The sequence below is a fragment of the Aegilops tauschii genome, chromosome 7 (assembly GCF_002575655.3).
Source record: "Aegilops tauschii subsp. strangulata cultivar AL8/78 chromosome 7, Aet v6.0, whole genome shotgun sequence".
Lineage (NCBI taxonomy): Eukaryota > Viridiplantae > Streptophyta > Magnoliopsida > Poales > Poaceae > Aegilops > Aegilops tauschii.
Genome location: NC_053041.3, coordinates 47,350,290 through 47,421,711, shown reverse-complemented (window position 1 = coordinate 47,421,711; position 71,422 = coordinate 47,350,290). Strand labels below are relative to the sequence as shown.

At 45.9% G+C, this 71,422-nt stretch overlaps 7 protein-coding genes and 1 pseudogene across 7 annotated transcripts; 5 read left to right on the top strand and 3 right to left on the bottom strand.

The window, feature by feature from the left end:
- Positions 1-3,643: 3,643 nt before the first annotated feature.
- On the top strand, positions 3,644-4,113 carry LOC141026768 (protein STRICTOSIDINE SYNTHASE-LIKE 10-like). Its single transcript, XM_073503617.1, has 2 exons — positions 3,644-3,720; positions 3,771-4,113. The coding sequence occupies exons 1-2, from the start codon at positions 3,644-3,646 to the stop codon at positions 4,111-4,113; spliced, it is 420 nt and encodes a 139-aa protein (XP_073359718.1).
- Positions 4,114-4,417: 304 nt separating this feature from the next.
- Positions 4,418-5,822, bottom strand: LOC141027834 (protein STRICTOSIDINE SYNTHASE-LIKE 10-like). The gene has a single exon (XM_073505351.1). The coding sequence runs from the start codon at positions 5,519-5,521 to the stop codon at positions 4,487-4,489; it is 1,035 nt and encodes a 344-aa protein (XP_073361452.1). The 5' UTR covers positions 5,522-5,822; the 3' UTR covers positions 4,418-4,486.
- A 21,554-nt stretch (positions 5,823-27,376) lies between these two features.
- LOC141026469 (protein STRICTOSIDINE SYNTHASE-LIKE 10-like) lies at positions 27,377-28,414 on the top strand. The gene has a single exon (XM_073503096.1). It carries the CDS (start codon positions 27,377-27,379, stop codon positions 28,412-28,414), a length of 1,038 nt encoding a protein of 345 aa, XP_073359197.1.
- Positions 28,415-34,946: 6,532 nt separating this feature from the next.
- Positions 34,947-35,416, top strand: LOC141026767 (protein STRICTOSIDINE SYNTHASE-LIKE 10-like). Its single transcript, XM_073503616.1, has 2 exons — positions 34,947-35,023; positions 35,074-35,416. Exons 1-2 carry the CDS (start codon positions 34,947-34,949, stop codon positions 35,414-35,416), a joined length of 420 nt encoding a protein of 139 aa, XP_073359717.1.
- LOC141027781 (protein STRICTOSIDINE SYNTHASE-LIKE 10-like) lies at positions 35,038-36,927 on the bottom strand. The gene has a single exon (XM_073505185.1). The coding sequence runs from the start codon at positions 36,822-36,824 to the stop codon at positions 35,790-35,792; it is 1,035 nt and encodes a 344-aa protein (XP_073361286.1). The 5' UTR covers positions 36,825-36,927; the 3' UTR covers positions 35,038-35,789.
- Positions 36,928-58,927: 22,000 nt separating this feature from the next.
- LOC141026766 (protein STRICTOSIDINE SYNTHASE-LIKE 10-like) lies at positions 58,928-60,316 on the top strand. Its single transcript, XM_073503615.1, has 2 exons — positions 58,928-59,009; positions 59,061-60,316. The coding sequence occupies exons 1-2, from the start codon at positions 58,928-58,930 to the stop codon at positions 60,116-60,118; spliced, it is 1,140 nt and encodes a 379-aa protein (XP_073359716.1). The 3' UTR covers positions 60,119-60,316.
- A 6,327-nt stretch (positions 60,317-66,643) lies between these two features.
- Positions 66,644-67,113, top strand: LOC141026765 (protein STRICTOSIDINE SYNTHASE-LIKE 10-like). Its single transcript, XM_073503614.1, has 2 exons — positions 66,644-66,720; positions 66,771-67,113. The coding sequence occupies exons 1-2, from the start codon at positions 66,644-66,646 to the stop codon at positions 67,111-67,113; spliced, it is 420 nt and encodes a 139-aa protein (XP_073359715.1).
- A 325-nt stretch (positions 67,114-67,438) lies between these two features.
- LOC141028029 (protein STRICTOSIDINE SYNTHASE-LIKE 10-like) lies at positions 67,439-68,677 on the bottom strand (annotated as a pseudogene).
- Positions 68,678-71,422: the final 2,745 nt, after the last annotated feature.

Below are 71,422 nucleotides of genomic sequence, written 5' to 3'. Positions count from 1 at the left end.
CATCTAGTCACTGTTTATGGCACAACTTATGCTGAATTATAAATGGATTTTATTGTTGAATTGCATGAGGTTATGGGCCTTTTGACTTATCTTGTCCTTTTTGGAGGGGTTTTCATCTGGTTACGGAAGCTAGATATAAGTCTAGTGGCAATATCAATGCTAGCTTGGCATTTTTGTTTAAGGATTGGATTAACAAATGGGCATTAATGAAAACAAACTGGCTAATAGAAATTATACTTGGTGTAACAATCAATCAAAATCCTATTTTTGATGCAATTGATAGAGTTTTCTCTTCTGCTTGTTGGGATGCTCACTTTCCTTTGACCACATTGTATGCCATACTGTGAGTTGGTAGTGACCATGTTCCACTCCTTCTTGATTCTGGTGGTACCAAAAATAATTTGACCAGACCTTTCAGATTTGAAAAATGGTGGTTGTCTCACCCTGATTTTCATAACCTGGTGGAGGATATTTGGTCTACTTCCTCCCCTTTTACCATTGCTATTGACACTTGGCAGTTTAAAACAAAACTTTTTAGATAAACATGAAACACTAGGAGCATCAATATTGATACTGCTATTAAGAAAAAAAATGGTCTTCTATTGGAATTTGACATTTTTAGATGTCTCCTGAGAAGAATTTGGTTCCTGATGTGGATTATCGGAGAATGAAAGATATACATAATGAGTTGAAAGACTTTTGGAAGAAGGAACAAACTGCCACGTGGCAAAGATCTAGGACTAGAAAAATTTTAGGAGACAAAAACACTCCTTTCTTTCATGCTTTAGCTCACCAAAGGATGAGGAAACCCATTTTCAAAATATCTCACTAAAGCCATAAAATCCTCCCTAATAATGTCCTAGAAAATTGGTTTTCCCGACTTTAATTCCCAAGAAGCATGATGCTAAATATATGAAATAGTTTAGGACAATAAGTTTGAGTAACTACTATATGATTTTTTTTAGTAAAATGCTATGAATAATAGGGTTTCTCCTATTAGGGATGGACTTTTGCCTTCTTGTCAATTTGCTTTTGTCAAGGGGAGATATATTTTGGAGTGTGTTGTGAATGCTCATGAAACTATCCATGAACTTCACCAATCTAAACATTCTGGGGTTATCCTCAAATTAGATTATGAGAAGGCCTATAAGAGATTTAACTGAGATTTCCTTGTGGAAATGCTTTCCTCTAGGGTTTTGGTAATAAATGGATTAGTTTGGTTATGGGCACTATCCGGAATTGTTCCTTCTATGTCAAATTAAATGATATAAATGGTTCTCTTTTTGTTAGTTGTAAGGGTCTAAAACAAGGGGATCCCCCTTCTCTTATTTTATTTAACTGGGTTGCTGATGTTTTATGTAAAATGTTGATCAAAGCTTTTCAAGAAAGAATTATTGCCGCACTCTCCCTAATGTTGTTCTAGGTAGGATCATCAGCCTGCAATATGCTGATGAGACCCTCTATTCTTGCATCCTAGTTTGGATAATGCTAGAAATATTAAGTTGTTTCTTTCATATTTTGACAATTTGTCTTGTATGAAAATTAACTTCAACAAGTGTGACCTGCTAACAAGATAAGCAACACCTACACACAAACAAAATAAAAACCTTGTGACAACTTGGAAAGGGGGTTTTCAATCCCCTCGTCTTGCTAGTTGGAAGATTAAAAGCAAATAGTGGATAGATAATGGTACAGTGGAAAAACAAAATAATAAAAGTAAATAACATATCAATGTGTATACACAAGTATTAAAGGAGAATGGTCCCTGGGGCCATAGGTTCGCTAGTGGCATCTCTCTCGTAAGTAGATAATGACAGTATGATAGACACCAAAGGGAATAATAAAAGTAGATAGTGGCATCTTTCTCCTATTTCGATGATATGTATGTTGTGATTCCCTTAGTGGTGTTATGTGAATGTCGACTACATGACACTTCACCATCTTTGGGCCTAAGGGAATGCATTGTGGAGTAGTTATTAGATGATGGATTGCTAGAGTGACAGAAGCTTGAACCCTAGTTTATGTGCTATTCCGTACAGGGCTGATTTTGATCCACATGTTTAATGCTATGGTTAGATCCTATCTTAATTCTTTTTTCGTAGTTGCGGATGCTTGCGAGATGGGTTAATGATAAGTGGGTGGCTTGTTCAAGTAAGAACAACACCCAAACACCGGTCCACCCACATCTCGAATTATCAAAGTAGCGAACGCGAATCAAACCAACATGATGAACGTGACTAGATGAAATTCCCGTGTGTCCTCGAGAACATTTTACTTATTATCACAGACCGTTTCGGCCTGCCCTTTGCTACAAAAAGGATTGGGCTACCTTGCTGCACTTATTGTTACTATTGTTACTTGTTACAAATTATCTTGCTATAAAACTACCTATTACCGATAATTTCAGTGCTTGCAGAAATTACCTTGCTGAAAACCACTTGTCATTTCCTTCTGCTCCTCGTTGGATTCGACACACTTACTTATCGAAAGGACTACGATTGATCTCCTATACTTGTGGGTCATGAAGGGCCCACTGCCTGTTGATGATAGTTTTCCAGATGAGCAATTAGCTATCGTAAATGCTTCTTCTAGTGATAATCCTTGCTATGCAGATTATGCTAATTTCATTCTTGCTGAATATATACCATCTAATTACACATATCAACAAGAGAAAAAGTTATTCTTTGATTTAATACATTACTTCTGGGATGACTCACATCTATATAAAGAAGGAGTAGATGGTGCTACTAGACGTTGTGTACCTGAGCATGAGCAAGAACATCTCATAAAGAAGTGTCACTCTGATGCGTATGGAGGACATCGTGTTGGAGATAGAACCGCACATAAGGTATTGCAATCTAGTTTTTATTGGCCTGCTCTCTTCAAGGATACACATAAGTTTGTACTTTCTTGCGACGAATGTCAAAGAATTGGTAATATCTGTAGACGTCAGGAAATGCCTATGAATTATTTACTTGTTATTGAACTATTTGATATTGTGTGCTTTGATTATATGGGACATTTTCCTTCCTTGAACAGTTATACTTATATTATGGTCGTTGTTGATTACGTAGCTAAGTGGGTAGAAATTATTCCAACTAGTAGTGTTGATCACAACACTTCTATTAAAATACTTAAAGAAGTTATTTTCCCGCGTTTGGAGTCCCTAGATATTTAATAACTGATGGTGTTTCACACTTTATTCATGGTGCATTTTATAAAACCATAGCCAAATATGATGTCGGCCAAAAATCTTTCGGCAATTGTCATGTGTATAGCATCGTTGCTCATGTATAACCAATGTAATTTACAACTCGCTAGTAGAGTAGTAGTACATGCATTTTTCTTTCTCTGGTCATTCTATTATTAAGCTAATCATATGGTTGTGCATGCCTGTAACGAATTTGTGAGGAAGAAGAAGAGGTGTTGCGAGAGGCAGCACCAACACTACTCGCTTCGGAGCGGAAGGTGGGCATGGATTTTTAGAAGAGCTCTAGTGAATTCACGCGCATTGACAACTCGCTCGTACTAGGAGTAGTGCATGCAGATGCAGGCATTCACAACCAGACAAGTAGCTAATCATATGGTTGTGCATGCCTGTAGCGAGGGAGTGCTGACCGGTGACACTACCGGGCGGCTAATGATGTGCAACCCGCGGACCAGCAATGTCACCGTGCTCAGGTCCGGCCTGGCCTTCCCCAACGGCATGGCTGTGACTCTGTGAGCGCCGACAGGACGCACCTCGTTGTCGCCAAGACATTGTCATGCAGACTGCTTCGTCACTGGCTGCACGCACCTACGGCGGGGGAAACGGAGGTGCTTGCCGAGCTGCCGCGGTACCCGGACAACGTGCACCCCGACAGAGGAGACCAGGGATGGGTACTGGGTGGGCTTGAACCGAAAAAAGCAGTGGGAATAGAACGGTACCATGGCGAACTCCATGAGGGCCGTCAGGGTTGTCGTCACCGGAGATGTCAAGAACTGCAGGGTGGCCGTGGCGCTGCGGGGTTCAGCGACTCCACGGTGAGCGAGGTGGTGGAGAGGAACGGGTTGCTGTGGATCGGCTCCGTTGACACGCCCTACGTCCGTCTCTTCAAGTTTGCATCTCTCTAGCGCATAGCAGTAAGCGTCATCGGTTACTTGGCTGACATTAAACTGAAGCAAAAAACAAATGGTTTGCTAATAAAAATATGGATTAAATAGTTTGCCTGATAAAAAAGAAACTGGAGCATTACATATAGCCGCAAGAATAATAAGAAACTAAATCCATCCTATATCTTCAAGTTTGCATCTCTCTAGCGCATGGCAGTAAACGACATCAGTATCATGCCAGACATTAAAATGAAGCAAAAAACAAATGGTCTGATCATAAAAATAAGGATTACAATAGTTTGCCTGATACAAAAAGAAACTGGAGCATTATATTTAGTGGCAAGAATAATAAAAAACTAAAAGCCCTCCTATACATACTATTCTCTACTTCTCTCTACTTCCTTTTTACTACGCCGACATAAGGAAGCTCCACCGAACCCAGGTAGAGTTTGCCGTCATCTCTTTCCATGATCTCGGTTGGCCTGACTTTCTTTGACCCTCTCATCTGCTCGACTATCTTCCCATCGGCCCCGACCCTGACAGCAAGAAGATGGCTATCACGGCCAAAAGGCAACTCATTCTTCTCACGGTGCAACGCCACCCAATAACCTCCTTTCCTGTCGGGCCTGACATTATCTGGGTAGCCCGGCAGGTCGGCAAATGGCTCGGACTTGCCCGCGTCGACCCCTCTTATCCAGTGCCTCAGCAGCTTGCATGGGCCGGTAGATGCGACCACGAGGTGCGTGCGGTCGGTGCTGAGCGAGACACCGTTCGGGTATGTCATCCTAGGTTGGAGCATGATGACGTCCGATGTTCGTGGATCATACATCATGAGGCGGCCTGTGGAGTCCCCCGTCTTGGTGACCATCTCGTGTTCAGACCTGTCGTAGTTCATCGAGCTGTGGGTGAAGTAGACTTGACCGGTGACTTGATCGACGTCAACCCCGTTGGTGAAGCGCAACGGCATGCCATCAATCTGGTCGGCCAACACGGTGGCCTCCCCACCGCCGGGCGGCACACGCATAAGCCCTTTGCACGCATCGGCCACGTAGAGGTCGCCCGTTTTCTCGTTGAAGCGCAGGCCAAGCGGGCGGCCGCAGCGGCTCTCTATGTCCGCCTCCGTGCCAAACCTGGATGTCGTGCACGTTTCGCTGTCGTAGCCTGGTCCGTAGGCGTATGTTGTCCAGCCGAGCTTGGGCCCATTCGATCTCAGGATACGGCCGTCGGATACGCTGTACGGGCCTCGGCCCTGAGCGTCGAAGGCGACGCTCTCCGGCCCGTGCACTTCTCCGTGCGGCAGGGGCAGCTGCTGTGTCCGGGAGGCGTCGAAGCTTGCGGCGGCGGCTGCCATGGCCCCGGGCATGAAGAGAAGGACGAGTATGACGAGAGCGACGGTGGCCTTGAGGAGGCGGCTCATGCCGCAGCCCATGTTGGCGGCTACCCTCCTCGCTGGCTGGCTACCTTAATCTTGGGGAAACATTTATACCCGGCGCGCCGGCCGAACATTGGGCCGGTCGCGCGCGGGACGTTCGATTGGGAGTCATCATGTGGCCAGAACAGACCGTGACCCCACCTTATCCCTTCGCTATGGTTGCCTTCTTCTTCCGCTCTCTCGCTCCCCAGCTGCTCCCCCGTCGTCCGAGCGCGCCCCGCGGCTCTGGTCGACTATGCGCCGGCGAGCTGCTACCAGAGGTGGCCGGAGATACGAGGCGGATCGCGCGCCGGCGAGATCCACACCTCCTCCCTCCACGCGGCTCCCATCGCTAACCTCTCCCCATCTTCTCCGCTAACCCCACGCCATCCAAACCACGGCTGCTGCCGAGAATGCCATGGACGACCTCCGCACCTCCTCCCTCCCCCTATCCGCCCACTCCCCCCCCCTCTTCTAGATCTGCGGCGGCGGTCACACGGCCGTCGGCGTCACACATCTACCTGCAGGCGAGGCATTACAGAACCTGCCGCAGACCCCCGTGTGTTGCAACCGCTAAAAAAAAGCTTCAAACTCTATATGAAAAGCTTCAACCGTATATACAGAAAGCTGCAAACCTTCAGTGCTATCGAGGGAAGCTACAACCGTCTACGGAAAATGCTACAACCTTTGACGAAAAAAGCTTCAACTTAACGATAGAGGAAGCTTTCACCCAGGCGCTGCTCAAAACGAAAAAAGTTTCAATCGTTTACAGAAAAGCTTCTACCGTAGAGGAAAAAAGCTTCTACCGTAGAGGAAAAAAGCTTCAACCTTCGAGACAGAAAGCTACAACCAACCATTTTTTTTGCTACTAATGTCTTCGGATTTTGCTGGAAACAACCCATTTTTTTGCTACTGGCGTCTTGACTTTGCTGTAACCGGTGTCTGGTTTTGCTTCCATCGTATCATGTTTTTGCTGGAACCGGTGTTTTCATGTTTTTGGTTCCACCCTGTGCGAGTTTTTTGCTGGAACCGATGCCTCATTTTCTTTTTTTGTTTCCATGGTGTGTTTGATTTGCTGGAATCGGCACTGGTTTTTGCTACCACCAGTTTTTTGGTTCTAAGCGACGCGACTATGCCATTTTTTATGCTGCAACCGGCGACGAGGATGGCCGGCTGCATCGGAGTTGTGCCGCCGCACCGGAGCTACGGTCGTCGCCATGGGGAGCTGCAACCGCGGGAGCAGGCTGCTGCATGCACGAAGACGGCGACGGCGACCGACAGCGACGACGGCGACCGGCAACGAGGGCAGCGACGGCGACCTACAGCGACAGGCGACGAGGGCAGCGACCGGACGACCGGCGACGAGGGCAGCGACGGCCGGAGAACGTGCGGGCGGTTCTTCAAGGTCAGGCGCGTCCTGCGGTGTTGGTTTGACGAAGACGCGGGCGAGAGGTGAACGAAGACGAAGATTAGATCGTAATCGAACGGTTATTAGTAGGCCTATCGGATGGCTGCGGGCCGACAGCCCAACGGTTGGGCCGGTGCACCGGCGCAGATCGCTGCCCTTAATCTTGTGGATCGATCGGTACGTACATACGTAGTTGCTCGGTCGATCTTCTGGTGGATCTGGATATGGTTTGATTTGATGGATTCAAGGGAGGTGGCTAGCTACAGGTCCTATTATATGTACGTACTTTCATGGAAAGCTGGTACAGGTCCGAGTCGGCCCATGGTTCAGAGTCACGTACGTAGGGCGAGTCTGACGGAGGCAATCCAATCGGAGACGGATTCGTAGGATTTTAAGGAGAACCGAGCCCGGCCGGGTACGTACGCTCATCTCTACTGGTTTCACGTGGTGGGGCTGTGCAGCGCGCCCGGGAACTCCGTGTCGATCGTCACCTTGGAGCGGGACGTCTCTCTCTCTTCCTCCCCCGTATATCCAGGCTAGGCCAATCTTCTTCTCTTTTTCTTTTCCTTTTCTTTTTTGAGAATTAGGCCGAGCTCCGACCCAATCAAATTAATTTTGGGACTCGCCTGACCTGTTCGCCGCCGGCCTGGAATCGCAAGTTCATCGCGGCCGCGATTTCGGGACTCGGCCGCCGTGGTCTTTCTCGCCCCACAAGACGACATGATCTCCTCCTCCTCCTCCTCCTCAAGCTGCACTACGCCGGATCAGACGAGCTCCGACCACCCTTTTCTTCTTCTTTGCAGACAACAACAAGAATCCTCCCACCAGAGCCAGAGGGAGGGAACCTTCACCTACGACCCGGCCGCTGCCATCCGCCAACGACCTCCTACCCTCAGGCCTCATGTATCTTCCTCGACGGACTTCTTCCAAGACAAGACGCCAGAGAGCTACAAGAGCAGGGTGAGTTGTACACCATCTCCCGTACCGAACTGTGAGAGATTCAGTCAGCACATATGGTCCCCGTCAACGGAGCACTCACCGGCGACGACTAATCGACGGGTGAGGAGCCAGGAGCCAAACCACCTCCTCACAAGGAGAAGGTGAGCTGGCGCAAGCTGAACCCTCCTTGACTAGTTGGTGGGCATCACCAGGCATGCATTTATTTCTTTAGAGGCTTTGGTTTCTCACGGGAACGAGAAGCAGCATGCCATGCCATGCCTGCTTACTAGATTGGGATTGGTTGGCGCTCTTGCGGCTGCACTCTATTTTGCTTGCCCATTACTGCAGGTTGATAACTAAATAAAATAAATAAATAAAGGCTAGTGACTAAGACGATTTTGCCAACAATTTGAGTGGTTCTTTCTTCGGTACGATACTTCATTTCTTCGGCTCGTCGCCCGCCAAATTGCAAATTTTACACCTGTGTTCATGGTTTGGACATAAACTAGACTGATGCAATTAATAAAGACTACTTCCCCAATACCTCTTGGTGCAGAGTAATCTACTTCCATCCACAAAAGCACACACAATCAGATTTGCCCGCTGGTGATGTTCATGTTATTAGTCTGACTTGAAATATTATAGCCATCTCGATTGAACCAACTAGGTGCAGATAGAGCCCATGATTCCGGAGTTCCCATTTGAGAGATTCATTCACACAATATGTAACCGGAAAGCAGCAACAACAGCTATTCAAACCCTTTCCTCAAGATTTCATTGCATTTCAAACCCATTTCATCTATGCTTGGTTGGGGACAACACATACATAAATAAAGACAAGGATATTTGAATTTCCTCCACCACTTGGGCAACACAACCAGCCAGCCGACCAAGAGAGCAGCAGCAAACAGCCAAGACATTTTGTTTTATGTATTGTATGTACACACAACAACATCACCACCCATATCAACAATTAGCACTTCGCCAGGACAAACAATGCACACACTAACACGATCCAGCCAGCTCGCCTTGCCACTTCATCTGGTGCTTGCAAATCTCGGACCTTGGAGGTGCTTCTCTCATCGGCGCCTTGCAGCAGCATCATGCGTCATCAATCTCAATGGCGCCAAACCGTCACTGCCATGCATCTGAAAGCACAGTGCTTGCATCAAGTCAGCAACAGTTTAATACTCCCTCCTTATCAAAATACAAGACTTTTTTTTATACAAAGGGAGTATGAAAAAAGGTCTTGTATTTTGATATAGAGGGAGTACATCAGAAATCCTAGAATTTATAAAGGAGGCATGTAAAACAAGTCAAGCACCACAAATTACTTGTACATCTGGGAAAGCAAGCTCGTCACAGGTCAAACGATCTTATTACTCACAACGCAACACAAGGGAGTATATCAAGCATGACACCGTCCTTGCTTTTCTGTTCTACTCGTCTATCCAGCAATAGAAAAGCACATCATTAACTCTTGGTAAAAAGATCAAGTGGCACAACCATGATCTAATTAATTCTACTAAAAAAATTGAACTTCTCAGGAATTCTTTGCAAACACTCATGCAAGTAACTTACAGAAAGATTAAGTTGACAGTCCAATTTATCTATATGGTTAAGTCTACACGTCTAAGGAAATCATCCCTTTGATATCAAAATCCACATCCTGGCCAGCGGCATGCCAAGATCCTAAACGATTATCAAATCTAAACAAACAACCGAGTCAGGTTTTTATTTTCTTTAGGTTTGCTCCTTTGTCCCTTGTAATAATATCTAAACCGAAACCGAGCCAGGTTTCTCAACAACAAAACACAAGTCGAGACAAATATGGCTGCTTGTTTACAAAGCACCAGCAACCGACCTCATGTAAAGGCAAAAGGAGAAACCTTTTCATGAATATGAAATGGCTTTCAAGTTAGAATGATATTTAATGGCCAAGCTCATGAAAAGAATGTCGGACAGTAAAGCAAATAAACAACTCGCATATGCATCAAGGTGCAACTTGTAACATCCAATGGCACATGAAAACCACAAGTTTGCAAAGGCGGACAACTAATACACACGAAACAGTGCAATTATGCAAAGCAGGCAAGCCGCGAAAATCAACCACATTGGGAGATACATCGACGGAGGATTAAAAGCGCTAATACACCTAACATGCGAGGCACTAACTAGGCAAGTTAGCTAGGAGGGCTGAGTACTCCTAGAACAGTCTCACACAAAGTAATAGAAATTGCCGCCTGACAAAAGCAACAACAGCATGATCGAATAGCAGGACCTTAATTATTTATGCTGGAGGCCGCGACATCAACCACCAGGTCGCGCCAACAGGAGCTGCAGTTCTGAGTTTGTACTCAAGCCACTACAAAGAATTGCAAAGGAGTAGCTAGTCAGATTACAAATATCGAATCATGATGATTATCTTAAATGTAAAAATGCTTCTGCCGACACCGATTGAATAACTAAAACAAGATCTCATTCTACTACAAAAAGCTTCTCTGGAATGAGTATCAAACCCAAACAAACAACATGCACAGTAGCAAAAAATCCTAACAGGCACAGGGACTAATTTCAACAACAAGAGCATCACAAACACAAGTTTGCCGTGGCCGGAAGACCACCACCACAACACAAAACCCTAAATCATTGACCCAGTGGCCAGCACCACAATCAGCCACGTCTCAATTGCCAGGCCATCTCAAGGCACATGGATAAAGGAAGATGACCATGGACTCACCGGAACCAAGGAAGACGTAGCCACCACAGCCATCGTTGCAGGCAAACCTCATCTCATGGAAGGAATATTACTTAGTAAAGTAAATAAACAACTCAAAGTGCGACTTGTAACAGCCAATGGCACATGAAAACCATGATTATGCAATGGCAAAGACAACTAATACAGACTAAACAGTGCAAATATGCAAAGGCAAGCCGCAAGGATCGACCACGATGGGAGATACATCAACAGAGGATTAAAAGCACTGATTAAGATACGGGCCCTAACTAGGCAAGCTAGCCTTTGCACACACAATATGAACTAACTCTTTGCTTCATACTTGATTAGCGTGACATGCAAGCCTATTGCTATAGAGATTCTAAATTGCTGCCTAACCAAAGCAGCAAGAACAAGATCCAAATGCAGGACCTGAATTTAAAGGTTGATCACAACTATCAATATATACCAAATACCAACAACTGCAACACATTAATACTACTAGATTATCTTGAAATATATGTTCATAATCAATATTTGGTTAAATTTGAAGCAACATATTTTTCATAGGATTTGATAGTCAAAGTTCCAAATAAAAAACTGTTAATATATGGTTCACTGCTTACCCTTGCCAACAACAGCCTCAACAGACTGAAGAGTGCTCAAGAGACTGAAGAGTGTTGAGATGCAGCAAGATCCTAAGCCCAAATGTTTCATTCTTCTACTCGTGAAGGAGCAAACAAAGAACATATGCTACAAGTACTGGCACTGGTGCAACATCGGAGATCCCAAATCCTTTGGAGATTATCGCAAAAGATATTTGAGTGCTCGGGACACAACGAGTCACAGTGCCGCATAAAAATCAAGGAAGCTTGTAGCCGGAGGAGAAAACTATATACTACTCATCAGTGGTCATTAACAACCTTAGCAACAGGAGAAATAAAACTGCACAGACTGTTTTGTTTTACTGGCCAATACAACATCAACAAGGGAAGCAACAAATAGACAACCCCAAAAACCATGGACCCAGTTTAGGAAGCAGGATTGGTTCCTAGAAAAAAATTACTATACGAGCTAGTATGTGAATTAAGCTGTCAAAGGTTACACTTTTTTTTTGTCGAAGGTGATAATTTTCTGCATCTAGTTTATTCCAAAAACTTTTTCTGCAGCAAGTTTAGTTTAAAAACTACATGGGACCCTAATCATCATGGATTCAGAACATGTGTAACAATCGGAAGTATCAATTAATATGGCGCAATGCAGCCGCAACCATAGCAAGGAAAATATTTTGGTCATCGTTCATTCACAAAAACAGAAATGTGGATTACAGCAGACACCATCGCCACAGCCCCAAACTGATCCCGAGAAATTTCCATGGTGCAATGGCCAGCATACAATTACCACGGCTCGATGGTTGTGGACACACAAGGAAGGAGAGTAAGCATGCGAAAGAAAGGAAGCAATTGGCTCACCTAGGCCGAAGTCAGAGAATAAGCGTTCACCGGAGGTGTCAGAGGATGCAGAGTAGGTGTTATTTGCGCCGAGTCCCAGCTCCGATGCGGCATAGGAAAGAACAAAAAATGTTGAGCTACAGAAACTAATCAGCTACATAGCAAATTAAAGAAGCACCCATTGATCACCTAGCATAGCAAACAACTGACAATCAAACATACAACTGGATTAAATATACATCCAAGATGAGTCAGAAATATTATTAACACATGCATGATGGCTCCCTCCAAAGCACATAAGGATAGCATTTGTTCTATCTATTCATGCACATCAACACTACAACAGTTAATAAGTAAGCGTTTTCTTTCTATATGATGATAGCCATTATTAACAAATCAACACCCCAACATAAGCAAGGATCCTACCAAAGCTAGAACATGGACCACTACCAAACCCTGCAACATGCAATGCAAAAAAGATATCGAAATGGATAAAACAAAGCATATTCGTCGAGGCACAACATAATCTTGCATAGGCAACAAAGCATAGTAACAGCCACATACACACATGGCGTCGCAAAGCACAAGTATTATGACATGTTTAATCGACAAGAAAGAAATCTAACAACAGTCCCAAGATCATGGTAGTGGCCAACGACCACCACCACTACACACAACATGACAACAACAATCTCCCATAGCTCAATGGCAAGACCTTCTAAGAGCGATAGAGAGAGAGAGCGAGAGCGAGAGAGAGAGAGATAGAGATAGATAGATAGATAGATAGATAGATAGAGAGAGAGAGAGAGAGAGAGAGAGAGAGAGAGAGAAGGGGCTCACCGCAGCCCATGTAATCGGACATGGAGGTCCCGACGATGTATGGTATGGTTCACGTGCTGTCGGCGGGCAGTCAAGTCCCAGTGTAGGTAGGTCGCTAGTGACGAGATGCTCTGGAATCATATGCTTGGCAGATCAGCGACACATGTTGCATGTACGAAAAAGAAATCACCGTTCATATACATGTAGATGCACTGATACAATAAAGTGTTTCTTCATAGTAGTAAGGACAATTGTCATATGGTCAATGGACAAGCACATGTGTAACAAAACAGAGATAACAAGGTGGTGCAAAGCAACCACAACTACAACAACACAGCAGCCAACTACATCAACAAAAGAGAAAGACTTAGAGGACTAAACTTGAGGGCTAAATCCATTGACTATTATGCCAGAATCATCACGAGACGCACAACCCAGAATCCTAGAAATTGCCATGGAATTGAAAGTGTTTGCGTCACAGACCATCAGCACAACCCAGAATCGTAGAAATTGCCATGGAATTAAATGAACCACGAATGGATGGCCGTGAGCACACAGAGTAGAAGAGAAAGCGGAGTAGTGGGACCAACTGAGTGGCTTACCTATGCAAGAAGGGGTACTGGAGCAGACGCGCTGGCGAAGCCACTACCTACATGGGGGTGATGGCGCCGCCTGATGTAACCATTGCACCTATAGGTGCCTGCTCTGGACCTCCATCTTGTGCATTGCACTGCAAGACAAAGCTCTCTCACGCCTTGAGCATCTCAACAAGCTCCCTAGTGGTATGCCCACTAAGGCCTTCAATGGAAGAAATCAGAATTCTTGTCTATCATCTGCACCCAAGAATCAAAATGTAAGTTTTGGAGTTCAAACCAGCTGCGTGACAATTATGTGGTGAAATAATTTGCATACTATTTTGGTTTGCCAGGAATTTCGGAAAATATTCCAACATTACAAGTGAATTCATTCTGCGGTCGAGTAAAACGTCTTCCAAGTCGCAGCCACTTTGTTAATTCGTTGTCAATAATAAACAGAGCCGACCTGTGAATTAAGTTGCCAAAGGTTATACTTGTTTTGCCAAAGGTGATAATTTTCTGCATCTAGTTTATTCCAAAGATAATTTTCTGCATCAAGTTTAGTTTAAAAACTACATGGGACTGATACGTCTCCGTCGTATCTACTTTTCCAAACATGTTTGCCCTTGTTTTGGACTCTAACTCGCATGATTTGAATGGAACTAACCCGGACTGACGCTGTTTTCAGCAAACTTTCCATGGTGTTATTTATGTGCAGAAACAAAAGTTCTCGGAATGACCTGAAACTCCACGGAACATCTATTTGGAAAATAAGAAAAATACTGATAGAAAAGTCCACTTCAGGGGGCCCACACCCTATCCACGAGGGTGGAGGGCACGCCTGCCCCCCTAGGGCGCGCCCCCCTACCTCGTGGGCTCCCTGACGCTCCACCGACCTCAACTCCAACTCCATATATTCACTTTCGGGGAGAAAAAAATCAGAGAGAAGGATTCATCGCGTTTTACTATACGGAGCCGCCGCCAAGCCCTAAAACCTCTCGGGAGGGCTGATCTGGAGTCCGTTCGGGGCTCCGGAGAAGGGGATTCGTCGCCATCGTCATCATCAACCATCCTCCATCACCAATTTCATGATGCTCACCGCCGTGTGTGAGTAATTCCATTGTAGGCTTGCTGGACAGTGATGGGTTGGATGAGATCTATCATGTAATCGAGTTAGTTTTGTTAGGGTTTGATCCCTAGTATCCACTATGTTCTGAGATTGATGTTGCTATGACTTTGCTATGCTTAATTCTTGTCACTAGGGCCCGAGTGCCATGATTCCAGATCTGAACCTATTATGTTTTCATGAATATATGTGAGTTTTTGATCCTATCTTGCAAGTCTATAGTCACATACTATGTGTTATGATCCGGCAACCCCGAAGTGACAATAATCGGGACAACTCCCGGTGATGACCATAGTAATATCGATGCTAGTTTATTTTCTTTTTCTTGCTTTCTTCTTGTGTGTTTGATAAACCTTAAGAAAAACCCAAAAAATTAGTTGTAGCTTTTATTTAGTTTACTTTTCTTGCTGTAGTTGTAATAGTTAAAAAGAAAACCCAAAAAGATTTCCTGTTATTCTTTTGCTTGTTGGGAGCTTTCCCGTGTAAATAGTTTTATTTCTTTTCTTTTCTTTGAGGGTCGATAGGAGAAGACCATGATTAAATTGTTGAAGTGGCTCTTATATGCATTATTGTTGATTTAACCAAGAGCCCATATTGCCTTGTCTTCTTCTGTTTATTGAATGCTCGCAGATTCCAGCTTAGTCCAATGCATGTGCACTCTTATTATTTTCACATCGTTCGGTCGTGCAAGTGAAAGGCAATTATGACGATATATGATGGACTGACTGAGATGGGAGAAGCTGGTATGAACTCGACCTCTCTTGTTTTTGTAAATATGATGAGTTCATCGTTCCTGATTCAGCTTATTATGAATAAACATGTTTGCAATGACAATTAGAGATCATAGTTGCTGATGCCATGCTTGATTAGCTATGAGTTATAATGGTTTACCTTGCATGCCAACATGCTATTAAAATAGTTGTGATGTGGTACAGTGGTGTGGTATCCTCCTTTGAATGATTTAAGTGACTCGATTTGGCACATGTTCACACATGTAGTTGAAACAAATCAACATAGCCTTCACGATATTTATGTTCATGGTAGATTATATCCTACTCATGCTTGCACTCAATGTCTATTAATTTTAATGCATGTTCATGACTGTTGTCGCTCTTTAGTTGGTCGCTTCCTAGTCTTTTGCTAGCATTCACTTGTACTAAGCGGGAATATTGATTGTGCATCCAATCCCTTAAACTCCAAAGTTATTCCATATGAGTCCACTATACCTTCCTATATGCGGTATCTACCTGCCGTTCCAAGTAAATTTGTATGTGCCAAACTCTAAATATTCAAATGAAATTTTGTTTTGTATGCTCGAATAGCTCATGTATCAACTAGGGCTGTCCGTATCTTCCATGCTAGGCGGGTTATTCTCAAGAGGAGTGGACTCCGCTCCTCACTCACGAGAAAATGGCTGGTCATCGGGATGCCCATTCCCATGCTTTATGCAAAATCAAATCAAAATAATTGCAAACAAAACTCCCCCTGGGACTGTTGCTAGTTGGAGGCACTCGTTGTTTCGAGCAAGCCATGGATTGATGCTTGTTGGTGGAGGGGGAGTATAAACTTTACCATTCTGTTTGGGAACCGCCTATAATGTGTGTAGCATGGAAGATATCGTCATCTCTTGGTTGTTATGTTGACAATGAAAGTATGCCGCTCAAAATATTATTTATCTCTATTTCAATATCGAGCTCTGGCACCTCTACAAATCCCTGCTTCCCTCTGCGAAGGGCCTATCTATTTACTTTTATGTTGATTCATCACCCTCTTATTAAAAAGCACTAGCTGGAGAGCACTGCTGTCATTTGCATCCATTACTATTAATTTATATTGGGTATGACTATGACTGGATCTCTTTTACCATGAATTACAATGTCTAGTCAGTCCTTGATCTTTAAAGGTACTCTGCATTTATGTTTTGCGGTCTCAGAAAGGGCTAGCGAGATACCATCCTGTTATATCATATCATTATTGTTTTGAGAAAGTGTTGTCATCCGAGATTTATTATTATTGCTCGCTAGTTGATTATGCCATTGATATGAGTAAACATGAGACCTAAGAGTTATTGCAAATGTGGTTAGTCATAATCTTTGCTGAAAACTTGAATGCTACCTTATATATTTACAACAACAAGAGCAAACAGAGTTTGTAAAAGTTTTTCTTTATCACTTTCAGTTTATCAACTAAATTGCTTGAGGACAAGCAAAGGTTTAAGCTTGGGTGAGTTGATACGTCTTCATCGTATCTACTTTTCCAAACACTTTTGCCCTTGTTTTGGACTCTAACTTGCATGATTTGAAAGCAACTAACCCGGACTGACGCTGTTTTCAATAGACTTTCCATGGTGTTATTTATGTGCAGAAACAAAAGTTCTCGGAATGACCTAAAACTCCACGGAACATCTATTTGGAAAATAAGAAAAATACTGGTAGAAAAAGCCACGTCAGGGAGCCCACACCCTGTCCACGAGGGTGGAGGGCGCGCCTGCCCCCCTAGGGCGCGCCCCCCTACCTCATGGGCCCCCCTAACGCTCCACCGACCTCAACTCCAACTCCATATATTCACTTTCGGGGAGAAAAAAATCAGAGAGAAGGATATATCTTGTTTTACGATACGGAGCCACCGCCAAGCCCTAAAACCTCTCGGGAGGGCTGATCTGGAGTCCGTTCGGGGCTCCAGAGAAGGGGATTCGTCGCCATCGTCATCATCAACCATCCTCCATCACCAATTTCATGATGCTCACCGCCGTGCGTGAGTAATTCCATCGTAGGCTTGCTGGACGGTGATGGGTTGCATGAGATCTATCATGTAATCGAGTTAGTTTTGTTAGGGTTTGATCCCTAGTATCCACTATGTTCTGAGATTGATGTTGCTATGACTTTGCTATGCTTAATGCTTGTCACTAGGGCCCGAGTGCCATGATTTCAGATATGAACCTATTATGTTTTCATGAATATATGTGAGTTTTTGATCCTATCTTGCAAGTCTATAGTCACCTACTATGTGTTATGATCCGGCAACCCCGAATTGACAATAATCGGGACCACTCCCGGTGATGACCATAGTTTGAGGAGTTCGTGTATTCACTATGTGCTAATGCTTTGTTCTGGTACTCTACTAAAAGGAGGCCTCAATATCTCTTAGTTTCCGTTAGGACCCCGCTGCCACGGGAGGGTAGGACAAAAGATGTCATGCAAGTTCTTTTCCATAAACACGTATGACTATATTCGGAATACATGCCTACATTACATTGATGAATTGGAGCTAGTTCTGTGTCACCCTATGTTATGATTGTTACATGATGAACCGCATTCGGCATAATTCTCCATCACCGATCCAATGCCTATGAGCTTTTCATATATTGTTCTTCGCTTATTTACTTTTCCGTTGCTACTGTTACAATCACTACAAAATACCAAAAATATTACTTATGCTACCGTTACCACTACTATCATATTACTTTGCTACTAAATACTTTGCCGCAGATACTAAGTTATCCAGGTGTGGTTGAATTGACAACTTAACTGCTAATACTTGAGAATATTCTTTGGCTCTCCTTGTGTCGAATCAATAAATTTGGGTTAAATACTCTACCCTCGAAAACTGTTGCGATCCCCTATACTTGTGGGTTATCAGGGACCCTGAGCATCATGGATTCAGAACATGTGTAACAATCAAAAGTACCAATTGAGAAGGCTCAACGCAGCCGCAGCCATAGGTAGGAAAATAATATTGTCGTCATCGTTCATTCACAGAAACAGAAATGTAGATTACAACAGACACCATGACCATAGCCCCCAACCCAGCCCAAGAAATCTCCATGGTGCAATGGCCAGTATACAACTACCACGGCTCGATGGTTGTGGACACACAGGGAATGAGAGTAAGTATGCAAAAGAAACGAAGCGACTGGCTCACCTCGGCCGTGGTCAGAGAAGAAGTGTTCATCATAGGTGTCAGAGGAGGGAGAGAGCTCTGGGGAGAGCAAGTGTCATTTGCGCCGGGCCCTAGCTCCAAGAAACAACAGATATTGTTGAGCTCCAGAAACTGATCAGGTAGCATAACAAATTAAAAGAAGCGCCCATTTGTTCAACTAGCGTAGCAAACAATTGACAATCGAACATACAACTAGATAAAATATCCATCCAAGACTAGTCATGAATATTGCTAGCACATGCATGATGGCTCCCTCCAAAGCACACAAGGATAACACTTGTTCTATCTATATGTGCACAGCAACACTACACCAGTTAATAGGTAATCGTTTTCTTTCTATATTTAATGGTAGCCATTGTTAATAAATCAACATCCCACAACATATAAGCAAGGATCCTACCAAAGCTAGAACATGGACCACTACCAAATCCTGTAACATGCGGTGCAAAAAAGGTACATAAATGGATAAACCAGAGACTATTTGTCGAGGCACAACAGAATCTTGCATAGGTAGGAAAGCATGGTAGCAGCCACATACACACATGGCCTCGCAAAGCACAAGTATTATGACATGTTTAATCGACAAGAAATATGACCACAATCCCAAGATCATGTTAGTTGCCGGAAGACCACCACCACTACACACAGCATGACGACAACAGTCGTACACTAGCTCGATGGCCGGACCGTGCAAGGGCAGAGAGAGAGAGAGAGAGAGATAGAGAGAGCAGGGGCTCACCGCAACCCATGTAGCCGGACATGGAGGTCCCAACGATGTCCGGTATGGCTCACGTGTTGTCGGATGGCAGTCAGGTCCCAGTGGAAGTAGGTCACTGATGACAAGATGCTTTGGAATCATGTGCTTGGCAGATCGGCGACACTAGTTATCTGTACCAAAAAGAAAGCACCATTCATATGCATGTGGATGCACTGATACAATAAAGTGTTACTCAAAACGATCAATGTACAAGCACATGTGTCACAAAACAGAGATAACAAGGTGGTGCAAAGAAACCACAAAAATAGCAGCAAGGAAAATGATGGTTGCATAAGTATACTAACTAAGCATGGTGCTATTATGCAGCAAACAAAATTGTGTGATTCAGACCAAGTACTTATCCAGCTTACTACCAATCTGAACTACTCATTCTCCGCACTAGCATTAGTCATACAACACAGGTACAAGGAAAAGTACATTAAAGATTCAGTCAAGCTGCACATTGCCACTCGAGACTAAGAACTAGATTTCAAGAATTTGATGTCATTTTGAGTGAACAAACCCAAGTGAGTTCTCCAAACAGAGCACAAAAATTCATCACAGATACATTCATCACCTGACATAAACATCTGACGTAATCCACATCACACCTGTTAGCAGGTACCAACCAAAAGAAACAATATACATCTACAAGTAAATAAAGCCTGGATTTAATCAAGACTAGACTGATAAAAAAAGTAGCTTCAGAGCCACTTATTTCTTGGTAGTTTAATATACGCTAGCAATACATGCAAAACCATGTGCTAGCAGCAAAATTAAGGCAAACTATCAAAAACTAGCATAGGTTAACCAATAGGGAGGGAGTGGAGCTGCCAAATCCAAACCTTGACGAGCTCTGGGACTTGCTTCCATCGCGGCATGGCAGCTGCTGACCTCCATGGAGAACAAGCACATGGAGCTTCCATGGCTTCCCGTGTGTGGTTGTGGAGAAGGAGCCTGTCCGTAACGCATGCGTGAGGAAGGAAACCAAGTGTATAAGAGAAGAAAGGGGAAGGGAAGGGGAGAGGAGCAAATCAAAGAGTGGGAGTACCTTCATGATGGCAATCAGACTGCATCTGTCGAGGCCATTGACGAATCCACTTGATCTGGACGCCACCAGCCTGAGGTGAGGTGAGGTGAGGAAGAGACGGTCGCGTCGTCCACCGAGCAAAAGCATGTGGAGGGGAGGTCGTCATCATCATGGCGACCATGGCGGATATATCTGGGAGCCGCCAACTGACCGGCTCAGTTGCATGTATAACAAAATGTCAAGCGACTATCCTGCTCCAGAAATTTTGGTTGCTGTATAACAAAAGGAAAGGCAAGTAGATCAACATACTGCAGAAACAACATACAACTGTAGCATTTCTCCCTTCATTTTCAAGTGTCTAAAATAAATAATAATGATTGTGAAATTTGAGGCACAATCAAATGAAAGCAGATTCGCATAATAAGTTAAACTTCCATACACTGCAGAGAACACTTTTAGTGTTAACTTCGATCTTATAGCATGTATTGTTACAAAGATGCAAACTGCACAACTGGTTTCACATAAATTGTCATCGAAACTTTTGGAAAGTGAGTTGCTAATTAAGGACGCGCACAATGAGCTTCTAGGAAACCAAAGGTACATGCTACTCCATAGGGTAAAGTTTCTAAATATAGGTGGCCAATGTAATTCATTCAGTCTGAAACTTCAGGTGCTACGAAGGGTTGTGCTTCATTTGTTCAAGAAGACAAGTTGGATGGCAGGACATCTCCTCTTGTCCTCTCTTAAGAAATAATTTCTGTGCAAATTAAGGCCAGAGAAAGGACACTAACAGAGGGCAAGTGGAGACAAGAGAAATACTTACATTTGTCTGTCTATGGCGTCAGAGCAGTGGGAGAGCGGCGTCCCAGGAAGGGAAGAAGGAAGCACTCAAAGCACCTGCACACGCATAAGGTAGGGGGAGCAGCCAAATCGAAACATGTTCATATAGCAGCACACACAAAGTGGTTAATGGAGAAGGCTAGCTTGTCACTATTTTTTTAATTTTCAGAAGTAGAAAATCTAAATGATAGATGGACGGATTGGTGTGGAAATTTGCTGGAGAAGCATTGTTTGTCACATATATGGCTAGAATAATTTGCACAAGCATTGTTTGAAGCTATAGTTATAACTTGCAGCAAGCTTACCACTCCAAGCATTCACTCTTGCATTTCTGCCCTTCTCCTTCCCTTGTACGCACGCTGTCTTGAAGAGCCGAGTGAGATGAGCCATCACACATCTCATTCCAGTAGCAGCCAGGGAGCAGATTGTCTCAACTGAAGAAGCATCAGCATGGGTGAATTCTTTACTTACCTAAAATTTAGAATAAAACAAGTCAACCCCCAGTTCAGCATCACATGGAAGAAGCAGCAGTATATGAAATTAACCTAACCCAGGAAGGAATCTCAAATCAAATAAAACTAGAAATCTAACTTGAGAATAAATAAAAGGCAATCTGTCAGTTCATTACCACATTGCAGAAACAACTTGTGGAATTAACCCGCAACAGTGCAAGCTTGGGCCGTCACTAGTCAGTGACATAAAAAAAGTTATTTTGACGGTAATTTTTTTTCGAATTGCAAGTTATCAACTGTATACCATTTACGTAGTAAAGGTAGAGTTAAAAGTTTCGAATTTGAAGGTCTATCATGGCAGGTGAGTGAAAAGCCACATGTTAAATATGCACCTTCTGAAAACATTTTCATTTGTTGGTTATATATTAGCTGCTGATATAGGTAAAGAAGTGTATCATAGTAGCTGATGTTAGTGTGAAAACACCATCATTGTGAAAGAATATCAGCTTGAGAACTGATAAAGAATTATTTTGGTACGGTGGGAGTAATTGATAACGCTTGAAACAAAACATAAAACTATAGTGAGTGCTTTGTCACTTTTGCCGTCTCGACGCCATCAAGGACGTGTTGTACAACTTGCAGTAGTGGCTACCGGACATGGCAATTAACATCCCAATGCATTCATAGTCGACCACCAATATCCTCAATAATGGGAGTGGAGGGTCGATGCAGCAAAAGACTAAGGAAAAGCATCTAGTAACCCTAAGAAAACCAAGAAAGGAAAGAGGATGATTATACTTCCCAACGCATCTAGTACCATCAGATCTGCAATATGGTTACATCATCCAATCCAGTCTCAAGAGATTGACTGATACTTATACAATCAAATGTGATTAGCTCCTCCCTTTGAAAAAAGCAACTAGTGCCAAAACTAATAAGTCGGCATTGAACAACACAAAACCAGCAGATACCACACAAAGTGGTTAATGGAGAAGGCTTGCTTGTCACTAAATTTTTTATTTTCAGAAGTAGAAAAACTAAACGACAGACAAACAGATTGGTGGGAAATTTGCTGGAGAAGCATTGTTTGTCACATACATGGCTAGAATAATTTGCAGAAGCATTTTTTGAAGCTATATTTACAATTTGCAGCAAGCTTACCACTCCAAGTAGTCACAACTTGCATTTATGCCATTCTCCTTCCCTGGTACACACGCTGTCTTCAAGAGCTGAGTGGGATGAGCCATCGCACATCTCGTTCCAGTAGCAGCCAGGGACCAGATTGTCTCAACTGAAGAAGCAGCATCAAGGGTGAATTCTTTACCTATCTAAAATTCAGAATAAAACAAGTTAATCCCCAGTTCATTACACATGGCAGAAGCAGCCGTATATGAAATTAACTTAACCCAGGAAGGAAAATCAAATCAAATAAATCTAGAAATCTAACTTGAGAATAAATAGAAATCAATCCGTCAGTTCATTACCACATTGCGGAAACAACTTGTGGAATTAACCCACAATAGTGCAAGCTTGGGCGGTCACTAGTCAGTGACATAAAAAGTGAATTTGAAAGTAATTTTTCCGAATTGCTAGTTATGAACAGTATATCATTTATGTAAAGGTAGAGTTAAAGTTTCCAATTTGAAGGCATATCATGGCAGGTGAGTGAAAAGCCGCATGTTAATTACACACCTTCTGAAAACATTTTCATTTTTTGGTTATATATTAGCTGGTGTTGGTCTGAAACAACCATCATTGAGAGTAAAACTATAGTGAGTGCTTTGTCACGTTTGCCGTCTCAACACCGTCAAGTATGTGTGGTACGACTTGCAGGAGTGGCTACCGTACATGCCAATTAACATCCCGACGCATTCCTAGTAGACCACCATACTGCTGAATAATGGGAGTGGAGGGTCCGTGTGCAGCGAAAGACTCAGGAAAAACATCTAGTAAATTTAAGAAAACCTAGAGAGGAAAGATGATGATTATACTTTCAAACGCATCTAGTACCATCAGATCTGCTATGTGGTTACATCAGCCAATCCAGTCTCAAGAGATTGACTGATACTTGCGCAATCACATGTGATTAGCTCCTCCCTTTTGAAAAAGCAACCAGTGCCAAAACTAATAAGTCGGCATTGAACAGCACAAAACCAACTGATACCACATTGGTAGCAAGCAAACTAACAGATTGACATTGCTATGGAGCCAAGCCTCTAGAAATTTCATAAACTACACAAAGTTAACCTGTCTCTCTTGTTCTAGTAGAAATTGAACAAATTAAGATACTACTATAGGTTCTGTGCTTGAACCAAAAAATGTTGCATAGAAATAATAAGCATGTAATGTACGTGATGCGTATTCGTCATAAACGTGACGCTCCAGCTTTAAGGCTGTAAAAATGGAAGCAAAACGTGCTCTTTTGTCTGGGCAGTAGGTACAAGTGCAAATCAAATCTTGGTGGTAAACTTAAGAAAACCAAACAAGGAGAGAAGATGATTATATTTTCCTTCCTACACATCTAGTCTAGTACCATCAGATGTGCTATATAATCACATCATCCAATCGATCCTCAAGAGACTGAGTGATACTCTTTGGAAAAGCAACCAATACGAAAACTAACAAGTCGGCATTGAACAGCGAAACTTGCCTTGCCAAAGTTTTAGGCATCTATCAGGTATTTATTTTACATCAATATATGGAGCCAGATTTCCTTGTGCTGTCTATGTGTGTTTTTGAAGTGAGAGTGTCCCTATTTGAGGTTAATCAGAAAAGGCATGTCAAGGAATTGAATATTGACCCAATGGTGATGGAAAATCTTGTCTTTGGACACAACAATGTCACGGATATATGATTGATCTTAAAGGTGCAGTTTTCTCTCTATATATGCCACTGGCTCGAGTGACCCTGACACTTGGTAGCAAGCAAGCAAACTAACAGGCTCACATTGCTATCAAGCAAAGCCTCTGATTTATTTATATATAAAATACACAATAATTAACATGTCTCTCTTATATAGTAGAAATTGAACGTGCAGTTGTGTCTGTCCAGTAGGTACAATTGCAACAAAAAAAGATGAGATTTGGGGGTAGAGGCGGGGAAGCTCACCACGTCCACGTCCATGTCCGGAAGGTCCAGATCTGGGGCTGGTGGTTGAGGAGGGGAGGAGGAAGCAGCCATCATCAGTCCACATCTCGGGAGAGGAGGCAAGGGCTGGCGAAGAAGGCTCCTTGGGGTATGACGGCCGCGTCTGGGAGGCCGTCCTGTACTGTACTCCGTCGTCGATGGCCGCCGCTGGTGCGGTGCGGCTAGGGTTCGATGCCAGTGGTGTCTGCGCTCCACGGATGGAAACTCATGAGGGGAGGGGAGGGAAGGGAAGGGCGTTGGGGACAAGCAAATAAAGGATGGACGGGCGAGAGACAAGTTACCTTGGCGAGCAGCGGCGTCCCGAGCCCAAGCGAGCACGGAGTAGCTCCATGCTGGCGTCGCCGGCGAGCAATAAGAGCAGACGGAGGTTGTGCCCGGCGCGTGAGCGATCGAGAGCTCCAGTTCGTATCCCTTAACAGATCTGGGGACGCCTACCGACCTCCTCCTCGCTCGAGGGGTGGGGAGGGGGGGGGGGGCGGGCGGCGGCAAGGTCCGAGCCTCTGAGGGAGATGGGGCGTTGGGTGGCGGCGCCAATGTGGTGTTGTGTCTGGGTGTGGGTAGGGGAGCAATGAATGAATCGGTCGGGGGAAGTCGACGTGGATTCGCCGTTTCGGTTTACGCACGTCGGATTGCTTCTTGTTCATTGGAGAATTGTTGCGTCCCACGGATCGATCCCCTGCCAACCTCATCTCAGCCGTCCGTCCGTGTCTACGGTGAGATCTTCTCTTTCTTTCTTGGTACTAGTACTAGTATTAATCAATCGTTTCGTTGGCCTTCCATTAATGATTGGTCAACCTCATCTCTCACTGATCGATTTCTCGCTCATTGGTCAAATTGATCTGCCACGGATTGATCCTTCTTTCTTGTGAACCCATCTCAGCGGAACGTCCAAATCTAATAGTGGCCCTCTCGTTGCTTGTTGCTAATGTGCACACACATCCATCTTCTTCATCCATCCATGCGTAGTACCTGACATCATCCTCACGCGCACATATGTACTACTACTAGTAGCTAACCAATTCGAATGCATGCATGTATGTCTAACTGTGTACGAACGACGTGCTCCCCACGAACAGCGGTGTCTCAACTACCTTGTGCAACTTGTCGAGTGCAGGGAGAAGGCAGAGGCGGAGATGGCCGCTCGAGTGCGGATCTGCAGCTGCCACCATGCGTCTGTCATCTCGCTTGCATCTTCAGCGACCGTTGTCCACCACCCCTCTGTGCCTCCTCTCTTCTGGGGAGTCGTGGTCGCTGGGGCGCCACCGTCACTTGGGGTGGAAGAGGCATCGGCGGCAACGTGTGGGAGCATGAAGCGGGAGGATGCGGCTAGGGATTGTGAATAGTATCGCAACTTGTTTGGGTGTTCTCTTTTGGGGTGGAGGAGGCCACGGTTTGCTGCTCACTCATTTGTCCACCGCGACAACACACAAATAGCCCCCCTCAAAAATCGATCACGGTCGTCCATGCAAAAACTGGCGGAGAGAGAGAGAGAGAGAGAGAGAGAGAGAGAGCAACCTGGTTCGGCCTAGGCCTGACCTAGGGCTCACATCTCTCTTACGAGGCCGCACTTCCGGCGCAAGAGCGGGAGTGGACCGAAATAATTGAACTCATTTGGTCTATGAACGGGAGACGGTGGGGCGCTCCTGGCGGCGCCTACTCGGGGCAACGAGGCGGTCCTAGCGGCGGTGAGGTGGTCGTGATGGCAGCAAGGCATTCTCTACGGACTGTGGCGCAACAATCTCTATTGGCATCTCGGTCGTCTGCAAGGACACTTAGCTCCTCCATCGTCATGAATTCGGACCACTCCGGTCGTCGTGGTGGAGGAAGAACCGGTCGCGGCCGCACCCTAGCCTTCCCTCTCTCTCCAAGCTCCTATAGGCTATAGCAACCATGACGCCGGTCCTCCTCCAGCGGCAGGACGGCGGATCTCTTCTAATGAGGCCATTCTAATGGCGGAAAGCGTCGATGATGTCTAGTGGCGGGGATGCGTGCACCATGAGGCGGCACCGGGTTTTAGATCCATGCATGACGGTCGAGTCAGGATGACGTCGTAGCTAGCTATACACTGTTGAAGACTTTTTCTTTTGAAACGAAACTGTTGAAGATGAGATCTTTACAATAGATGGATCGATTGATCCGTAGAGTACAGGCAGGAGCTAGCTGCACGTAGGAACCAGATGTGACATGCATAGTCTTATATATCTCTGACTCGTTGGATGTGAAATGAGGCTTCCTTTCATGTGAAAAAAAATAAAAATAAAAAACAAACGATACACGTAGGTAGGCACGTCGCGACGCAAGTGGATCCTCCTTGCAAGTTCAAAGCAAAATACAAGTACGCGATGCCATACGTACGACGACGCGATGCCGGCGGGAAACACGTACGTACGTATCTGTTTTCCTTGTACCCGGCCGGACTCGGTTGCCGATTCGAATCCAACTCGACTCCACTCGATTGCCTCCGTCCGTCTCGGCGTACGTGTGGATCATGCATGGGCCGACTCGGACCTGTAGCTGTCCATGAGAGTACATATAATAGGACATCTAGACACCTCCCTTCAATCCATCAAACCAAACAACATCCAGCAGATCGACACACACGGTACAACCAACCTCCATCGAACAGCCGACGTGATCGATCGACAAGCTTAAGGTAGCCGGCCAGCCAGCCAACATGGGGTGCAGCATGAGCCGCCTCCTCAAGGCCACCGTCGCACTGGTCATACTCGTCCTTCTCTTCATGCCCGGGGCCATGGCAGCCGCCGCCGCAAGCTTCGACGCCTCCCGGGCACAGCAGCTGCCCCTGCCGCCCGGAGAAGTGCACGGGCCAGAGAGCGTCGCCTTCGACGCTCAGGGCCGAGGCCCCTACAGCGGCGTCTCCGACGGCCGCATCCTGAGGTGGAACGGGCCCAAGCTCGGCTGGACAACATACGCCTACGGACCAGGCTACGACAGCGAAACATGCACGACATCCAGGTTTGGCACGGAGGCGGACATAGAGAGCCGCTGCGGCCGCCCGCTTGGTCTGCGCTTCAACCAGAAAACGGGTGACCTCTACGTGGCCGATGCGTACAAAGGGCTTATGCGTGTGCCGCCCGGCGGCGGGAAAGCCACCGTGTTGGTCGACCAGATTGATGGCATGCCGCTGCGCTTCACCAACGGGGTTGACGTCGATCAAGTCACCGGTCAAGTCTACTTCACCCACAGTTCAATGAACTACGACAGGTCAGAACACGAGATGGTCACCAAGACGGGGGACTCCACGGGCCGCCTCATGATGTATGATCCACGAACATCGGACGCCACCGTGCTCCAACCAAGGATGACATACCCGAACGGCGTCGCGCTCAGCGCCGACCGCACGCACCTCGTGGTCGCATCTACTGGCCCGTGCAAGCTGCTGAGGCACTGGATCAAAGGGGTTGACACGGGCAAGTCCGAGCCTTTTGCCGACCTGCCGGGCTACCCAGATAACGTCAGGCCCGATAGGAAAGGAGGTTACTGGGTGGCGTTGCACCGTGAGAGAAATGAGTTGCCCTTTGGTCGTGATAGCCATCTTCTTGCTGTGAGGGTCGCTGCTGACGGGAAGATAGTCGAGGAGATGAGAGGGCCAAAAAAAGTCAGGCCAACCGAGATCATGGAAAGAGATGACGGCAAGCTATACTTGGGCTCGGTGGAGCTTCCTTATGTCGGCGTAGTAAAAAGGAAGTAGAGAAGTAGAGTATAGTAGATATAGGATGAATTTAGTTTCTTATTATTCTTGTGGCTAAATGTAATGCTTCAGTTTCTTTTTTATCAGGCAAACTATTGTGATCCATATTTTTATTAGCAAACCATCTGTTCTTTACTTCGCTTTAATGTCAGACAAGTCGCTGATGGCGCTTACTGCTATGCGCTAGAGAGATGCAAACTTGAAGAGACGGATGTAGGGCGTGTCGACGGAGCCGATCCACATATACCCGTTCCGCTCCACCACCTCACTCACCGTGGAGTCGTTGAACTCGCGCAGCGCCACAGCCACCGTGCCGTTATTGGCATCTCCATTGGCGACGACCTAACGGCGCTCATGGAGTTCGCCGTGGTACCGTTCTATTCCCAGTGCTTTTCTCGGTTCAAGCCCGCCCAGGCCAGTACCCATCCCTGGTCGCCTCTGTCAGGACGCACGTTGTCCGGGTACCACAGTAGCTCGGCAAGCACCTCTGTTTCCCCCGCCGTGGGTCCTTGCAGGCAGTGACGAAGCAGCCTTCATGACAATGTCTTGGCGACAACGAGATGCATCCTGTCGGCGCTCACAGCCACGCCGTTGTGGAGCACTGATCCAACAATTTGTGCTTGTGCATGGGACTCATCCGTATCTATGATGGGCCTAGTAGCAAGGGAGGTTGGAGAGCAGCGTAACGTCGACGTCCAAGACCCACGCTCCAGAAGCGATGACGACTCCATCACCATGCCGGCCGGCGGTGACACGGCCGGGCGTCTGCATTGACCCCCCGTTTCGGCTCCCGTGGCGTTGGCAGGCAGGACCGCCGCGATCAAGGACAGGCACCAGGAACGATGTGCAACCGCCTTTCCATCCGCGTCCGTGCCAAGGTGGCCGTGGCAACAGGCGGAAGGCGCCGGCACGGTAGGGTGGATCGGGAGTCTGGACACTGGACGCGCCGGCATCCAAAGCTGCTTTGTTGGCGCCTCTGGCTTGACGGACTCCACGTGATGGGCCGGCGAGGAGAGCAGGAGCTCGCTCGGTCACTTTGCCGCCCTGCGGGACGCCACGACGAGACGCCGCAACCGAGGGATGAGGTGGCGCTCTGTTCTGTGGCCCACTGTGAGTGTCAGCACCAGCTCGCCCAATCCCATCATTGTTGCTCTTCTGTGTGGTCTGTGGTGCCGCCAGCGTGAAGGCAGGCCCGAGCAAGCATTAGCCAACCAAACAGTTGTCTGAAAATAAACCAGCCAACGATATTTTATCTTACGGATCCATGACACAGAATACCAAAGAGAAGAGAATATCAACATCTACTGGAGTTCTGCACCATGGGGACAGCTCATTCTCCAAGCAATTCTGAGGAGTTCGCCCCGATGCCGATCCAGCAAAAGAATGCAACGATGGAGAAGCACAGATTGGGTGTCTTCTCAAAGCACCTTCCACCGATGAAGATAACAGCTGAGCTTCGCAACGATGCTGTGAATGTTTCTCCAAGTATGCCTTTGAAAATAAAAGTCATTTCTTAGAGCATCTAAAACTGCGAGTAGCTAATCCGGCCCTTCTCAAACGTTCGCGGGCGCGTTCATGGGCCATGACCGGTCACCCTTCACTTTGCTGCCTCTGCAGCAGTCTCCTTCATATCCGAACCCCAATATCCATGCAATCCATGCAATGTAAAACATAAAACTATTTAGATCAACACACTAGCAACAAACAGATATAGTTCCGACATCAATCGATAGTAGCAGCCAACGGACAACCAAAATAACAAGTCTTTTTCGCCAGACAATATGAATTAAACGTAAAAAATTAGATGAAATAGAGAGATGGAGCAGGATGGAGGAAGTCACCATTTCCACGCAGGCCCTTCCCTTTGTGGTAGCCCGTATGGCTGTACCCCTCCGTGCAGGGCTCGGCGGCCGGAGGGGCATCGTCGTGGGAGCTGGAGCCATCAGTGAGCCGAGTCATCAGAGGAGGAGATGTTGACGGTCATCCTCTGGACCGCGCGGTCCTACGCCTTGGCTAGCCAGGGCGCCTTCGCCTTGGCTGCCACTTCCGTCGTAGCACGCTCTGATTGCTCGACGGCGAGCCTAGGCGCTTTAGATTTTTTGCGACGGAGCTTCCGCGCGTTCGTCTCTTCCATTGTGAGGGTGTGTCGGAAGACCATCGCGAGGATCAGGAACTCCGGATCCACCGGTGCACGCGTGTATGCCCTGCGGGCGGCCATCGTCGCCCGTGTTCTTCATAGAGAAGTCTTACATTGTCTTTTTTATGTATGTTAGAATCAGTTCATGACAGTCTTATTTTATTTCACATTCCGACTGTGAAACTCTGAAATTTTGTACATAAGCTATGTTCAATTGAGGACATGGTGGATACTGAAAAGAATAATTGCCTTAACTTTGCTAATCAAAATCCTAAAATTTATTTTCTTGCCAATTTGGAATTAGAGGATTTGGAGTTGGGAGTTTTTACTCGACCTTGTAGCAAATCTGGTAACAACAAGTCAGGGGCAATGTCGATTCTGTTGTTAAACCAGACTATACTAATAATTCCAGGCCTTGTAGCCTTTCACGCCCATTTAAAGTTTCATGATAGGAATCTTTGGGAATATTAGAGGTCTTGGGAAAAATGGCAAATTACAGTGCCTTTCTGACTTAATCTACATATATAAACATGATTTTATTGGATTCTAGGAGACTAAAGAGATCAATTTTCTGAGGCTTTCCTTAGAGCTATTGGTGGCAATATTAACTTCTCTTGGCACATGATGCCTTCTATTAATACCACTGGTGGTATCTTGTTAGGAGTAAATGACGATTTATTTGAGTGCATTGGGTGTATTACTAAAACTTATTTTCTAATTGCCATTATTAAGAATAGGGAAGATGGTTTTTGCTGGCATCTAGTCACTGTTTATGGCACAACTTATGCTGAATCATAAATGGATTTTATTGTTGAATTGCATGAGGTTATGGGCCTTTTGACTTATCTTGTCCTTTTTGGAGGGGTTTTCATCAGGTTACGGAAGCTAGATATAAGTCTAGTGGCAATATCAATGCTAGCTTGGCATTTTTGTTTAAGGATTGGATTAACAAATGGGCATTAATGAAAACAAACTGGCTAATAGAAATTATACTTGGTGTAACAATCAATCAAAATCCTATTTTTGATGCAATTGATAGAGTTTTCTCTTCTGCTTGTTGGGATGCTCACTTTCCTTTGACCACATTGTATGCCATACTGTGAGTTGGTAGTGACCATGTTCCACTCCTTCTTGATTCTGGTGGTACCAAAAATAATTTGACCAGACCTTTCAGATTTGACAAATGGTGGTTGTCTCACCCTGATTTTCATAACCTGGTGGAGGATATTTGGTCTACTTCCTCCCCTTTTACCATTGCTATTGACACTTGGCAGTTTAAAACAAAACTTTTTAGATAAACATGAAACACTAGGAGCATCAATATTGATACTGCTATTAAGAAAAAAAATGGTCTTCTATTGGAATTTGACATTTTTAGATGTTTTCCTGAGAAGAATTTGGTTCCTGATGTGGATTATCGGAGAATGAAAGATATACATAATGAGTTGAAAGACTTTTGGAAGAAGGAACAAACTGCCACGTGGCAAAGATCTAGGACTAGAAAATTTTTAGGAGACAAAAACACTCCTTTCTTTCATGCTTTAGCTCACCAAAGGATGAGGAAACCCATTTTCAAAATATCTCACTAAAGCCATAAAATCCTCCCTAATAATGTCCTAGAAAATTGGTTTTCCCGACTTTAATTCCCAAGAAGCATGATGCTAAATATATGAAATAGTTTAGGACAATAAGTTTGAGTAACTACTATATGATTTTTTTTAGTAAAATGCTATGACTAATAGGGTTTCTCCTATTAGGGATGGACTTTTGCCTTCTTGTCAATTTGCTTTTGTCAAGGGGAGATATATTTTGGAGTGTGTTGTGAATGCTCATGAAACTATCCATGAACTTCACCAATCTAAACATTCTGGGGTTATCCTCAAATTAGATTATGAGAAGGCCTATAAGAGATTTAACTGAGATTTCCTTGTGGAAATGCTTTCCTCTAGGGTTTTGGTAATAAATGGATTAGTTTGGTTATGGGCACTATCCGGAATTGTTCCTTCTATGTCAAATTAAATGATATAAATGGTTCTCTTTTTGTTAGTTGTAAGGGTCTAAAACAAGGGGATCCCCCTTCTCCTATTTTATTTAACTGGGTTGCTGATGTTTTATGTAAAATGTTGATCAAAGCTTTTCAAGAAAGAATTATTGCCGCACTCTCCCTAATGTTGTTCTAGGTAGGATTATCAGCCTGCAATATGCTGATGAGACCCTCTATTCTTGCATCCTAGTTTGGATAATGCTAGAAATATTAAGTTGTTTCTTTCATATTTTGACAATTTGTCTTGTATGAAAATTAACTTCAACAAGTGTGACCTGCTAACAAGATAAGCAACACCTACACACAAACAAAATAAAAACCTTGTGACAACTTGGAAAGGGGGTTTTCAATCCCCTCGTCTTGCTAGTTGGAAGATTAAAAGCAAATAGTGGATAGATAATGGTACAGTGGAAAAACAAAATAATAAAAGTAAATAACAGATCAATGTGTATACACAAGTATTAAAGGAGAATGGTCCCTGGGGCCATAGGTTCGCTAGTGGCATCTCTCTCGTAAGTAGATAATGACAGTATGATAGACACCAAAGGGAATAATAAAAGTAGATAGTGGCATCTTTCTCCTATTTCGATGATATGTATGTTGTGATTCCCTTAGTGGTGTTATGTGAATGTCGACTACATGACACTTCACCATCTTTGGGCCTAAGGGAATGCATTGTGGAGTAGTTATTAGATGATGGGTTGCTAGAGTGACAGAAGCTTGAACCCTAGTTTATGTGCTATTCCGTACAGGGCTGATTTTGATCCACATGTTTAATGCTATGGTTAGATCCTATCTTAATTCTTTTTTCGTAGTTGCGGATGCTTGCGAGATGGGTTAATGATAAGTGGGTGGCTTGTTCAAGTAAGAACAACACCCAAACACCGGTCCACCCACATCTCGAATTATCAAAGTAGCGAACGCGAATCAAACCAACATGATGAACGTGACTAGATGAAATTCCCGTGTGTCCTCGAGAACATTTTACTTATTATCAGAGACCGTTTCGGCCTGCCCTTTGCTACAAAAAGGATTGGGCTACCTTGCTGCATTTATTGTTACTATTGTTACTTGTTACAAATTATCTTGCTATAAAACTACCTATTACCGATAATTTCAGTGCTTGCAGAAATTACCTTGCTGAAAACCACTTGTCATTTCCTTCTGCTCCTCGTTGGATTCGACACACTTACTTATCGAAAGGACTACGATTGATCTCCTATACTTGTGGGTCATGAAGGGCCCACTGCCTGTTGATGATAGTTTTCCAGATGAGCAATTAGCTATCGTAAATGCTTCTTCTAGTGATAATCCTTGCTATGCAGATTATGCTAATTTCATTCTTGCTGAATATATACCATCTAATTACACATATCAACAAGAGAAAAAGTTATTCTTTGATTTAATACATTACTTCTGGGATGACTCACATCTATATAAAGGAGTAGATGGTGCTACTAGACGTTGTGTACCTGAGCATGAGCAAGAACATCTCATAAAGAAGTGTCACTCTGATGCGTATGGAGGACACCGTGTTGGAGATAGAACCGCACATAAGGTATTGCAATCTAGTTTTTATTGGCCTGCTCTTCAAGGATACACATAAGTTTGTACTTTCTTGCGACGAATGTCAAAGAATTGGTAATATCTGTAGACGTCAGGAAATGCCTATGAATTATTTACTTGTTATTGAACTATTTGATATTGTGTGCTTTGATTATATGGGACATTTTCCTTCCTTGAACAGTTATACTTATATTATGGTCGTTGTTGATTACGTAGCTAAGTGGGTAGAAGTTATTCCAACTAGTAGTGTTGATCACAACACTTCTATTAAAATACTTAAAGAAGTTATTTTCCCGCGTTTGGAGTCCCTAGATATTTAATAACTGATGGTGTTTCACACTTTATTCATGGTGCATTTTATAAAACCATAGCCAAATATGATGTCGGCCAAAAATCTTTCGGCAATTGTCATGTGTATAGCATCGTTGCTCATGTATAACCAATGTAATTTACAACTCGCTAGTAGAGTAGTAGTACATACATTTTTCTTTCTCTGGTCATTCTATTATTAAGCTAATCATATGGTTGTGCATGCCTGTAACGAATTTGTGAGGAAGAAGAAGAGGTGTTGCGAGAGGCAGCACCAACACTACTCGCTTCGGAGCGGAAGGTGGGCATGGATTTTTAGAAGAGCTCTAGTGAATTCACGCGCATTGACAACTCGCTCGTACTAGGAGTAGTGCATGCAGATGCAGGCATTCACAACCAGACAAGTAGCTAATCATATGGTTGTGCATGCCTGTAGCGAGGGAGTGCTGACCGGTGACACTACCGGGCGGCTAATGATGTGCAACCCGCGGACCGGCAATGTCACCGTGCTCAGGTCCGGCCTGGCCTTCCCCAACGGCATGGCTGTGACTCTGTGAGCGCCGACAGGACGCACCTCGTTGTCGCCAAGACATTGTCATGCAGGCTGCTTCGTCACTGGCTGCACGCACCCACGGCGGGGGAAACGGAGGTGCTTGCCGAGCTGCCGCGGTACCCGGACAACGTGCACCCCGACAGAGGAGACCAGGGATGGGTACTGGGTGGGCTTGAACCGAAAAAAGCAGTGGGAATAGAACGGTACCATGGCGAACTCCATGAGGGCCGTCAGGGTTGTCGTCACCGGAGATGTCAAGAACGGCAGGGTGGCCGTGGCGCTGCGGGGTTCAGCGACTCCACGGTGAGCGAGGTGGTGGAGAGGAACGGGTTGCTGTGGATCGGCTCCGTTGACACGCCCTACGTCCGTCTCTTCAAGTTTGCATCTCTCTAGCGCATAGCAGTAAGCGTCATCGGTTACTTGGCTGACATTAAACTGAAGCAAAAAACAAATGGTTTGCTAATAAAAATATGGATTAAATAGTTTGCCTGATAAAAAAGAAACTGGAGCATTACATATAGCCGCAAGAATAATAAGAAACTAAATCCATCCTATATCTTCAAGTTTGCATCTCTCTAGCGCATGGCAGTAAACGACATCAGTATCATGCCGGACATTAAAATGAAGCAAAAAACAAATGGTCTGATCATAAAAATAAGGATTACAATAGTTTGCCTGATACAAAAAGAAACTGGAGCATTATATTTAGCGGCAAGAATAATAAAAAACTAAAAGCCCTCCTATACATACTATTCTCTACTTCTCTCTACTTCCTTTTTACTACGCCGACATAAGGAAGCTCCACCGTACCCAGGTAGAGTTTGCCGTCATCTCTTTCCATGATCTCGGTTGGCCTGACTTTCTTTGACCCTCTCATCTGCTCGACTATCTTCCCATCGGCCCCGACCCTGACAGCAAGAAGATGGCTATCACGGCCAAAAGGCAACTCATTCTTCTCACGGTGCAACGCCACCCAATAACCTCCTTTCCTGTCGGGCCTGACATTATCTGGGTAGCCCGGCAGGTCGGCAAATGGCTCGGACTTGCCCGCGTCGACCCCTCTTATCCAGTGCCTCAGCAGCTTGCATGGGCCGGTAGATGCGACCACGAGGTGCGTGCGGTCGGTGCTGAGCGAGACACCGTTCGGGTATGTCATCCTAGGTTGGAGCATGATGACGTCCGATGTTCGTGGATCATACATCATGAGGCGGCCTGTGGAGTCCCCCGTCTTGGTGACCATCTCGTGTTCAGACCTGTCGTAGTTCATCGAGCTGTGGGTGAAGTAGACTTGACCGGTGACTTGATCGACGTCAACCCCGTTGGTGAAGCGCAACGGCATGCCATCAATCTGGTCGGCCAACACGGTGGCCTCCCCACCGCCGGGCGGCACACGCATAAGCCCTTTGCACGCATCGGCCACGTAGAGGTCGCCCGTTTTCTCGTTGAAGCGCAGGCCAAGCGGGCGGCCGCAGCGGCTCTCTATGTCCGCCTCCGTGCCAAACCTGGATGTCGTGCACGTTTCGCTGTCGTAGCCTGGTCCGTAGGCGTATGTTGTCCAGCCGAGCTTGGGCCCATTCGATCTCAGGATACGGCCGTCGGATACGCTGTACGGGCCTCGGCCCTGAGCGTCGAAGGCGACGCTCTCCGGCCCGTGCACTTCTCCGTGCGGCAGGGGCAGCTGCTGTTTCCGGGAGGCGTCGAAGCTTGCGGCGGCGGCTGCCATGGCCCCGGGCATGAAGAGAAGGACGAGTATGACCAGAGCGACGGTGGCCTTGAGGAGGCGGCTCATGCCGCAGCCCATGTTGGCGGCTACCCTCCTCGCTGGCTGGCTACCTTAATCTTGGGGAAACGTTTATACCCGGCGCGCCGGCCGAACATTGGGCCGGTCGCGCGCGGGACATTCGATTGGGAGTCATCATGTGGCCAGAACAGACCGTGACCCCACCTTATCCCTTCGCTATGGTTGCCTTCTTCTTCCGCTCTCTCGCTCCCCAGCTGCTCCCCCGTCGTCCGAGCGCGCCCCGCGGCTCCGGTCGACTATGCGCCGGCGAGCTGCTACCAGAGGTGGCCGGAGATACGAGGCGGATCGCGCGCCGGCGAGATCCACACCTCCTCCCTCCACGCGGCTCCCATCGCTAACCTCTCCCCATCTTCTCCGCTAACCCCACGCCATCCAAACCACGGCTGCTGCCGAGAATGCCATGGACGACCTCCGCACCTCCTCCCTCCCCCCATCCGTCCACTCCCCCCCCCTCTTCTAGATCTGCAGCGGCGATCACACGGCCGTCGGCGTCACACATCTACCTGCAGGCGAGGCATTACAGAACCTGCCGCAGACCCCCGTGTGTTGCAACCGCTAAAAAAAAGCTTCAAACTCTATATGAAAAGCTTCAACCGTATATACAGAAAGCTGCAAACCTTCAGTGCTATCGAGGGAAGCTACAACCGTCTACGGAAAATGCTACAACCTTTGACGAAAAAAGCTTCAACTTAACGATAGAGGAAGCTTTCACCCAGGCGCTGCTCAAAACGAAAAAAGTTTCAATCGTTTACAGAAAAGCTTCTACCGTAGAGGAAAAAAGCTTCTACCGTAGAGGAAAAAAGCTTCAACCTTCGAGAGAGAAAGCTACAACCAAACTCTGCACAATCAGCGAAGTTGCAACCGTTCGATAGAGAAAGCTTTTGAAATCGTATGTGCAAAAAAAGTTTCAATCGTTTACAGAAAAGCTTCTACCACCGATGACGGGATTTGCTACAACCAATGGGGGCCATCCCACGGCGGTGGTGACCACGGCCTGACGGTGGTGCCCACGGCCCGACGCTGGTGCTGCAACCAATTTGTTTTTTTGCTACAACCAACCATTTTTTTTGCTACTAATGTCTTCGGATTTTGCTGGAAACAACCCATTTTTTTGCTACTGGCGTCTTGACTTTGCTGTAACCGGTGTCTGGTTTTGCTTCCATCGTATCATGTTTTTGCTGGAACCGGTGTTTTCATGTTTTTGGTTCCACCCTGTGCGAGTTTTTTGCTGGAACCGATGCCTCATTTTCTTTTTTTGTTTCCATGGTGTGTTTGATTTGCTGGAATCGGCACTGGTTTTTGCTACCACCACTTTTTTGGTTCTAAGCGACGCGACTATGCCATTTTTTATGCTGCAACCGGCGACGAGGATGGCCGGCTGCATCGGAGTTGTGCCGCCGGACCAGAGCTACGGTCGTCGCCATGGGGAGCTGCAACCGCGGGAGCAGGCTGCTGCATGCACGAAGACGGCGACGGCGACCGACAGCGACGACGGCGACCGGCAACGAGGGCAGCGATGGCGACCTACAGCGACAGGCGACGAGGGCAGCGACGGCGACCGGACGACCGGCGACGAGGGCAGCGACGGCCGGAGAACGTGCGGGCGGTTCTTCAAGGTCAGGCGCGTCCTGCGGTGTTGGTTTGACGAAGACGCGGGCGAGAGGTGAACGAAGACGAAGATTAGATCGTAATCGAACGGTTATTAGTAGGCCTATCGGATGGCTGCGGGCCGACCAGCCCAACGGTTGGGCCGGTGCACCTGCGCAGATCGCTGCCCTTAATCTTGTGGATCGATCGGTACGTACGTACGTAGTTGCTCGGTCGATCTTCTGGTGGATCAGGATATGGTTTGATTTGATGGATTCAAGGGAGGTGGCTAGCTACAGGTCCTATTATATGTACGTACTTTCATGGAAAGCTGGTACAGGTCCGAGTCGGCCCATGGTTCAGAGTCACGTACGTAGGGCGAGTCTGACGGAGGCAATCCAGTCAGAGACGGATTCGTAGGATTTTAAGGAGAACCGAGCCCGGCCGGGTACGTACGCTCATCTCTACTGGTTTCACGCGGTGGGGCTGTGCAGCGCGCCCGGGAACTCCGTGTCGATGGTCACCTTGGAGCGGGACGTCTCTCTCTCTTCCTCCCCCGTATATCCAGGCTAGGCCAATCTTCTTCTCTTTTTCTTTTTTGAGAATTAGGCCGAGCTCCGACCCAATCAAATTAATTTTTGGACTCGCCTGACCTGTTCGCCGCCGGCCTGGAATCGCAAGTTCATCGCGGCCGCGATTTCGGGACTCGGCCGCCGTGGTCTTTCTCGCCCCACAAGACGACATGATCTCCTCCTCCTCCTCCTCCTCAAGCTGCACTACGCCGGATCAGACGAGCTCCGACCACCCTTTTCTTCTTCTTTGCAGACAACAACAAGAATCCTCCCACCAGGGCCAGAGGGAGGGAACCTTCACCTACGACCCGGCCGCTGCCATCCGCCAACGACCTCCTACCCTCAGGCCTCATGTATCTTCCTCGACGGACTTCTTCCAAGACAAGACGCCAGCGAGCTACAAGAGCAGGGTGAGTTGTACACCATCTCCCATACCGAACTATGAGAGATTCAGTCAGCACATATGGTCCCCGTCAACGGAGCACTCACCGGCGACGACTAATCGACGGGTGAGGAGCCAGGAGCCAAACCACCTCCTCACAAGGAGAAGGAGAGCATCGCCTCTCGCCAGCCGTCGCCCAAGTCATAAGTCACACGCGCACCCCGCACGCGGACGATTGCCTACCTCTGGTATATATAGAGATAGTCTTGGAAGGCATGGTGAAGAGAAGTAGAAGGCCGTGGTGCCGCGGATCAGTGAGCTGGCGCAAGCTGAACCCTCCTTGACTAGTTGGTGGGCATCACCAGGCATGCATTTATTTCTTTAGAGGCTTTGGTTTCTCACGGGAACGAGAAGCAGCATGCCATGCCATGCCTGCTTACTAGATTGGGATTGGTTGGCGCTCTTGCGGCTGCACTCTATTTTGCTAGCCCATTACTGCAGGTTGATAACTAAATAAAATAAATAAATAAAGGCTAGTGACTAAGACGATTTTGCCAACAATTTGAGTGGTTCTTTCTTCGGTACGATACTTCATTTCTTCGGCTCGTCGCCCGCCAAATTGCAAATTTTACACCTGTGTTCATGGTTTGGACATAAACTAGACTGATGCAATTAATAAAGACTACTTCCCCAATACCTCTTGGTGCAGAGTAATCTACTTCCATCCACAAAAGCACACACAATCAGATTTGCCCGCTGGTGATGTTCATGTTATTAGTCTGACTTGAAATATTATAGCCATCTCGATTGAACCAACTAGGTGCAGATAGAGCCCATGATTCCGGAGTTCCCATTTGAGAGATTCATTCACACAATATGTAACCGGAAAGCAGCAACAACAGCTATTCAAACCCTTTCCTCAAGATTTCATTGCATTTCAAACCCATTTCATCTATGCTTGGTTGGGGACAACACATACATAAATAAAGACAAGGATATTTGAATTTCCTCCACCACTTGGGCAACACAACCAACCAGCCGACCAAGAGAGCAGCAGCAAACAGCCAAGACATTTTGTTTTATGTATTGTATGTACACACAACAACATCACCACCCATATCAACAATTAGCACTTCGCCAGGACAAACAATGCAGACACTAACACGATCCAGCCAGCTCGCCTTGCCACTTCATCTGGTGCTTGCAAATCTCGGACCTTGGAGGTGCTTCTCTCATCGGCGCCTTGCAGCAGCATCATGCGTCATCAATCTCAATGGCGCCAAACCGTCACTGCCATGCATCTGAAAGCACAGTGCTTGCATCAAGTCAGCAACAGTTTAATACTCCCTCCTTATCAAAATACAAGACTTTTTTTTATACAAAGGGAGTATGAAAAAAGGTCTTGTATTTTGATATAGAGGGAGTACATCAGAAATCCTAGAATTTATAAAGGAGGCATGTAAAACAAGTCAAGCACCACAAATTACTTGTACATCTGGGAAAGCAAGCTCGTCACAGGTCAAACGATCTTATTACTCACAACGCAACACAAGGGAGTATATCAAGCATGACACCGTCCTTGCTTTTCTGTTCTACTCGTCTATCCAGCAATAGAAAAGCACATCATTAACTCTTGGTAAAAAGATCAAGTGGCACAACCATGATCTAATTAATTCTACTAAAAAAATTGAACTTCTCAGGAATTCTTTGCAAACACTCATGCAAGTAACTTACAGAAAGATTAAGTTGACAGTCCAATTTATCTATATGGTTAAGTCTACACGTCTAAGGAAATCATCCCTTTGATATCAAAATCCACATCCTGGCCAGCGGCATGCCAAGATCCTAAACGATTATCAAATCTAAACAAACAACCGAGTCAGGTTTTTATTTTCTTTAGGTTTGCTCCTTTGTCCCTTGTAATAATATCTAAACCGAAACCGAGCCAGGTTTCTCAACAACAAAACACAAGTCGAGACAAATATGGCTGCTTGTTTACAAAGCACCAGCAACCGACCTCATGTAAAGGCAAAAGGAGAAACCTTTTCATGAATATGAAATGGCTTTCAAGTTAGAATGATATTTAATGGCCAAGCTCATGAAAAGAATGTCGGACAGTAAAGCAAATAAACAACTCGCATATGCATCAAGGTGCAACTTGTAACATCCAATGGCACATGAAAACCACAAGTTTGCAAAGGCGGACAACTAATACACACGAAACAGTGCAATTATGCAAAGCAGGCAAGCCGCGAAAATCAACCACATTGGGAGATACATCGACGGAGGATTAAAAGCGCTAATACACCTAACATGCGAGGCACTAACTAGGCAAGTTAGCTAGGAGGGCTGAGTACTCCTAGAACAGTCTCACACAAAGTAATAGAAATTGCCGCCTGACAAAAGCAACAACAGCATGATCGAATAGCAGGACCTTAATTATTTATGCTGGAGGCCGCGACATCAACCACCAGGTCGCGCCAACAGGAGCTGCAGTTCTGAGTTTGTACTCAAGCCACTACAAAGAATTGCAAAGGAGTAGCTAGTCAGATTACAAATATCGAATCATGATGATTATCTTAAATGTAAAAATGCTTCTGCCGACACCGATTGAATAACTAAAACAAGATCTCATTCTACTACAAAAAGCTTCTCTGGAATGAGTATCAAACCCAAACAAACAACATGCACAGTAGCAAAAAATCCTAACAAGCACAGGGACTAATTTCAACAACAAGAGCATCACAAACACAAGTTTGCCGTGGCCGGAAGACCACCACCACAACACAAAACCCTAAATCATTGACCCAGTGGCCAGCACCACAATCATCCACGTCTCAATTGCCAGGCCATCTCAAGGCACATGGATAAAGGAAGATGACCATGGACTCACCGGAACCAAGGAAGACGTAGCCACCACAGCCACCGTTGCAGGCAAACCTCATCTCATGGAAGGAATATTACTTAGTAAAGTAAATAAACAACTCAAAGTGCGACTTGTAACAGCCAATGGCACATGAAAACCATGATTATGCAATGGCAAAGACAACTAATACAGACTAAACAGTGCAAATATGCAAAGGCAAGCCGCAAGGATCGACCACGATGGGAGATACATCAACAGAGGATTAAAAGCACTGATTAAGATACGGGCCCTAACTAGGCAAGCTAGCCTTTGCACACACAATATGAACTAACTCTTTGCTTCATACTTGATTAGCATGACATGCAAGCCTATTGCTATAGAGATTCTAAATTGCTGCCTAACCAAAGCAGCAAGAACAAGATCCAAATGCAGGACCTGAATTTAAAGGTTGATCACAACTATCAATATATACCAAATACCAACAACTGCAACACATTAATACTACTAGATTATATTGAAATATATGTTCATAATCAATATTTGGTTAAATTTGAAGCAACATATTTTTCATAGGATTTGATAGTCAAAGTTCCAAATAAAAAACTGTTAATATATGGTTCACTGCTTACCCTTGCCAACAACAGCCTCAACAGACTGAAGAGTGCTCAAGAGACTGAAGAGTGTTGAGATGCAGCAAGATCCTAATCCCAAATGTTTCATTCTTCTACTCGTGAAGGAGCAAACAAAGAACATATGCTACAAGTACTGGCACTGGTGCAACATCGGAGATCCCAAATCCTTTGGAGATTATCGCAAAAGATATTTGAGTGCTCGGGACACAACGAGTCACAGTGCCGCATAAAAATCAAGGAAGCTTGTAGCCGGAGGAGAAAACTATATACTACTCATCAGTGGTCATTAACAACCTTAGCAACAGGAGAAATAAAACTGCACAGACTGTTTTGTTTTACTGGCCAATACAACATCAACAAGGGAAGCAACAAATAGACAACCCCAAAAACCATGGACCCAGTTTAGGAAGCAGGATTGGTTCCTAGAAAAAAATTACTATATGAGCTAGTATGTGAATTAAGCTGTCAAAGGTTACACTTTTTTTTGTCGAAGGTGATAATTTTCTGCATCTAGTTTATTCCAAAAACTTTTTCTGCAGCAAGTTTAGTTTAAAAACTACATGGGACCCTAATCATCATGGATTCAGAACATGTGTAACAATCGGAAGTATCAATTAATATGGCGCAATGCAGCCGCAACCATAGCAAGGAAAATATTTTGGTCATCGTTCATTCACAAAAACAGAAATGTGGATTACAGCAGACACCATTGCCACAGCCCCAAACTGATCCCGAGAAATTTCCATGGTGCAATGGCCAGCATACAATTACCACGGCTCGATGGTTGTGGACACACAAGGAAGGAGAGTAAGCATGCGAAAGAAAGGAAGCGATTGGCTCACCTAGGCCGAAGTCAGAGAATAAGCGTTCACCGGAGGTGTCAGAGGATGCAGAGTAGGTGTTATTTGCGCCGAGTCCCAGCTCCGATGCGGCATAGGAAAGAACAAAAAATGTTGAGCTACAGAAACTAATCAGCTACATAGCAAATTAAAGAAGCACCCATTGATCACCTAGCATAGCAAACAACTGACAATCAAACATACAACTGGATTAAATATACATCCAAGATGAGTCAGAAATATTATTAACACATGCATGAAAGGCTCCCTCCAAAGCACATAAGGATAGCATTTGTTCTATCTATTCATGCACATCAACACTACAACAGTTAATAAGTAAGCGTTTTCTTTCTATATGATGATAGCCATTATTAACAAATCAACACCCCAACATAAGCAAGGATCCTACCAAAGCTAGAACATGGACCACTACCAAACCCTGCAACATGCAATGCAAAAAAGATATCGAAATGGATAAAACAAAGCATATTCGTCGAGGCACAACATAATCTTGCATAGGCAACAAAGCATAGTAACAGCCACATACACACATGGCGTCGCAAAGCACAAGTATTATGACATGTTTAATCGACAAGAAAGAAATCTGACAACAGTCCCAAGATCATGGTAGTGGCCAACGACCACCACCACTACACACAACATGACAACAACAATCTCCCATAGCTCAATGGCAAGACCTTCTAAGAGCGAGAGAGAGAGAGAGCGAGAGCGAGAGAGAGAGATAGAGATAGATAGATAGATAGATAGATAGATAGATAGATAGATAGATAGATAGATAGATAGAGAGAGAGAGAGAGAGAGAGAGAGAGAAGGGGCTCACCGCAGCCCATGTAGTCGGACATGGAGGTCCCGACGATGTATGGTATGGTTCACGTGCTGTCGGCTGGCAGTCAAGTCCCAGTGTAGGTAGGTCGCTAGTGACGAGATGCTCTGGAATCATATGCTTGGCAGATCAGCGACAGATGTTGCATGTACGAAAAAGAAATCACCGTTCATATACATGTAGATGCACTGATACAATAAAGTGTTTCTTCATAGTAGTAAGGACAATTGTCATATGGTCAATGGACAAGCACATGTGTAACAAAACAGAGATAACAAGGTGGTGCAAAGCAACCACAACTACAACAACACAGCAGCCAACTACAACAACAAAAGAGAAAGACTTAGAGGACTAAACTTGAGGGCTAAATCCATTGACTATTATGCCAGAATCATCACGAGACGCACAACCCAGAATCCTAGAAATTGCCATGGAATTGAAAGTGTTTGCGTCACAGACCATCAGCACAACCCAGAATCGTAGAAATTGCCATGGAATTAAATGAACCACGAATGGATGGCCGTGAGCACACAGAGTAGAAGAGAAAGCGGAGTAGTGGGACCAACTGAGTAGCTTACCTATGCAAGAAGGGGTACTGGAGCAGACGCGCTGGCGAAGCCACTACCTACATGGGGGTGATGGCGCCGCCTGATGTAACCATTGCACCTATAGGTGCCTGCTGTGGACCTCCATCTTGTGCATTGCACTGCAAGACAAAGCTCTCTCACGCCTTGAGCATCTCAACAAGCTCCCTAGTGGTATGCCCACTAAGGCCTTCAATGGAAGAAATCAGAATTCTTGTCTATCATCTGCACCCAAGAATCAAAATGTAAGTTTTGGAGTTCAAACCAGCTGCGTGACAATTATGTGGTGAAATAATTTGCATACTATTTTGGTTTGCCAGGAATTACGGAAAATATTCCAACATTACAAGTGAATTCATTCTGCGGTCGAGTAAAACGTCTTCCAAGTCGCAGCCACTTTGTTAATTCGTTGTCAATAATAAACAGAGCCGACCTGTGAATTAAGTTGCCAAAGGTTATACTTGTTTTGCCAAAGGTGATAATTTTCTGCATCTAGTTTATTCCAAAGATAATTTTCTGCATCAAGTTTAGTTTAAAAACTACATCGGACTGATACGTCTCCGTCGTATCTACTTTTCCAAACACGTTTGCCCTTGTTTTGGACTCTAACTCGCATGATTTGAATGGAACTAACCCGGACTGACGCCGTTTTCAGCAAACTTTCCATGGTGTTATTTATGTGCAGAAACAAAAGTTCTCGGAATGACCTGAAACTCCACGGAACATCTATTTGGAAAATAAGAAAAATACTGATAGAAAAGTCCACTTCAGGGGGCCCACACCCTATCCACGAGGGTGGAGGGCACGCCTGCCCCCCTAGGGCGCGCCCCCCTACCTCGTGGGCTCCCTGACGCTCCACCGACCTCAACTCCAACTCCATATATTCACTTTCGGGGAGAAAAAAATCAGAGAGAAGGATTCATCGCGTTTTACTATACGGAGCCGCCGCCAAGCCCTAAAACCTCTCGGGAGGGCTGATCTGGAGTCCGTTCGGGGCTCCGGAGAAGGGGATTCGTCGCCATCGTCATCATCAACCATCCTCCATCACCAATTTCATGATGCTCACCGCCGTGTGTGAGTAATTCCATTGTAGGCTTGCTGGACAGTGATGGGTTGGATGAGATCTATCATGTAATCGAGTTAGTTTTGTTAGGGTTTGATCCCTAGTATCCACTATGTTCTGAGATTGATGTTGCTATGACTTTGCTATGCTTAATTCTTGTCACTAGGGCCCGAGTGCCATGATTCCAGATCTGAACCTATTATGTTTTCATGAATATATGTGAGTTTTTGATCCTATCTTGCAAGTCTATAGTCACATACTATGTGTTATGATCCGGCAACCCCGAAGTGACAATAATCGGGACAACTCCCGGTGATGACCATAGTAATATCCATGCTAGTTTATTTTCTTTTTCTTGCTTTCTTCTTGTGTGTTTGATAAACCTTAAGAAAAACCCAAAAAATTAGTTGTAGCTTTTATTTAGTTTACTTTTCTTGCTGTAGTTGTAATAATTAAAAAGAAAACCCAAAAAGATTTCCTGTTATTCTTTTGCTTGTTGGGAGCTTTCCCGTGTAAATAGTTTTATTTCTTTTCTTTTCTTTGAGGGTCGATAGGAGAAGACCATGATTAAATTGTTGAAGTGGCTCTTATATGCATTATTGTTGATTTAACCAAGAGCCCATATTGCCTTGTCTTCTTCTGTTTATTGAATGCTCGCAGATTCCAGCTTAGTCCAATGCATGTGCACTCTTATTATTTTCACATCGTTCGGTCGTGCAAGTGAAAGGCAATTATGACGATATATGATGGACTGACTGAGAAGGGAGAAGCTGGTATGAACTCGACCTCTCTTGTTTTTGTAAATATGATGAGTTCATCGTTCCTGATTCAGCTTATTATGAATAAACATGTTTGCAATGACAATTAGAGATCATAGTTGCTGATGCCATGCTTGATTAGCTATGAGTTATAATGGTTTACCTTGCATGCCAACATGCTATTAAAATAGTTGTGATGTGGTACAGTGGTGTGGTATCCTCCTTTGAATGATTTAAGTGACTCGATTTGGCACATGTTCACACATGTAGTTGAAACAAATCAACATAGCCTTCACGATATTTATGTTCATGGTAGATTATATCCTACTCATGCTTGCACTCAATGTCTATTAATTTTAATGCATGTTCATGACTGTTGTCGCTCTTTAGTTGGTCGCTTCCTAGTCTTTTGCTAGCATTCACTTGTACTAAGCGGGAATATTGATTGTGCATCCAATCCCTTAAACTCCAAAGTTATTCCATATGAGTCCACTATACCTTCCTATATGCGGTATCTACCTGCCGTTCCAAGTAAATTTGTATGTGCCAAACTCTAAATATTCAAATGAAATTTTGTTTTGTATGCTCGAATAGCTCATGTATCAACTAGGGCTGTCCGTATCTTCCATGCTAGGCGGGTTATTCTCAAGAGGAGTGGACTCCGCTCCTCACTCACGAGAAAATGGCTGGTCATCGGGATGCCCATTCCCATGCTTTATGCAAAATCAAATCAAAATAATTGCAAACAAAACTCCCCCTGGGACTGTTGCTAGTTGGAGGCACTCGTTGTTTCGAGCAAGCCATGGATTGATGCTTGTTGGTGGAGGGGGAGTATAAACTTTACCATTCTGTTTGGGAACCGCCTATAATGTGTGTAGCATGGAAGATATCGCCATCTCTTGGTTGTTATGTTGACAATGAAAGTATGCCGCTCAAAATATTATTTATCTCTATTTCAATATCGAGCTCTGGCACCTCTACAAATCCCTGCTTCCCTCTGCGAAGGGCCTATCTATTTACTTTTATGTTGATTCATCACCCTCTTATTAAAAAGCACTAGCTGGAGAGCACTGCTGTCATTTGCATCCATTACTATTAATTTATATTGGGTATGACTATGACTGGATCTCTTTTACCATGAATTACAATGTCTAGTCAGTCCTTGATCTTTAAAGGTACTCTGCATTTATGTTTTGCGGTCTCAGAAAGGGCTAGCGAGATACCATCCTGTTATATCATATCATTATTGTTTTGAGAAAGTGTTGTCATCCGAGATTTATTATTATTGCTCGCTAGTTGATTATGCCATTGATATGAGTAAACATGAGAGCTAAGAGTTATTGCAAATGTGGTTAGTCATAATCTTTGCTGAAAACTTGAATGCTACCTTATATATTTACAACAACAAGAGCAAACAGAGTTTGTAAAAGTTTTTCTTTATCACTTTCAGTTTATCAACTAAATTGCTTGAGGACAAGCAAAGGTTTAAGCTTGGGTGAGTTGATACGTCTTCATCGTATCTACTTTTCCAAACACTTTTGCCCTTGTTTTGGACTCTAACTTGCATGATTTGAAAGCAACTAACCCGGACTGACGCTGTTTTCAACAGACTTTCCATGGTGTTATTTATGTGCAGAAACAAAAGTTCTCGGAATGACCTAAAACTCCACGGAACATCTATTTGGAAAATAAGAAAAATACTGGTAGAAAAAGCCACGTCAGGGAGCCCACACCCTGTCCACGAGGGTGGAGGGCGCGCCTGCCCCCCTAGGGCGCGCCCCCCTACCTCATGGGCCCCCCTAACGCTCCACCGACCTCAACTCCAACTCCATATATTCACTTTCGGGGAGAAAAAAATCAGAGAGAAGGATATATCTTGTTTTACGATACGGAGCCACCGCCAAGCCCTAAAACCTCTCGGGAGGGCTGATCTGGAGTCCGTTCGGGGCTCCAGAGAAGGGGATTCGTCGCCATCGTCATCATCAACCATCCTCCATCACCAATTTCATGATGCTCACCGCCGTGCGTGAGTAATTCCATCGTAGGCTTGCTGGACGGTGATGGGTTGCATGAGATCTATCATGTAATCGAGTTAGTTTTGTTAGGGTTTGATCCCTAGTATCCACTATGTTCTGAGATTGATGTTGCTATGACTTTGCTATGCTTAATGCTTGTCACTAGGGCCCGAGTGCCATGATTTCAGATGTGAACCTATTATGTTTTCATGAATATATGTGAGTTTTTGATCCTATCTTGCAAGTCTATAGTCACCTACTATGTGTTATGATCCGGCAACCCCGAAGTGACAATAATCGGGACCACTCCCGGTGATGACCATAGTTTGAGGAGTTCGTGTATTCACTATGTGCTAATGCTTTGTTCCGGTACTCTACTAAAAGGAGGCCTCAATATCTCTTAGTTTCCGTTAGGACCCCGCTGCCACGGGAGGGTAGGACAAAAGATGTCATGCAAGTTCTTTTCCATAAACACGTATGACTATATTCGGAATACATGCCTACATTACATTGATGAATTGGAGCTAGTTCTGTGTCACCCTATGTTATGATTGTTACATGATGAACCGCATTCGGCATAATTCTCCATCACCGATCCAATGCCTACGAGCTTTTCATATATTGTTCTTCGCTTATTTACTTTTCCGTTGCTACTGTTACAATCACTACAAAATACCAAAAATATTACTTATGCTACCGTTACCACTACTATCCTATTACTTTGCTACTAAATACTTTGCCGCAGATACTAAGTTATCCAGGTGTGGTTGAATTGACAACTTAACTGCTAATACTTGAGAATATTCTTTGGCTCTCCTTGTGTCGAATCAATAAATTTGGGTTAAATACTCTACCCTCGAAAACTGTTGCGATCCCCTATACTTGTGGGTTATCAGGGACCCTGAGCATCATGGATTCAGAACATGTGTAACAATCAAAAGTACCAATTGAGACGGCTCAACGCAGCCGCAGCCATAGGTAGGAAAATAATATTGTCGTCATCGTTCATTCACAGAAACAGAAATGTAGATTACAACAGACACCATGACCATAGCCCCCAACCCAGCCCAAGAAATCTCCATGGTGCAATGGCCAGTATACAACTACCACGGCTCGATGGTTGTGGACACACAGGGAATGAGAGTAAGTATGCAAAAGAAACGAAGCGACTGGCTCACCTCGGCCGTGGTCAGAGAAGAAGTGTTCATCATAGGTGTCAGAGGAGGGAGAGAGCTCTGGGGAGAGCAAGTGTCATTTGCGCCGGGCCCTAGCTCCAAGAAACAACAGATATTGTTGAGCTCCAGAAACTGATCAGGTAGCATAACAAATTAAAAGAAGCGCCCATTTGTTCAACTAGCATAGCAAACAATTGACAATCGAACATACAACTAGATAAAATATCCATCCAAGACTAGTCATGAATATTGCTAGCACATGCATGATGGCTCCCTCCAAAGCACACAAGGATAACACTTGTTCTATCTATATGTGCACAGCAACACTACACCAGTTAATAGGTAATCGTTTTCTTTCTATATTTAATGGTAGCCATTGTTAATAAATCAACATCCCACAACATATAAGCAAGGATCCTACCAAAGCTAGAACATGGACCACTACCAAATCCTGTAACATGCGGTGCAAAAAAGGTACATAAATGGATAAACCAGAGACTATTTGTCGAGGCACAACAGAATCTTGCATAGGTAGGAAAGCATGGTAGCAGCCACATACACACATGGCCTCGCAAAGCACAAGTATTATGACATGTTTAATCGACAAGAAATATGACCACAATCCCAAGATCATGTTAGTTGCCGGAAGACCACCACCACTACACACAGCATGACGACAACAGTCGTACACTAGCTCGATGGCCGGACCGTCCAAGGGCAGAGAGAGAGAGAGAGAGAGAGAGAGAGAGAGAGAGAGAGAGAGCAGGGGCTCACCGCAACCCATGTAGCCGGACATGGAGGTCCCAACGATGTCCGGTATGGCTCACGTGTTGTCGGATGGCAGTCAGGTCCCAGTGGAAGTAGGTCACTGATGACAAGATGCTTTGGAATCATATGCTTGGCAGATCGGCGACACTAGTTATCTGTACCAAAAAGAAAGCACCATTCATATGCATGTGGATGCACTGATACAATAAAGTGTTACTCAATACGATCAATGTACAAGCACATGTGTCACAAAACAGAGATAACAAGGTGGTGCAAAGAAACCACAAAAATAGCAGCAAGGAAAATGATGGTTGCATAAGTATACTAACTAAGCATGGTGCTATTATGCAGCAAACAAAATTGTGTGATTCAGACCAAGTACTTATCCAGCTTACTACCAATCTGAACTACTCATTCTCCGCACTAGCATTAGTCATACAACACAGGTACAAGGAAAAGTACATTAAAGATTCAGTCAAGCTGCACATTGCCACTCGAGACTAAGAACTAGATTTCAAGAATTTGATGTCATTTTGAGTGAACAAACCCAAGTGAGTTCTCCAAACAGAGCACAAAAAATCATCACAGATACATTCATCACCTGACATAAACATCTGACGTAATCCACATCACACCTGTTAGCAGGTACCAACCAAAAGAAACAATATACATCTACAAGTAAATAAAGCCTGGATTTAATCAAGACTAGACTGATAAAAAAAGTAGCTTCAGAGCCACTTATTTCTTGGTAGTTTAATATACGCTAGCAATACATGCAAAACCATGTGCTAGCAGCAAAATTAAGGCAAACTATCAAAAACTAGCATAGGTTAATCAATAGGGAGGGAGTGGAGCTGCCAAATCCAAACCTTGACGAGCTCTGGGACTTGCTTCCATCGCGGCATGGCAGCTGCTGACCTCCATGGAGAACAAGCACATGGAGCTTCCATGGCTTCCCGTGTGTGGTTGTGGAGAAGGAGCCTGTCCGAAACGCATGCGTGAGGAAGGAAACCAAGTGTATAAGAGAAGAAAGGGGAAGGGAAGGGGAGAGGAGAAAATCAAAGAGTGGGAGTACCTTCATGATGGCAATCAGACTGCATCTGTCGAGGCCATTGACGAATCCACTTGATCTGGACGCCACCAGCCTGAGGTGAGGTGAGGTGAGGAAGAGACGGTCGCGTCGTCCACCGAGCACAAGCATGTGGAGGGGAGGTCGTCATCATCATGGCGACCGTGGCGGATATATCTGGGAGCCGCCAACTGACCGGCTCAGTTGCATGTATAACAAAATGTCAAGCGACTATCCTGCTCCAGAAACTTTGGTTGCTGTATAACAAAAGGAAAGGCAAGTAGATCAACATACTGCAGAAACAACATACAACTGTAGCATTTCTCCCTTCATTTTCAAGTGTCTAAAATAAATAATAATGATTGTGAAATTTGAGGCACAATCAAATGAAAGCAGATTCGCATAATAAGTTAAACTTCCATACACTGCAGAGAACACTTTTAGTGTTAACTTCGATCTTATAGCATGTATTGTTACAAAGATGCAAACTGCACAACTGGTTTCACATAAATTTTCATCGGAACTTTTGGAAAGTGAGTTGCTAATTAAGGACGCGCACAATGGGCTTCTAGGAAACCAAAGGTACATGCTACTCCATAGGGTAAAGTTTCTAAATATAGGTGGCCAATGTAATTCATTCAGTCTGAAACTTCAGGTGCTACGAAGGGTTGTGCTTCATTTGTTCAAGAAGACAAGTTGGATGGCAGGACATCTCCTCTTGTCCTCTCTTAAGAAATAATTTCTGTGCAAATTAAGGCCAGAGAAAGGACACTAACAGAGGGCAAGTGGAGACAAGAGAAATACTTACATTTGTCTGTCTATGGCGTCAGAGCAGTGGGAGAGCGGCGTCCCAGGAAGGGAAGAAGGAAGCACTCAAAGCACCTGCACACGCATAAGGTAGGGGGAGCAGCCAAATCGAAACATGTTCATATAGCAGCACACACAAAGTGGTTAATGGAGAAGGCTAGCTTGTCACTATTTTTTTAATTTTCAGAAGTAGAAAATCTAAATGATAGATGGACGGATTGGTGTGGAAATTTGCTGGAGAAGCATTGTTTGTCACATATATGGCTAGAATAATTTGCACAAGCATTGTTTGAAGCTATAGTTATAACTTGCAGCAAGCTTACCACTCCAAGCAGTCAGTCTTGCATTTCTGCCCTTCTCCTTCCCTTGTACGCACGCTGTCTTGAAGAGCCGAGTGAGATGAGCCATCACACATCTCATTCCAGTAGCAGCCAGGGAGCAGATTGTCTCAACTGAAGAAGAATCAGCATGGGTGAATTCTTTACTTACCTAAAATTTAGAATAAAACAAGTCAACCCCCAGTTCAGCATCACATAGAAGAAGCAGCAGTATATGAAATTAACCTAACCCAGGAAGGAATCTCAAATCAAATAAAACTAGAAATCTAACTTGAGAATAAATAAAAGGCAATCTGTCAGTTCATTACCACATTGCAGAAACAACTTGTGGAATTAACCCGCAACAGTGCAAGCTTGGGCCGTCACTAGTCAGTGACATAAAAAAAGTTATTTTGACGGTAATTTTTTTTCGAATTGCAAGTTATCAACTGTATACCATTTACGTAGTAAAGGTAGAGTTAAAGGTTTCGAATTTGAAGGTCTATCATGGCAGGTGAGTGAAAAGCCACATGTTAAATATGCACCTTCTGAAAACATTTTCATTTGTTGGTTATATATTAGCTGCTGATATAGGTAAAGAAGTGTATCATAGTAGCTGATGTTAGTGTGAAACCACCATCATTGTGAAAGAATATCAGCTTGAGAACTGATAAAGAATTATTTTGGTACGGTGGGAGTAATTGATAACGCTTGAAACAAAACATAAAACTATAGTGAGTGCTTTGTCACTTTTGCCGTCTCGACGCCATCAAGGACGTGTTGTACAACTTGCAGTAGTGGCTACCGTACATGGCAATTAACATCCCAATGCATTCATAGTCGACCACCAATATCCTCAATAATGGGAGTGGAGGGTCGATGCAGCAAAAGACTAAGGAAAAGCATCTAGTAACCCTAAGAAAACCAAGAAAGGAAAGAGGATGATTATACTTCCCAACGCATCTAGTACCATCAGATCTGCAATATGGTTACATCATCCAATCCAGTCTCAAGAGATTGACTGATACTTATACAATCAAATGTGATTAGCTCCTCCCTTTGAAAAAAGCAACTAGTGCCAAAACTAATAAGTCGGCATTGAACAACACAAAACCAGCAGATACCACACAAAGTGGTTAATGGAGAAGGCTTGCTTGTCACTAAATTTTTTATTTTCAGAAGTAGAAAAACTAAACGACAGACAAACAGATTGGTGGGAAATTTGCTGGAGAAGCATTGTTTGTCACATACATGGCTAGAATAATTTGCAGAAGCATTTTTTGAAGCTATATTTACAATTTGCAGCAAGCTTACCACTCCAAGTAGTCACAACTTGCATTTATGCCATTCTCCTTCCCTGGTACACACGCTGTCTTCAAGAGCTGAGTGGGATGAGCCATCGCACATCTCGTTCCAGTAGCAGCCAGGGACCAGATTGTCTCAACTGAAGAAGCAGCATCAAGGGTGAATTCTTTACCTATCTAAAATTCAGAATAAAACAAGTTAATCCCCAGTTCATTACACATGGCAGAAGCAGCCGTATATGAAATTAACTTAACCCAGGAAGGAAAATCAAATCAAATAAATCTAGAAATCTAACTTGAGAATAAATAGAAATCAATCTGTCAGTTCATTACCACATTGCGGAAACAACTTGTGGAATTAACCCACAATAGTGCAAGCTTGGGCGGTCACTAGTCAGTGACATAAAAAGTGAATTTGAAAGTAATTTTTCCGAATTGCTAGTTATGAACAGTATATCATTTATGTAAAGGTAGAGTTAAAGTTTCCAATTTGAAGGCATATCATGGCAGGTGAGTGAAAAGCCGCATGTTAATTACACACCTTCTGAAAACATTTTCATTTTTTGGTTATATATTAGCTGGTGTTGGTCTGAAACAACCATCATTGAGAGTAAAACTATAGTGAGTGCTTTGTCACGTTTGCCGTCTCAACACCGTCAAGTATGTGTGGTACGACTTGCAGGAGTGGCTACCGTACATGCCAATTAACATCCCGACGCATTCCTAGTAGACCACCATACTGCTGAATAATGGGAGTGGAGGGTCCGTGTGCAGCGAAAGACTCAGGAAAAACATCTAGTAAATTTAAGAAAACCTAGAGAGGAAAGATGATGATTATACTTTCAAACGCATCTAGTACCATCAGATCTGCTATGTGGTTACATCAGCCAATCCAGTCTCAAGAGATTGACTGATACTTGCGCAATCACATGTGATTAGCTCCTCCCTTTTGAAAAAGCAACCAGTGCCAAAACTAATAAGTCGGCATTGAACAGCACAAAACCAACTGATACCACATTGGTAGCAAGCAAACTAACAGATTGACATTGCTATGGAGCCAAGCCTCTAGAAATTTCATAAACTACACAAAGTTAACCTGTCTCTCTTGTTCTAGTAGAAATTGAACAAATTAAGATACTACTATAGGTTCTGTGCTTGAACCAAAAAATGTTGCATAGAAATAATAAGCATGTAATGTACGTGATGCGTATTCGTCATAAACGTGACGCTCCAGCTTTAAGGCTGTAAAAATGGAAGCAAAACGTGCTCTTTTGTCTGGGCAGTAGGTACAATTGCAAATCAAATCTTGGTGGTAAACTTAAGAAAACCAAACAAGGAGAGAAGATGATTATATTTTCCTTCCTACACATCTAGTCTAGTACCATCAGATGTGCTATATAATCACATCATCCAATCGATCCTCAAGAGACTGAGTGATACTCTTTGGAAAAGCAACCAATACGAAAACTAACAAGTCGGCATTGAACAGCGAAACTTGCCTTGCCAAAGTTTTAGGCATCTATCAGGTATTTATTTTACATCAATATATGGAGCCAGATTTCCTTGTGCTGTCTATGTGTGTTTTTGAAGTGAGAGTGTCCCTATTTGAGGTTAATCAGAAAAGGCATGTCAAGGAATTGAATATTGACCCAATGGTGATGGAAAATCTTGTCTTTGGACACAACAATGTCACGGATATATGATTGATCTTAAAGGTGCAGTTTTCTCTCTATATATGCCACTGGCTCGAGTGACCCTGACACTTGGTAGCAAGCAAGCAAACTAACAGGCTCACATTGCTATCAAGCAAAGCCTCTGATTTATTTATATATAAAATACACAATAATTAACATGTCTCTCTTATATAGTAGAAATTGAACGTGCAGTTGTGTCTGTCCAGTAGGTACAATTGCAACAAAAAAAGATGAGATTTGGGGGTAGAGGCGGGGAAGCTCACCACGTCCACGTCCATGTCCGGAAGGTCCAGATCTGGGGCTGGTGGTTGAGGAGGGGAGGAGGAAGCAGCCATCATCAGTCCACATCTCGGGAGAGGAGGCAAGGGCTGGCGAAGAAGGCTCCTTGGGGTATGACGGCCGCGTCTGGGAGGCCGTCCTGTACTGTACTCCGTCGTCGATGGCCGCCGCTGGTGCGGTGCGGCTAGGGTTCGATGCCAGTGGTGTCTGCGCTCCACGGATGGAAACTCATGAGGGGAGGGGAGGGAAGGGAAGGGCGTTGGGGACAAGCAAATAAAGGATGGACGGGCGAGAGACAAGTTACCTTGGCGAGCAGCGGCGTCCCGAGCCCAAGCGAGCACGGAGTAGCTCCATGCTGGCGTCGCCGGCGAGCAATAAGAGCAGACGGAGGTTGTGCCCGGCGCGTGAGCGATCGAGAGCTCCAGTTCGTATCCCTTAACAGATCTGGGGACGCCTACCGACCTCCTCCTCGCTCGAGGGGTGGGGAGGGGGGGGGCGGGCGGCGGCAAGGTCCGAGCCTCTGAGGGAGATGGGGCGTTGGGTGGCGGCGCCAATGTGGTGTTGTGTCTGGGTGTGGGTAGGGGAGCAATGAATGAATCGGTCGGGGGAAGTCGACGTGGATTCGCCGTTTTGGTTTACCCACGTCGGATTGCTTCTTGTTCATTGGAGAATTGTTGCGTCCCACGGATCGATCCCCTGCCAACCTCATCTCAGCCGTCCGTCCGTGTCTACGGTGAGATCTTCTCTTTCTTTCTTGGTACTAGTACTAGTATTAATCAATCGTTTCGTTGGCCTTCCATTAATGATTGGTCAACCTCATCTCTCACTGATCGATTTCTCGCTCATTGGTCAAATTGATCTGCCACGGATTGATCCTTCTTTCTTGTGAACCCATCTCAGCGGAACGTCCAAATCTAATAGTGGCCCTCTCGTTGCTTGTTGCTAATGTGCACACACATCCATCTTCTTCATCCATCCATGCGTAGTACCTGACATCATCCTCACGCGCACATATGTACTACTACTAGTAGCTAATCAATTCGAATGCATGCATGTATGTCTAACTGTGTACGAACGACGTGCTCCCCACGAACAGCGGTGTCTCAACTACCTTGTGCAACTTGTCGAGTGCAGGGAGAAGGCAGAGGCGGAGATGGCCGCTCGAGTGCGGATCTGCAGCTGCCACCATGCGTCTGTCATCTCGCTTGCATCTTCAGCGACCGTTGTCCACCACCCCTCTGTGCCTCCTCTCTTCTGGGGAGTCGTGGTCGCTGGGGCGCCACCGTCACTTGGGGTGGAAGAGGCATCGGCGGCAACGTGTGGGAGCATGAAGCGGGAGGATGCGGCTAGGGATTGTGAATAGTATCGCAACTTGTTTGGGTGTTCTCTTTTGGGGTGGAGGAGGCCACGGTTTGCTGCTCACTCATTTGTCCACCGCGACAACACACAAATAGCCCCCCTCAAAAATCGATCACGGTCGTCCATGCAAAAACTGGCGGAGAGAGAGAGAGAGAGAGAGCAACCTGGTTCGGCCTAGGCCTGACCTAGGGCTCACATCTCTCTTACCAGGCCGCACTTCGGGCGCAAGAGCGGGAGTGGACCGAAATAATTGAACTCATTTGGTCTATGAACGGGAGACGGTGGGGCGCTCCTGGCGGCGCCTACTCGGGGCAACGAGGCGGTCCTAACGGCGGTGAGGTGGTCGTGATGGCAGCAAGGCATTCTCTACGGACAGTGGCGCAACGATCTCTATTGGCATCTCGGTCGTCTGCAAGGACACTTAGCTCCTCCATCGTCATGAATTCGGACCACTCCGGTCGTCGTGGTGGAGGAAGAACCGGTCGCGGCCGCACCCTAGCCTTCCCTCTCTCTCCAAGCTCCTATAGGCTATAGCAACCATGACGCCGGTCCTCCTCCAGCGGCAGCGGCAGGACGGCGGATCTCTTCTAATGAGGCCATTCTGCGGAGCACCGCCACATGGCGGAAAGCGTCGATGATGTCTAGTGGCGGGGATGCGTGCACCATGAGGCGGCACCGGGTTTTAGATCCATGCATGACGGTCGAGTCAGGATGACGTCGTAGCTAGCTATACACTGTTGAAGACTTTTTCTTTTGAAACGAAACTGTTGAAGATGAGATCTTTACAATAGATGGATCGATTGATCCGTAGAGTACAGGCAGGAGCTAGCTGCACGTAGGAACCAGATGTGACATGCATAGTCTTATATATCTCTGACTCGTTGGATGTGAAATGAGGCTTCCTTTCATGTGAAGAAAAATAAAAATAAAAAACAAACGATACACGTAGGTAGGCACGTCGCGACGCAAGTGGATCCTCCTTGCAAGTTCAAAGCAAAATACAAGTACGCGATGCCATACGTACGACGACGCGATGCCGGCGGGAAACACGTACGTGCGTATCTGTTTTCCTTGTACCCGGCCGGACTCGGTTGCCGATTCGAATCCAACTCGACTCCACTCGATTGCCTCCGTCCGTCTCGGCGTACGTGTGGATCATGCATGGGCCGACTCGGACCTGTAGCTGTCCATGAGAGTACATATAATAGGACATCTAGACACCTCCCTTCAATCCATCAAACCAAACAACATCCAGCAGATCGACACACACGGTACAACCAACCTCCATCGAACAGCCGACGTGATCGATCGACAAGCTTAAGGTAGCCGGCCAGCCAGCCAACATGGGTGCAGCATGAGCCGCCTCCTCAAGGCCACCGTCGCACTGGTCATACTCGTCCTTCTCTTCATGCCCGGGGCCATGGCAGCCGCCGCAGCAAGCTTCGACGCCTCCCGGGCACAGCAGCTGCCCCTGCCGCCCGGAGAAGTGCACGGGCCAGAGAGCGTCGCCTTCGACGCTCAGGGCCGAGGCCCCTACAGCGGCGTCTCCGACGGCCGCATCCTGAGGTGGAACGGGCCCAAGCTCGGCTGGACAACATACGCCTACGGACCAGGCTACGACAGCGAAACGTGCACGACATCCAGGTTTGGCACGGAGGCGGACATAGAGAGCCGCTGCGGCCGCCCGCTTGGTCTGCGCTTCAACCAGAAAACGGGTGACCTCTACGTGGCCGATGCGTACAAAGGGCTTATGCGTGTGCCGCCCGGCGGCGGGAAAGCCACCGTGTTGGTCGACCAGATTGATGGCATGCCGCTGCGCTTCACCAACGGGGTTGACGTCGATCAAGTCACCGGTCAAGTCTACTTCACCCACAGTTCAATGAACTACGACAGGTCAGAACACGAGATGGTCACCAAGACGGGGGACTCCACGGGCCGCCTCATGATGTATGATCCACGAACATCGGACGCCACTGTGCTCCAACCAAGGATGACATACCCGAACGGCGTCGCGCTCAGCGCCGACCGCACGCACCTCGTGGTCGCATCTACTGGCCCGTGCAAGCTGCTGAGGCACTGGATCAAAGGGGTTGACACGGGCAAGTCCGAGCCTTTTGCCGACCTGCCGGGCTACCCAGATAACGTCAGGCCCGATAGGAAAGGAGGTTACTGGGTGGCGTTGCACCGTGAGAGAAATGAGTTGCCCTTTGGTCGTGATAGCCATCTTCTTGCTGTGAGGGTCGCTGCTGACGGGAAGATAGTCGAGGAGATGAGAGGGCCAAAAAAAGTCAGGCCAACCGAGATCATGGAAAGAGATGACGGCAAGCTATACTTGGGCTCGGTGGAGCTTCCTTATGTCGGCGTAGTAAAAAGGAAGTAGAGAAGTAGAGTATAGTAGATATAGGATGAATTTAGTTTCTTATTATTCTTGTGGCTAAATGTAATGCTCCAGTTTCTTTTTTATCAGGCAAACTATTGTGATCCATATTTTTATTAGCATACTTCGCTTTAATGTCAGACAAGTCGCTGATGGCGCTTACTGCTATGCGCTAGAGAGATGCAAACTTGAAGAGACGGATGTAGGGCGTGTCGACGGAGCCGATCCACATATACCCGTTCCGCTCCACCACCTCACTCACCGTGGAGTCGTTGAACTCGCGCAGCGCCACAGCCACCATGCCGTTATTGGCATCTCCATTGGCGATGACCTAACGGCGCTCATGGAGTTCGCCGTGGTACCGTTCTATTCCCAGTGCTTTTCTCGGTTCAAGCCCGCCCAGGCCAGTACCCATCCCTGGTCGCCTCTGTCAGGGCGCACGTTGTCCGGGTACCACAGTAGCTCGGCAAGCACCTCTGTTTCCCCCACCGTGGGTCCGTGCAGGCAGTGACGAAGCAGCCTTCATGACAATGTCTTGGCGACAACGAGATGCATCCTGTCGGCGCTCACAGCCACGCCGTTGTGGAGCACTGATCCAACAATTTGTGCTTGTGCATGGGACTCATCCGTATCTATGATGGGCCTAGTAGCAAGGGAGGTTGGAGAGCAGCGTAACGTCGACGTCCAAGACCCACGCTCCAGAAGCGATGACGACTCCATCACCATGCCGGCCGGCGGTGACACGGCCGGGCGTCTGCATTGACCCCCCGTTTCGGCTCCCGTGGCGTTGGCAGGCAGGACCACCGCGATCAAGGACAGGCACCAGGAACGATGTGCAACCGCCTTTCCATCCGCGTCCGTGCCAAGGTGGCCGTGGCAACAGGCGGAAGGCGCCGGCACGGTAGGGTGGATCGGGAGTCTGGACACTGGACGCGCCGGCATCCAAAGCTGCTTTGTTGGCGCCTCTGGCTTGACGGACTCCACGTGATGGGCCGGCGAGGAGAGCAGGAGCTCGCTCGGTCACTTTGCCGCCCTGCGGGACGCCACGACGAGACGCCGCAACCGAGGGATGAGGTGGCGCTCTGTTCTGTGGCCCACTGTGAGTGTCAGCACCAGCTCGCCCAATCCCATCATTGTTGCTCTTCTGTGTGGTCTGTGGTGCTGCCAGCGTGAAGGCAGGCCCGAGCAAGCATTAGCCAACCAAACAGTTGTCTGAAAATAAACCAGCCAACGATATTTTATCTTACGGATCCATGACACAGAATACCAAAGAGAAGAGAATATCAACATCTACTGGAGTTCTGCACCATGGGGACAGCTCATTCTCCAAGCAATTCTGAGGAGTTCGCCCCGATGTCGATCCAGCAAAAGAATGCAACGATGGAGAAGCACAGATTGGGTGTCTTCTCAAAGCACCTTCCACCGATGAAGATAACCGCTGAGCTTCGCAAGGATGCTGTGAATGTTTCTCCAAGTATGCCTTTGAAAACAAAAGTAATTTCTTAGAGCATCTAAAACTGCGAGTAGCTAATCCGGCCCTTCTCAAACGTTTGCGGGCGCGTTCATGGGCCATGACCGGTCACCCTTCACTTTGCTGCCTCTGCAGCAGTCTCCTTCATATCCGAACCCCAATATCCATGCAATCCATGCAATGTAAAACATAAAACTATTTAGATCAACACACTAGCAACAAACAGATATAGTTCCGACATCAATCGATAGTAGCAGCCAACGGACAACCAAAATAACAAGTCTTTTTCGCCAGACAATATGAATTAAACGTAAAAAATTAGATGAAATAGAGAGATGGAGCAGGATGGAGGAAGTCACCATTTCCACGCAGGCCCTTCCCTTTGTGGTAGCCCGTATGGCTGTACCCCTCCGTGCAGGGCTCGGCGGCCGGAGGGGCATCGTCGTGGGAGCTGGAGCCATCAGTAAGCCGAGTCATCAGAGGAGGAGATGTTGACGGTCATCCTCTGGACCGCGCGGTCCTACGCCTTGGCTAGCCAGGGCGCCTTCGCCTTGGCTGCCACTTCCGTCCTAGCACGCTCTGATTGCTCGACGACGAGCCCAGGCGCTTTAGATTTTTTGCGACGGAGCTTCCGCGCGTTCGTCTCTTCCATTGTGAGGGTGTGTCGGAAGACCATCGCGAGGATCTGGAACTCCGGATCCACCGGTGCACGCGTGTATGCCCTGCGGGCGGCCATCGTCGCCCGTGTTCTTCATAGAAAAGTCTTACATTGTCTTTTTTATGTATGTTAGAATCAGTTCATGACAGTCTTATTTTATTTCACATTCCGACTGTGAAACTCTGAAATTTTGTACATAAGCTATGTTCAATTGAGGACATGGTGGTTACTGAAAAGAATAATTGCCTTAACTTTGCTAATCAAAATCCTAAAATTTATTTTCTTGCCAATTTGGAATTAGAGGATTTGGAGTTGGGAGTTTTTACTCGACCTTGTAGCAAATCTGGTAACAACAAGTCAGGGGCAATGTCGATTCTGTTGTTAAACCAGACTATACTAATAATTCCAGGCCTTGTAGCCTTTCACGCCCATTTAAAGTTTCATGATAGGAATCTTTGGGAATATTAGAGGTCTTGGGAAAAATGGCAAATTACAGTGCCTTTCTGACTTAATCTACATATATAAACATGATTTTATTGGATTCTAGGAGACTAAAGAGATCAATTTTCTGAGGCTTTCCTTAGAGCTATTGGTGGCAATATTAACTTCTCTTGGCACATGATGCCTTCTATTAATACCACTGGTGGTATCTTGTTAGGAGTAAATGACGATTTATTTGAGTGCATTGGGTGTATTACTAAAACTTATTTTCTAATTGCCATTATTAAGAATAGGGAAGATGGTTTTTGCTGGCATCTAGTCACTGTTTATGGCACAACTTATGCTGAATTATAAATGGATTTTATTGTTGAATTGCATGAGGTTATGGGCCTTTTGACTTATCTTGTCCTTTTTGGAGGGGTTTTCATCTGGTTACGGAAGCTAGATATAAGTCTAGTGGCAATATCAATGCTAGCTTGGCATTTTTGTTTAAGGATTGGATTAACAAATGGGCATTAATGAAAAGAAACTGGCTAATAGAAATTATACTTGGTGTAACAATCAATCAAAATCCTATTTTTGATGCAATTGATAGAGTTTTCTCTTCTGCTTGTTGGGATGCTCACTTTCCTTTGACCACATTGTATGCCATACTGTGAATTGGTAGTGACCATGTTCCACTCCTTCTTGATTCTGGTGGTACCAAAAATAATTTGACCGGACCTTTCAGATTTGACAAATGGTGGTTGTCTCACCCTGATTTTCATAACCTGGTGGAGGATATTTGGTCTACTTCCTCCCCTTTTACCATTGCTATTGACACTTGGCAGTTTAAAACAAAACTTTTTAGATAAACATGAAACACTAGGAGCATCAATATTGATACTGCTATTAAGAAAAAAAAATGGTCTTCTATTGGAATTTGACATTTTTAGATGTTTTCCTGAGAAGAATTTGGTTCCTGATGTGGATTATCGGAGAATGAAAGATATACATAATGAGTTGAAAGACTTTTGGAAGAAGGAACAAACTGCCACGTGGCAAAGATCTAGGACTAGAAAAATTTTAGGAGACAAAAACACTCCTTTCTTTCATGCTTTAGCTCACCAAAGGATGAGGAAACCCATTTTCAAAATATCTCACTAAAGCCATAAAATCCTCCCTAATAATGTCCTAGAAAATTGGTTTTCCCGACTTTAATTCCCAAGAAGCATGATGCTAAATATATGAAATAGTTTAGGACAATAAGTTTGAGTAACTACTATATGATTTTTTTTAGTAAAATGCTATGACTAATAGGGTTTCTCCTATTAGGGATGGACTTTTGCCTTCTTGTCAATTTGCTTTTGTCAAGGGGAGATATATTTTGGAGTGTGTTGTGAATGCTCATGAAACTATCCATGAACTTCACCAATCTAAACATTCTGGGGTTATCCTCAAATTAGATTATGAGAAGGCCTATAAGAGATTTAACTAAGATTTCCTTGTGGAAATGCTTTCCTCTAGGGTTTTGGTAATAAATGGATTAGTTTGGTTATGGGCACTATCCGGAATTGTTCCTTCTATGTCAAATTAAATGATATAAATGGTTCTCTTTTTGTTAGTTGTAAGGTTCTAAAACAAGGGGATCCCCCTTCTCCTATTTTATTTAACTGGGTTGCTGATGTTTTATGTAAAATGTTGATCAAAGCTTTTCAAGAAAGAATTATTGCCGCACTCTCCCTAATGTTGTTCTAGGTAGGATCATCAGCCTGCAATATGCTGATGAGACCCTCTATTCTTGCATCCTAGTTTGGATAATGCTAGAAATATTAAGTTGTTTCTTTCATATTTTGACAATTTGTCTTGTATGAAAATTAACTTCAACAAGTGTGACCTGCTAACAAGATAAGCAACACCTACACACAAACAAAATAAAAACCTTGTGACAACTTGGAAAGGGGGTTTTCAATCCCCTCGTCTTGCTAGTTGGAAGATTAAAAGCAAATAGTGGATAGATAATGGTACAGTGGAAAAACAAAATAATAAAAGTAAATAACAGATCAATGTGTATACACAAGTATTAAAGGAGAATGGTCCCTGGGGCCATAGGTTCGCTAGTGGCATCTCTCTCGTAAGTAGATAATGACAGTATGATAGACACCAAAGGGAATAATAAAAGTAGATAGTGGCATCTTTCTCCTATTTCGATGATATGTATGTTGTGATTCCCTTAGTGGTGTTATGTGAATGTCGACTACATGACACTTCACCATCTTTGGGCCTAAGGAAATGCATTGTGGAGTAGTTATTAGATGATGGGTTGCTAGAGTGACAGAAGCTTGAACCCTAGTTTATGTGCTATTCCGTACAGGGCTGATTTTGATCCACATGTTTAATGCTATGGTTAGATCCTATCTTAATTCTTTTTTTCGTAGTTGCGGATGCTTGCGAGATGGGTTAATGATAAGTGGGTGGCTTGTTCAAGTAAGAACAACACCCAAACACCGGTCCACCCACATCTCGAATTATCAAAGTAGCGAACGCGAATCAAACCAACATGATGAACGTGACTAGATGAAATTCCCGTGTGTCCTCGAGAACATTTTACTTATTATCAGAGACCGTTTCGGCCTGCCCTTTGCTACAAAAAGGATTGGGCTACCTTGCTGCACTTATTGTTACTATTGTTACTTGTTACAAATTATCTTGCTATAAAACTACCTATTACCGATAATTTCAGTGCTTGCAGAAATTACCTTGCTGAAAACCACTTGTCATTTCCTTCTGCTCCTCGTTGGATTCGACACACTTACTTATCGAAAGGACTACGATTGATCTCCTATACTTGTGGGTCATGAAGGGCCCACTGCCTGTTGATGATAGTTTTCCAGATGAGCAATTAGCTATCGTAAATGCTTCTTCTAGTGATAATCCTTGCTATGCAGATTATGCTAATTTCATTCTTGCTGAATATATACCATCTAATTACACATATCAACAAGAGAAAAAGTTATTCTTTGATTTAATACATTACTTCTGGGATGACTCACATCTATATAAAGAAGGAGTAGATGGTGCTACTAGACGTTGTGTACCTGAGCATGAGCAAGAACATCTCATAAAGAAGTGTCACTCTGATGCGTATGGAGGACACCGTGTTGGAGATAGAACCGCACATAAGGTATTGCAATCTAGTTTTTATTGGCCTGCTCTCTTCAAGGATACACATAAGTTTGTACTTTCTTGCGACGAATGTCAAAGAATTGGTAATATCTGTAGACGTCAGGAAATGCCTATGAATTATTTACTTGTTATTGAACTATTTGATATTGCGTGCTTTGATTATATGGGACATTTTCTTTCCTTGAACAGTTATACTTATATTGTGGTCGTTGTTGATTACGTAGCTAAGTGGGTAGAAGTTATTCCAACTAGTAGTGTTGATCACAACACTTCTATTAAAATACTTAAAGAAGTTATTTTCCCGCGTTTGGAGTCCCTAGATATTTAATAACTGATGGTGTTTCACACTTTATTCATGGTGCATTTTATAAAACCATAGCCAAATATGATGTCGGCCAAAAATCTTTCGGCAATTGTCGTGTGTATAGCATCGTTGCTCATGTATAACCAATGTAATTTACAACTCGCTAGTAGAGTAGTAGTACATGCATTTTTCTTTCTCTGGTCATTCTATTATTAAGCTAATCATATGGTTGTGCATGCCTGTAACGAATTTGTGAGGAAGAAGAGGAGGTGTTGCGAGAGGCAGCACCAACACTACTCGCTTCGGAGCGGAAGGTGGGCATGGATTTTTAGAAGAGCTCTAGTGAATTCACGCGCATTGACAACTCGCTCGTACTAGGAGTAGTGCATGCAGATGCAGGCATTCACAACCAGACAAGTAGCTAATCATATGGTTGTGCATGCCTGTAGCGAGGGAGTGCTGACCGGTGACACTACCGGGCGGCTAATGATGTGCAACCCGCGGACCGGCAATGTCACCGTGCTCAGGTCCGGCCTGGCCTTCCCCAACGGCATGGCTGTGACTCTGTGAGCGCCGACAGGACGCACCTCGTTGTCGCCAAGACATTGTCATGCAGGCTGCTTCGTCACTGGCTGCACGCACCCACGGCGGGGGAAACGGAGGTGCTTGCCGAGCTGCCGCGGTACCCGGACAACGTGCACCCCGACAGAGGAGACCAGGGATGGGTACTGGGTGGGCTTGAACCGAAAAAAGCAGTGGGAATAGAACGGTACCATGGCGAACTCCATGAGGGCCGTCAGGGTTGTCGTCACCGGAGATGTCAAGAACGGCAGGGTGGCCGTGGCGCTGCGGGGTTCAGCGACTCCACGGTGAGCGAGGTGGTGGAGGGGAACGGGTTGCTGTGGATCGGCTCCGTTGACACGCCCTACGTCCGTCTCTTCAAGTTTGCATCTCTCTAGCGCATAGCAGTAAGCGTCATCGGTTACTTGGCTGACATTAAATTGAAGCAAAAAACAAATGGTTTGCTAATAAAAATATGGATTAAATAGTTTGCCTGATAAAAAAGAAACTGGAGCATTACATATAGCCGCAAGAATAATAAGAAACTAAATCCATCCTATATCTTCAAGTTTGCATCTCTCTAGCGCATGGCAGTAAACGACATCAGTATCATGCCGGACATTAAAATGAAGCAAAAAACAAATGGTCTGATCATAAATATAAGGATTACAATAGTTTGCCTGATACAAAAAGAAACTAGAGCATTACATTTAGCGGCAAGAATAATAAAAAACTAAAAGCCCTCCTATACATACTATTCTCTACTTCTCTCTACTTCCTTTTTACTACGCCGACATAAGGAAGCTCCACCGAACCCAGGTAGAGTTTGCCGTCATCTCTTTCCATGATCTCGGTTGGCCTGACTTTCTTTGACCCTCTCATCTGCTCGACTATCTTCCCATCGGCCCCGACCCTGACAGCAAGAAGATGGCTATCACGGCCAAAAGGCAACTCATTCTTCTCACGGTGCAACGCCACCCAATAACCTCCTTTCCTGTCGGGCCTGACATTATCTGGGTAGCCCGGCAGGTCGGCAAATGGCTCGGACTTGCCCGCGTCGACCCCTCTTATCCAGTGCCTCAGCAGCTTGCATGGGCCGGTAGATGCGACCACGAGGTGCGTGCGGTCGGTGCTGAGCGAGACACCGTTCGGGTATGTCATCCTAGGTTGGAGCATGATGATGTCCGATGTTCGTGGATCATACATCATGAGGCGGCCCGTGGAGTCCCCCGTCTTGGTGACCATCTCGTGTTCAGACCTGTCGTAGTTCATCGAGCTGTGGGTGAAGTAGACTTGACTGGTGACTTGATCGACGTCAACCCCGTTGGTGAAGCGCAACGGCATGCCATCAATCTGGTCGGCCAACACGGTGGCCTCCCCACCGCCGGGCGGCACACGCATAAGCCCTTTGTACGCATCGGCCACGTAGAGGTCGGCCGTTTTCTCGTTGAAGCGCAGGCCAAGCGGGCGGCCGCAGCGGCTCTCTATGTCCGCCTCCGTGCCAAACCTGGATGTCGTGCACGTTTCGCTGTCGTAGCCTGGTCCGTAGGCCTATGTTGTCCAGCCGAGCTTGGGCCCATTCCACCTCAGGATACGGCCGTCGGATACGCTGTACGGGCCTCGGCCCTGAGCGTCGAAGGCGACGCTCTCCGGCCCGTGCACTTCTCCGTGCGGCAGGGGCAGCTGCTGTGTCCGGGAGGCGTCGAAGCTTGCGGCGGCGGCTGCCATGGCCCCGGGCATGAAGAGAAGGACGAGTATGACGAGAGCGACGGTGGCCTTGAGGAGGCGGCTCATGCCGCAGCCCATGTTGGCGGCTACCCTCCTCGCTGGCTGGCTACCTTAATCTTGGGGAAACGTTTATACCCGGCGCGCCGGCCGAACATTGGGCCGGTCGCGCGCGGGACGTTCGATTGGGAGTCATCATGTGGCCAGAACAGACCGTGACCCCACCTTATCCCTTCGCTATGGTTGCCTTCTTCTTCCGCTCTCTCGCTCCCCAGCTGCTCCCCCGTCGTCCGAGCGCGCCCCGCGGCTCCGGTCGACTATGCGCCGGCGAGCTGCTACCAGAGGTGGACGGAGATACGAGGCGGATCGCGCGCCGGCGAGATCCACACCTCCTCCCTCCACGCGGCTCCCATCGCTAACCTCTCCCCATCTTCTCCGCTAACCCCGCGCCGTCCAAACCACGGCTGCTGCCGAGAATGCCATGGACGACCTCCGCACCTCCTCCCTCCCCCCATCCGCCCACTTCCCCCCCCTCTTCTAGATCTGCGGCAGCGATCACACGGCCGTCGGTGTCACACATCTACCTGCAGGCGAGGCATTACAGAACCTGCCGCAGACCCCCATGTGTTGCAACCGCTAAAAAAAAGCTTCAAACTCTATATGAAAAGCTTCAACCGTATATACAAAAAGCTGCAAACCTTCAGTGCTATCGAGGGAAGCTACAACCGTCTACGGAAAATGCTACAACCTTTGACGAAAAAAGCTTCAACTTGACGATAGAGGAAGCTTTCACCCAGGCGCTGCTCAAAACGAAAAAAGTATCAATCGTTTACAGAAAAGCTTCTACCGTAGAGGAAAAAGCTTCAACCTTCGAGAGAGAAAGCTACAACCAAACTCTGCACAATCAGCGAAGTTGCAACCGTTCGACAGAGAAAGCTTTTGAAATCGTATGTGCAAAAAAAGTTTCAATCGTTTACAGAAAAAGCTTCTACCACCGATGACGGGATTTGCTACAACCAATGGGGGCCATCCCACGGCGGTGGTGACCACGGCCTGACGGTGGTGCCCACGGCCCGACGCTGGTGCTGCAACCAATTTGTTTTTTTGCTACAACCAACCATTTTTTTTGCTACTAATGTCTTCGGATTTTGCTGGAAACAACCCATTTTTTTGCTACTGGCGTCTTGACTTTGCTGTAACCGGTGTCTGGTTTTGCTTCCATCGTATCATGTTTTTGCTGGAACCAGTGTTTTCATGTTTTTGGTTCCACCCTGTGCGAGTTTTTTGCTGGAACCGATGCCTCATTTTCTTTTTTTTGTTTCCATGGTGTGTTTGATTTGCTGGAATCGGCACTGGTTTTTGCTACCACCACTTTTTTGGTTGTAAGCGACGCGACTATGCCATTTTTGATGCTGCAACCGGCGACGAGGATGGCCGGCTGCATCGGAGTTGTGCCGCCGCACCGGAGCTACGGTCGTCGCCATGGGGAGCTGCAACCGCGGGAGCAGGCTGCTGCATGCACGAAGACGGCGACGGCGACCGACAGCGACGACGGCGACCGGCAACGAGGGCAGCGACGGCGACCTACAGCGACAGGCGACGAGGGCAGCGACGGCGACCGGACGACCGGCGACGAGGGCAGCGACGGCCGGAGAACGTGCGGGCGGTTCTTCAAGGTCAGGCGCGTCCTGCGGTGTTGGTTTGACGAAGAAGCGGGCGAGAGGTGAACGAAGACGAAGATTAGATCGTAATCGAACGGTTATTAGTAGGCCTATCGGACGGCTGCAGGCCGACCAGCCCAACGGTTGGGCCGGTGCACCGGCGCAGATCGCTGCCCTTAATCTTGTGGATCGATCGGTACGTACATACGTAGTTGCTCGGTCGATCTTCTGGTGGATCTGGATATGGTTTGATTTGATGGATTCAAGGGAGGTGGCTAGCTACAGGTCCTATTATATGTACGTACTTTCATGGAAAGCTGATACAGGTCCGAGTCGGCCCATGGTTCAGAGTCACGTACGTAGGGCGAGTCTGACGGAGGCAATCCAATCGGAGACGGATTCGTAGGATTTTAAGGAGAACCGAGCCCGGCCGGGTACGTACGCTCATCTCTACTGGTTTCACATGGTGGGGCTGTGCAACGTGCCCGGGAACTCCGTGTCGATGGTCACCTTGGAGCGGGACGTCTCTCTCTCTTCCTCCCCCGTATATCCAGGCTAGGCCAATCTTCTTCTCTTTTTCTTTTCCTTTTCTTTTTTGAGAATTAGGCCGAGCTCCGACCCAATCAAATTAATTTTGGGACTCGCCTGACCTGTTCGCCGCCGGCCTGGAATCGCAAGTTCATCGCGGCCGCGATTTCGGGACTCGGCCGCCGTGGTCTTTCTCGCCCCACAAGACGACATGATCTCCTCCTCCTCCTCCTCCTCAAGCTGCACTACGCCGGATCAGACGAGCTCCGACCACCCTTTTCTTCTTCTTTGCAGACAACAACAAGAATCCTCCCACCAGAGCCAGAGGGAGGGAACCTTCACCTACGACCTGGCCGCTGCCATCCGCCAACGACCTCCTACCCTCAGGCCTCATGTATCTTCCTCGACGGACTTCTTCCAAGACAAGACGCCAGAGAGCTACAAGAGCAGGGTGAGTTGTACACCATCTCCCGTACCGAACTGTGAGAGATTCAGTCAGCACATATGGTCCCCGTCAACGGAGCACTCACCGGCGACGACTAATCGACGGGTGAGGAGCCAGGAGCCAAACCACCTCCTCACAAGGAGAAGGAGAGCATTGCCTCTCGCCAGCCGTCGCCCAAGTCATAAGTCACACGCGCACCCCGCACGCGGACGAATGCCTACCTCTGGTATATATAGAGATAGTCTTGGAAGGCATGGTGAAGAGAAGTAGAAGGCCGTGGTGCCGTGGATCGGTGAGCTGGCGCAAGCTGAACCCTCCTTGACTAGTTGGTGGGCATCACCAGGCATG

Bases quoted from the DNA above. Each gene is read 5' to 3' on its own strand.
- LOC141026766 (XM_073503615.1), top strand. From the start codon at position 58,928: ATGAGAGTACATATAATAGGACATCTAGACACCTCCCTTCAATCCATC. The intron at 59,010-59,060 runs GTACAACCAACC...GACAAGCTTAAG, and splicing joins CCAGCAGATCGACACACACG to GTAGCCGGCCAGCCAGCCAA.
- LOC141026767 (XM_073503616.1), top strand. From the start codon at position 34,947: ATGTGCAACCCGCGGACCGGCAATGTCACCGTGCTCAGGTCCGGCCTG. The intron at 35,024-35,073 runs GTGAGCGCCGAC...ATTGTCATGCAG, and splicing joins AACGGCATGGCTGTGACTCT to GCTGCTTCGTCACTGGCTGC.
- LOC141026768 (XM_073503617.1), top strand. From the start codon at position 3,644: ATGTGCAACCCGCGGACCAGCAATGTCACCGTGCTCAGGTCCGGCCTG. The intron at 3,721-3,770 runs GTGAGCGCCGAC...ATTGTCATGCAG, and splicing joins AACGGCATGGCTGTGACTCT to ACTGCTTCGTCACTGGCTGC.
- LOC141026469 (XM_073503096.1), top strand. From the start codon at position 27,377: ATGGGGTGCAGCATGAGCCGCCTCCTCAAGGCCACCGTCGCACTGGTC.
- LOC141026765 (XM_073503614.1), top strand. From the start codon at position 66,644: ATGTGCAACCCGCGGACCGGCAATGTCACCGTGCTCAGGTCCGGCCTG. The intron at 66,721-66,770 runs GTGAGCGCCGAC...ATTGTCATGCAG, and splicing joins AACGGCATGGCTGTGACTCT to GCTGCTTCGTCACTGGCTGC.
- LOC141027781 (XM_073505185.1), bottom strand. From the start codon at position 36,824: ATGGGCTGCGGCATGAGCCGCCTCCTCAAGGCCACCGTCGCTCTGGTC.
- LOC141027834 (XM_073505351.1), bottom strand. From the start codon at position 5,521: ATGGGCTGCGGCATGAGCCGCCTCCTCAAGGCCACCGTCGCTCTCGTC.